The sequence below is a fragment of the Apteryx rowi genome, unplaced genomic scaffold (assembly GCF_003343035.1).
Source record: "Apteryx rowi isolate R43461 unplaced genomic scaffold, aptRow1 scaffold_18, whole genome shotgun sequence".
In the NCBI taxonomy this organism is placed as follows: domain Eukaryota; kingdom Metazoa; phylum Chordata; class Aves; order Apterygiformes; family Apterygidae; genus Apteryx; species Apteryx rowi.
The window spans coordinates 5,304,779-5,374,988 of record NW_020448085.1 but is presented as its reverse complement, the minus strand read 5'-3'; the positions used below and the strand labels follow the sequence as shown (position 1 = coordinate 5,374,988).

General features: G+C 43.5%; 2 protein-coding genes across 2 annotated transcripts in view; both read right to left on the bottom strand.

Annotated features, from left to right (window-relative positions):
- Window positions 1-26,753: 26,753 nt before the first annotated feature.
- Window positions 26,754-39,950, bottom strand: ANXA8L1 (annexin A8 like 1). Its single transcript, XM_026061311.1, has 12 exons — window positions 39,930-39,950; window positions 35,855-35,945; window positions 35,481-35,575; window positions 34,158-34,271; window positions 33,219-33,309; window positions 32,499-32,578; window positions 31,813-31,872; window positions 31,186-31,279; window positions 29,413-29,508; window positions 29,110-29,168; window positions 28,119-28,241; window positions 26,754-26,813 (listed from the first exon to the last, which is right to left on the bottom strand). The coding sequence occupies exons 1-12, from the start codon at window positions 39,948-39,950 to the stop codon at window positions 26,754-26,756; spliced, it is 984 nt and encodes a 327-aa protein (XP_025917096.1).
- An 18,363-nt stretch (window positions 39,951-58,313) lies between these two features.
- Window positions 58,314-70,210, bottom strand: part of ANTXRL (ANTXR like) — a 60,712-nt gene continuing 48,815 nt past the window's right edge. Inside the window, exon 18 of the mRNA XM_026061330.1 lies at window positions 58,314-58,544. Coding sequence (XP_025917115.1) covers window positions 58,314-58,544 — 231 coding nt within the window. The remainder of the gene's footprint in view (window positions 58,545-70,210) is intronic.

Sequence of the window (70,210 nt, the reverse complement as noted above, 5' to 3'; positions counted from 1 at the left end):
TTATTCTTCCAATAAATGTTTAGCAAACATGAAGCCCAGTAGCAGCACAGAGATTATGTGTCAGAAACCCAGTATGATATTAAGCTTCAGTGTTTTCTGTTGGGCTAAAATTGATAAGACCCCACCAGTCAATCCATTTTTATATATATAAAAAACCCCAACAGTTAAATAGTGCTATAATTTTCATCCTGTATGGTAGAAAATACTTTGTTCAGCAGCAACCATAATACAGAATACTGGCCACAATACTTAAAAAAATTTTATATATATATCATAAGTATCTGTCTTGATTCCATTTTATTACACGGTGACTGCAAGCAGAATGTACTTATCCTGCGTTATGCCTGTAGTACTGTAATGACCATTGGTTTATCTACTTGATAGGCTGACTTAATGACTGAAAATAATTACATGTACCAAGTATTTATTTCATTTCAAGGCAGGTTATAGAATAGTTCCTGATGTCCTAAAGGCCAGTCTCTATCAGTGTAACCAATTTCAGAAATACACTGCATTCACAGCAGAGAAAACATCTGAAAAATACCGGAAGGTTCTGGTCTCCTCAGCAAGTATGCTAAATGCACAGCAAACTAGTACAGTCAAGCAGAGAGTTTTGCTTAAATTAACGGCAAATACACAGACTGCTTCAGGAGCATAACATGCATGTATCTTCTGGCCTTTGTTTGGGGGAAATTTCACAGCATTTGGAAGACAACAGAAGCTGGCTGACACTGTGGCTAAGATTTTTAAAGCTGATGAAGTTGTCGAGCTACACCAGTTTCATTTACAATTCAGCTTGTACCTAACTCCATTCATCAGTCATGCAGCTAAACTGCTGCAGATTGTAAGCTGTGCCTTTATAATAATCCACATTTCCACAAGGCATCACAGAAGTCCCGCAGGGCACATGGCAACACACACACATATGCACAGCTTCACAGCAGGCAAGCCAATCTTCCCTAGCAGAGCAAAAGGAATTATTAAACCTGCAAACTGCTAATCTAGTTCCTCTCCCTCAGAAATAGTCTGTGAAATATGGGTCTTGATAGGATGAATAAATTCTCCATGCATTGCAGGGAAAGCATCACGGCAGGGTAATTGTGTTCCATTCCTGGGCGAGTTGTTCACAGAAGGCCAGGCATGGAAGCATCCTGCTATTTGTGGGAAGGAAGCGGGGAGCCCATTTGGCTGAAACAAATGAAAATATTTTGCCCATATTTGAAGCAACAGGCATTACACTTGCTAACAAAGCCCTGATCCAGCACACGATCAATTCTGTGCACAGCAAAGTAAATATATTAAATTCAAGATTTTGCAAAGGTTGAGCTTTAAGTGAGGACAATATGAGGCTTTATGCTTCAAACTGTTTTCACTGAGCACTGACTAATTTTCCACAAACCACAAGTAATTAGGACAGCAATATGTGAAGCATTTGAAGATTAATAAGATGAATCTCAAACCCCTGTTATTTCTCAGGAATCTGTGCCACTGAGTAACAAGTACACTATACATATTCTAATATCATTCATAATAAAACACTTTAAGGCTTTCTAAGAAACAGTTCGCAAGGATGAGAAAAAGTCCCTCATTCAGCAAAAAGGTTGAACACAAGTTTGTTTACTTGAGAATAATTGTGTCCCAATAGAAATTGCTCAGTTTTAGACTTCCTACCATACAACATTTTCTAGGTTAACAGTTAGCTTGACTGGAATTAAAAAACATGGAAAAGCAGTAAGGTAATGATAAAGACTGTAAAGCAGAAATGAATGCACTGTTGTGACTGGACTGTAAGTAAATGATATGATTTGGTGCACTACAGAACAGCTAATAAGCTTAAGTATAAGGAGGAATGCGCCTTTATTACAACTATCTTAAATTCAATATGAATTTTTACAAGTAGAAGTCATTACAAAAGAGATAGTAGCAAGCACTTGTGTGTGCAGAGAGGGTAGATGAGCATAAGGAATAGACTTAAGATGTTAACATTGAATGTCTTGCTTCTAGGAGATTACATAAAGTATTAGTTTTTTAGACCTGGAAACAAATTAATTGATGCTGTTGCTATGATTCAGCCATCAACTGGACTGGCTGTGTTCATTTTGGTGTCAGTAGTCTATTATTACTGGTAGGAAACAAAAATATGCGCTACAATGCTTATTTTAAGTCTGCTTATCAGTGGCAATCTCTCATTTTATTCTAAGAGCAAACAATGTTGAATATTTCCTTTTATAGATAAATACAAATAAATAAGATGCCAATAAGTAGTAACAACTCTCCAGAATACCTGTTTTTTAATCGAACATGTTTTTAACAGCAATTATAATAACTATTGAGGAAAATACAGTCAATTATTTTAATGGAGGTTTACAAATCACTGTCCTGTTAGGAAAGAATAGCCATGTTGTATCCTGTAGTAACAAGCACCAATTGTGAATAATTACCAGGTATTAAAAAAAAAAATTACAGATATTCCTTAGGAACCCTAAAGTTATGTGTAATAGTTCTGAATCTTTTACTTGTCCTTCTCCTTAAAAAGGAACAGAAAGGGGCTTTATGTCAGTCAGAAGCATCCCATTCCACCCAGCAATATCAACCTTCCTGGAAAAGAAAAATCGCTAAGCTGATTTTCGCATTTTAATAACAGCATTACATGGCATGCACATCTTTGCAATCTTGATGGAGAGGAGGTTCTATGAAGATGGGTGTTGTTAATACCTATTCCTTGTTGGCAGTGCCAGAGAGGGAGCTATCACCCCATCAGTCCCTGAAAAAGTGCAAATCTGGAACTAAGTTATGTACTCAAGCACCATCCAGCACAGACTATCAAATAATTGCACCTCAGACACTTTTGACAATAAACTAAGAACTCCTCCCTATGCTCTCGGGGCAGTTTGATACATCCAAGTTGATGTTTTAGTTGGACTATTCTTGACTGGAAACTACTGCAAGCTTTTCATACAGCAAAGGCAGGACTTGTGCTCCCATATACTCTTATCAGCATGACAACAATAGCTGGAGACCTTGCTAAAGGATCAGATGCCCACTGCACAGTGAACTCCACAAAGTATTTCACAAAAGAGTAAGTTTTCCCACAGAAATGCTACTGTTTGCATATCTGAATACCAGCTCATTTCTGAACTGGCTTACAGCAGCCTTCTGGAGGCCACTGCAGCCCTGCAGTGGAGCCTAGCTGGAGCCCTGCAGGTCCAGCAAACTTGCCCTTCCCCTGTGTGTTTAGCAGGGAGGAAAAGTTTAGAATTGGCAGCTGTGTAAATAAGATTACCCACAAACTCACAGCTCTGAGGGACAGTGTGAGCTAGGGCAATTCAAAAGACATGACACCTGTTTCTGGCACTGCTCATGACTTAGTGTTTGACCTTGAATAAGTCCCATCATTATTCCCCCATCTCCTCCCTCGTTCTGCACACCTTGCCACGGTAGATTGTGTGTCTTCTGGGCCTCTGTCTGCATTACCCTGTGGCAATGCAAATTCCCACTGCAATACATCATCTCAGCCTACTGAATATTTTGTCACTGTCATAATAGAAATTATAACCAATACCAGTTGATTTGATTTAGTTTCATGTAATCAACCCTGCTTGCTTTCACAGTGGAAAATGAATAGGCCAAGGAAGGCTTAAACTATGTTTTTGAAAACTTAAATATAAAAAGGCTGAGAATTAAAAAAAGAGAGAGAGACATAAGAAACTGAATTCAGTCAGCCCAATTCAACAATGCAATATTGATATAAATGGGCAACAATTGGGCTCAGCTAATGATCTGACCTACATGTTGCATTTCTCAATATAAACAAAAGGAAAAGAAGAGAGAGATACAAGATGTAAATGGAAACCAAGATAAAGAGACAGAAACATTGACATGTTATTTATATTTAGTTTTGCTCTTATCACTGTAATTTCTCCTTATTAGGCAATAAAATGAGAAAAGAAGAAGGAAAAAAAAGAAAAAGAACTGATAATGATAGCAGAAACTGATAGCAGGGCCAGGCTGTCAGTGAGAGAGGTGGCAGAACTGAATGGGGAAAGAGAGCGCGGCAGCACCACTGTCCCTGCAGGCGCGGACACAAGCGCCCACCTGTGCGGGAGCACAGTACTTTGTGCAGCCATGATTCAAGTGGAAAACACGAGACGAAGGGGGCGGCATCTTCACAATGAGCTCAAGGCCTCCCAGTGTGTTCGTGATATGCAGAAATTAAGTGCAGATGGCTACAGAGAACTAGATTTCCAGCTGCTGGAACATACCAGCAGACCTCACTGGGCCCAGAAGTGCCTTTTCCTACTTGCCACAAGCACATGCAGGGATGTCTTCTTGTATGTCTTGTATGTTTTTGTATGTCTGTGTGCACACAGTCAGAGATGCTGACCAGCACCAGAGAACACCTGYTCTTAATCATGAGACCATAATGATGTGCAGATAGTTAACTCTTGAGAATAGTATGTGCTAAAAAATTAACTAGGTTTACACCTTACATTTTTCTTTTCAGAGATCTGAAAGACATTGTTCTGACAGTCAGGATTTTGTTCATCTGCCTGTGCTACAGCTACATCGCTCCACTGCCACAGACCCTGCGCAGGGTAGCGAAGCTGTGTGTCAGCTACTCGGCAGCTGCACAAGCGCATAGGGGAAGGGTGTTGCCTTCCCTTCGCTGTCAATACACACCTACAGAGGCAGTCTTTTGGGAAGCACAAGTTGGGCAACAGCTGGTCTGCAGAGAGTGTTGGGGACCGGGAAGGTGACAGCTTGACTGGTGGCAACGGAACCGAGGGGGGGTCTGGACATGGTCCCAGCAGGATTTTAGGTGGACCAAGGAAGTGGACCAGCACAGCAGCGTGTAACATTAGGAAGAGCCCTGAGGATCCTGTTCTGGGATTTAGGTGCCTAAACTTCATCTAAATCCAATTGTAAATCCAGCTCCAAGGTGACATGCCACTATCATACAGGAAGTCTGTAACCAAGTGGTTGTTGAACCCAGCCCTGCACTAACAAACTAATCAATAAGTCAGCTTCTACCTTAACCTTACCTGAATCTCTGAGAACTGCAGCCCCATCATCTTCAACCCAGAATACATGCAGGGAGTAAGTACACTGAAAAAATGGGGCTGCACAAGGTGACCTGAATAAGGATGGGCAGTGACACAATTAGAACAATTCCCCTTTCTGGGGAGTCACTTGATTTTGTAATTCGCTTAGTTTGAATGAGTKCAGTTTTGCAAGCTCTGTAGCACTAATGAGCCCTCCAGCCCCTGAGGAACACATACCTATGCAGAGCTTGCTGGATAAGCTTTCATGCAATTTTAGTTCTTATTTGGTTAACCATTAGACCTCCTCAGCTACATGAAAGAAAGCATAACTGGTTCTGTGTGCTCTGCCTACACCCGTATGTAGAGTACCCAAGAGGTACAGTCAACTGAAGATAGATACCTGCTTTTTTCTAATTAATTAACATCATGTAACAGCCATTCCTACTTTCAGCAGGATGTAAGGTAAGTCAGTGTGCAATTATACAATATGCTGGATTCAGGGACTGTGCTGTTCTCTTTTCTGCTTTCCTCCCATCCACTTCTTCATCACACCACAAGCTGTGATAATACATCCCAGCAGAGCTGGGAACTGGATAGCTGAACTGATATGCATTTAAAAATAGCATGCAAAAATGAAAAAAAAATTCCAAGAAATGCAAAGTGGCTATTTTTAAATATTGTATAATTGGTCCAGCTGATGCTGTAGCTCCATAAATAGTTATATTAGCCCAACTAAAGGGACAGTGACCTGCAGCACGGGAACAAGCATCAGGGGGTGAATTTTGGGGACTAAGATTTCTTAAACAAGTTCCACCACTGAAGTCAACATCCTGTCTAACTAAACCCTCAGTCTGTGGATTTGTTTCATACTCATTCAGCAGAGTGTGGTCAGAACCTTGCACAAGCAAATGTATCACTACTTCATCTTACTGTCTTAGGCCATAGTCTTTGTCATGTGTAGATCAGTACACCTGCACCGATTGTGGTGGGATGTCACTGATTTGCATCAGCTGGAGGTCTGTCCTCTACTTTGTTTTCTTTCACTCCAAGTTTCTCATTGTTGTTTGAAACTCCAAATTCAGCACTGGTTCAGCTGCAGGCTCATATTGCCCATCTGGAATCACATTAGTTCACTGCATCATTCAGGTCAAGACTGAATCTTAATTCTTACCATGGAAAATAGCCCTTTGAACTTCTTATTGAAATGTATCCCTAACTTGCATCATTCTCTGTTTTCTTACAGCACCAGCAAACTTCAGTTAGGTGGTTTTATCTATTCACAAAATACTGAATGTAGARCCATAATATGATTCTTTTCAAAATGAAAGCTATATGCAGAAGGGAGACTTTTTTCCTAAGGTACAAACAAAAGTTCAATGACCAACAGTTTCAGTGGGAATCTCTGTCTTTAAAAAGCTCTGCTTTTAAAATAAAGCAACAAGTAACAGGTTTTAAGATCCTTCGCAATGTTTTTGTGATTAAAATGTAATAATACTTTTAGCTTTGTCATTTATATTAACTGGAGACTCTTTTCTTGTTGGGCACAATCTGAAGTTCATGGGCCTCCTTTGCCAGGACATTCTAGTGTGAGGACACAGCAGCCACTAGGAACAGCGTGCCTGGTGCATTCATGACAGGAGGACAGTGGTTGCTTTCTGTGACTTTAAGGAGACCAACTCCACAGCCACTTGAGCCATGCTGCAATTCAAATCTTTAGGGAAGGGACAGGGTATATCAAAATGGCAAAATGTCAGTTTATTTTTCCCTCTCTTGGGGTCTTATTTTTTAAAAGCAATTTTTTTTCTCCTAAGCTGCCCTGATTAGATAGCACTAATATTATTAAGTTAAATTGGTTCCTTGGGAGATGTCCCAATTAAATGGCTATCCTAATTAAGCGCATCCTGATTAAGCAGAAGATCCTATAATTATAATAATAGCATGTAATAAAAACTGGCCCATAGTTTTGTTCAGACAGAAAGCATTTTGCAAGCCTTATTTACAGGAATCACTTCATCCAGAATCGACATACAACCCCCTCTCGGGTGAAAAACACTACATCTGCTTAACAATGTTCAGTAGAACTAAACAGTCTTTCAGGGCAGGAAATGAAAAATACTGACAATGTTATCATTAGGCAGAAGGTACTAAGCCTGCAGTTTGGACTGAATATTGCGACTGCTCTTAGCAGAAGTGATGTAGTATTTATAATTACTGTATATGGTCATGAGTGCACCAAAAAAGTGGCATCTAACTTAAAGATTTAGATTCCATACTGAATGGAAGAAGAGTCCCATGTTGATCTTTTGCCTTATAAGCTCTGTAACAGTACCCCAGTCCTATATTAACACCATTGGACGTTTCTCAGCTTATAACACTTACAATTTTTTTTTTTATTATTTTTTTTTGAGCACTACTGTRCCAAGGGGAATTCCTGCTGTGTGTTTTGGAGGCCATTCACGTTCCAGCTTGCATAATTGTATTCTGCTGGCTCAGTTTCTCCATGGAACATGAGTGGAATATGATAGCCTCATTTTTATTTTCTGTCCTATACAACATAAGACCACAGAGAAGATGTTAAGTAACCACTACTAAGTAACAGGAGCAGGATAGATAGATCTGAACAAACATATTTAGTTGGGAAAATTATGCTTTTTTTGCCTGCTAGTGACAGGGAGTCAACATGAAGCTCACAGGCTGGGAATTCTCAGCCGATTAAAAACCTGAGTGAATGCATATGTACACAGCCATCAAGACCAGCTAGTAAGTTATCAGTGAACAGAAGGGGGGGGGGGGACCAAAAAGTTCACCACAAATTGTTATTCCAGGAAATACCTCCAGCAACTCTCTACATCTGTCCTCACAGAGAGATTGGAGTTTCTCCCTACACAGTGGTAATTCCAGTGCTTCACTTAGGGCTGAAGATCTGGCTGGGGGGTGGGTCTGGAAGCTCCAAGCCAGGCACAACAACCCCAAGGCCAATTGCCCTGCAGATCGGGCCTCGTGCCCAGTCCAGCACAGCACAACACAACACCCGCGGCCACGCAAGACACTGTGCGCCACAGCCCTGAGCCGCAGACCTGGAGCCACCTCCCCAGGAAGGAAGTTTTACAGCGCCCTTCCCAGAGAAGGGTTCTCGAGTTATTTGCTTGTGCCTGACCAACCTTAATGTTGCTGCTTTCCCACATAGATTGCAATATTCACTTGGGGCATCCTTGAGATATTACAGAAGTGTGTTTTCTCATAGCACTCTCCTTGAATGTGGGAACACAGAGATCTGCAGTAGCTTGCACTAACTCATAACCCATCCATTCCATTTTAGGAACTCCCACTATTTGGATTGTCATTACCACGAACAGACTTGGAAGTTTAGAATCCCCAGGAGACTTTTCAATAAGAATGGCACTTACAGAAATCACAGATAAAAACTGATGCCCTGAATCCATTTCACATCCAGAGGCAGGCAGGTGAGCAGGAACAGGAGCAGGTATGTGGGGGCAGGGGTGGGGAGTAAAAATATTTCTCCCACAGTCTTATAAAGAAGTTGTACACCATTTTATTTTATTGTAAGTATAAATGRAAAGTCTGGAAAAAAAAATGCAAGGCCTGCTTTCCAATATGSTAAGGTGGCAATTAAAGAAATTCATGTAATTTCTGAACCAAAACAAAATTAATCCTTGGTTTCATTTCACATTATGGATAACAGCATGGCAAAGACAAGATGGCTAAGTGTGATGACTGGAAATTACCACAGAGGTGGTAGTGAAACTCAGGCAAAAACAACACGGTGTTGGTTAGACAAAAGGAGAATCTGGTAATCTCCATCCCTCAACAGTAAAAGGGCTGGTACATGAATTTACCATGTAGTCTCTTTTCAAATCAGGGGTGACACCAGATTCAGATATCTATTGATCTAACTTCAGTATTCTGTAAACATTTCTGAACAAATGATTAAAAAGAAGTAAAATTCAAGTCCTGGAGAAGAGGGGAAAAATGTAACACATACTTACCACAGACAGCAAATGTCTGATTAGCTGGCAGCTTTCACTGAGGATATCACTAACAGTATTTGGACAGGGAAACATAGCAGATTTAGCATCTTCACAGTTAAATGAAGCAATTCACAGGAGAAATGACTAGTAAGAAAATAGATAAAATGAGGATTTTCTAAAAAGGAAAATAGAAAAGCACAGCTAAAGATGACAATGGATTATGTAGAAACATAAAACTAGTTGTTGGACACAGGTGGCTTGGAACTGATGGGTAAGTTTTTTTGGACTGGCCTATATTTCCTTTTGTGACAATGGCATTGGAAGTAGGTAAGATGACCCTAAATTTGGAGGCATCAGCAGGGTGATACTGAGTATAACTAAAACATTAAGTTTCATAGAAAGTACAAAGTTGCAAACGAATAACCTAAAACTGTTTTTAATGAACTGCATGGAAAAGGGTATAAGGCTCAGCAGCTGAACAGAGCTGAGAAAGGGGGGGAAAAAAGCCTGCTCTCACAGAATAACTGTGAGCTCATAACATGAAGCAGCTATGAGAAGTGCAAATGCAATCTGAGGATTTACAGAGTAATGTTTGCAATATTTTGGTAATAGAAATGGCATTGTGCAAGGTCCTCGTGCAGAATTCAATATACAGCTCTGATTATCCATTTTGAGGAAAGAACTGCACAAGACAGGGCAGCTACAAAGTAAGATTAATAGGATCAGAGAAAGACCCAGCCCATGTACCATGAAGGACTAAAAAAGTTTGGCTGTTTAGCCTGTGATTGCAATTTGTACCTGCCTTGGGCAGATAACATCAGAGAGAAAGAAAAGACACATAAGGTACAGCGCAACATTAGCATGAAAACAAGCTAATGTAGGGGTGGAAGTTAGAAGGCTTTGATTAAGGTACCTCCTAACTACATTACCTTTAGGATAAAACCTGGTTAGCTGGTGAAAGAGTTTACCGCAGTAGCTGGTGGTAGCTGTGGACTAGCCCTTAACAGCCCCATCTGGTGCCAGACAGCTGAGGCATTGGCCTGGCTGGCATGTCAAGGACATTACCAGTCTTGCCTCAATCTTCCTCCTTTAACCCAGCCTGCCAATTCACAAGACTTTCCATGACCTTGATAAGTCTTTCTGCAATGCATAGACAATAAAAATAACTCTTTTGCAGAGGCCACCTGTGAGCATATTTCCCCATGGTGGCACTGACCTAGGAAGCCCTCTTCTTTTTTCAGGAATTTGCCTAAAGTCTTCCAGCAGTTCACAGGAACAGCACAACAATCACTACATTTCACTGCATTTTCCTTCCCTCTCTCCCTCCCCCCCCCCCCCCCCAAAAAAAAAAAACCCAGGAGATTTGTTTGTTTTTAGAAAGAATTCCTATTTAGATAGAACCAGGCCTGGAAACTTCCAAATCATCAGCCAAATATTTCTATGAGTGATAAATGCCTCAGAACAAGGAAYTTAAAAACATTGAAGAAATTTTAGTTGTCATTAGATCTCCACTAATAATTGTTCTACAGGGAAATGTAATAGGATTCTGCAGTAAAGGTTATGCTAGTTTGTTTTGCTAGTCAGTTTTCAGACTCACCTTCCTCAGCAGACTCACCTGAAAGCCCAAAGCCCAGCTCATGCAGTAACACAGAAGAGCAAGTTTCCTGAGACCTTTCCTAGCAATTAACACTCAGGTTTAATTATCTTAGATTGGAATTACATGGAGTTTGTTTTGTTCACCTCTTCATGCCCTGATGTCTCAGCTGATGATTTTATACCCAGTTCTTACCAATAAACCACAATCAGTCTGCTTCCTGATTTTATGATTTATTTAGGTATTAAAGATAGTAACAGTGCATCATACTTAAGAAGCTACTTTCTGCAAAGCATGAGGCTATCCTTTGCAAACATTAATAAAGACCCTTGACAATCTTGAAAGCAGGGTTAAGGTTATGGTAGATGAAGTGGAAGCTGAAAGAGTTCTATTTTCAAAAGCCTGTTTCCAGGCGCTCAGAGCTTGCCCAGCCTTTGGGAATTAACATTAGGCTGAATTAGAGGGAGTTGGGTCAAAGCCCAGTTACCATCCAGGCCTATCCAGTTTTGAACTATCCAGAAGTTCATTTAGTTAGCAGGTTATTTTCTTCTTCATTTCACTGTGGCAACCTGAATTGGGAGCCTAGGCATGAACAAATAGGCTGTTCTTCTACATATACATCATCAAGTGCATCTGTGCTATAAATTATTTTTGTTGTCAAAATACTGGTCATTTGCCACCTACCATAAGTTGAAGTGTGCTCAAATTTCCATTCCTAAGTGATTCCACAACCACTGAGAATTTAGTCCATAAATCAGGATTTCATTTTCAAAGGCATGCTGACTTATAATTTGGGAGCAACCTGAAGAAGAATGCTATCCACAATTAATATGAACCGGGAGGTCATTCCTCCAGGAGACGTTTTGTCTCAGAAGACTAAAGTTTGTCTACTCTTAACACTACCACTCTTGTAGGATGGACAAAGACTAGACTCTGAGAAATGCTCCTACACTTTAATGCCTTCTCTGGAGTCCCTCCCAGCACCTCGATTGACCTGGGAGTTTTCACACAATTCACTGTTAAAGAGTTCACAGAGCAGGTCAGCCTACTGCCAGTGCAAAGAAAAACAGACTGTGCCTCCCAGTGTCCCAGGTCAACGGAGGAAGAAACAGAGCCCTGCAGTGGTCACAGCAGCTTGAGTCTGATTTCATACTGTGTTCACTTCCACCCAAGCCAGATTAGCTCAAGAAAAGCAGTTGAGTGTAAGTACCTGATTTAATGGCAAAAAAGCCAAGTGTTAACTGGAACATCTAACCTCAGCTGAAAGTTATGTATATATATATAAAAAACTTATATATATATATATATGTGTGTGTGAGAGTATATCTATCTATCTATATATACATGTAAAATCCTAAAATAAAAAGCTGAACACTRTGATCAGTTTTGAGCTCAAGAAAGCAGAATAAAATGTTTCTATTATTATTTGGTGAAAGACATTGTGCAGGCCCTGTCTAATATTCTACTGTATTGTAAGAGCTTCAAAATATGAGGTGAATTTTCCTGCCTGGCTTACACACCTGTTCCATGCTGTGACAAAAACATTACTATTACAGCAACTCTGTTGGGAAGAGGCATGAAAGGCTAGAAGAAGCTTTTAAGCGTTAAGCAGTTTAAAAAAAAAAAAGTCATCTTGTGTACCCAGACAAAGCCAGGATCTGCTGGTCACATAGCCTGGGCTGTGTCAGAGCAGGAGCTGAAGCAAATCCTGTGCTGCAGGCAAGAAGCCATCCAGCCCCTGCCCCAGGCAATCACATGCAGGAACCACAAGCCAGGGAGGCAGGAAACCACACTTAGGACTGTGACCTGGTATCCACATGCAAATCTTTTAGGGCTTTAGAAGTCAAAGTCTGGTGCTGAGTATGTTCATAGAGCAGACATATAGCACAAGCTATAGGAAAAGCGGGACCCAGCTAGTGATCTGCCAGAGGTTGCACTGGCAGATCCTTCTGGAGGGTCCCTTCACGTTGCTCTCATTCAACAGCTACATACATCTATTTACTATGGCAAGCACTTTGTACACATGTGTTTATTTATTATTGCAGGTGCTTGGTCTCCACATCTCTTATTAAAGTCAATGGGAAAAGAAAGTGTTCTGCACCTCTCAGCCCATAGGTCATGATTTTGAGAAGACATTGACTGGACCCCAGCACCCCACAGAAACTTCATTAAAGTCCATGGGCCTCCCTCCTAGCGTTGGATCTGCCCAGACAAATCAGCTACCGGGACTGGAGCCCAGACAGCCTGGGACATTAATAAATCTTTTAAAAGCAACTTAATTCTGGGGACAGGTTTCAATTTCCTTTGTACACAACATCAAGGTCTCATTGCTAATCACATGCTAAAATTAACAAGAAACATGAGTGTGTTTTTTCAACTGGCCTATTCTAGAGGAAAATAAGAAAAATTTTAAGAGCTATGTTGCAAGTTCAGTCTAAACGTCCTGACCCCTGGGATTATTTAGCCTTAAACCCACATGTAATAACTTCACCCTGTCCTGAGGACAGAAATGTTGCTGTGCTTGGCAGGATGTCAGTCACAGCACAAACTTTTGAGACTTCAAAATATGGTATCTCCAGTGGTCTTGAGGTGAGGGAAGTATCCCACTGATCATTGTTACAACTGTTGTAAAGGGCTGCTGTAAAAGCTGACAATCTCATTCATTAAACTGATTCATAAACACCAATTTTTAAAAATAGTTTTGGCTTCTCCTTAAAAGCCTGCTGGCTCTTGCAAAATAGAGCCTATGGTGTTGTTAAACTCTCAGTTCCTTGGCTGGTGATCCACAAATCCCGCAGGCTATATGCAAAGATAAGTTACTTGGTGTTGCAAGGTTGTGCTGTCACTGCTGCTTCATTTCACTGGCCTTGGCTGGTGGGCAGGAGGGGAGTAGACAGAATCTTGCAGGTTATTTGTTGCATTGCCACCTAGTCAGGTGGCATCACATGTCAGGGTCTTATGGGTCACCTTTGCACTGGAGAAAAAATGTAAGCATAATGAGTTTTATTTATACATTATACACAAGTCCTTGAAAAGGGGTGGTTACAAACAGAGATTATTTGAGAGTTTTGTGAAACTCAGTCCAAACATCAAAACTTGGTTCCCAGGGAGCAACAAACCTCTCAGAGCTGAGAGTAGCTGTCCAAGTAGACAGAGAGACAGACCTCACCACCGGTCCGTCCTGCAAAGCAGCATTTTCCTTTAGAGATCAGACTCCATTACCTGAGTCGAAGAGCATCAAGGACTAAGCAAAGCTGTTCCACATGGTGATTTCTGCTCTATATGCTTTATAAAACCTACTTACCTTCCAGCAGACTGTCAAAAGCTCCAGTTTCAGCAAGTGAGAATTTTGATTTACCCAAAATACAGAGAGTGCGGGGACAGTGAGAGCACAAACTTCCACTGTCCCAACAATGCTACTGTTCCTGCTCTGGAGAGGGGGTGCAGAACTACCTGTCCTTGGTTGCTTGGACACTCCTGTCAATTTAGGACTAAACGAGGAAAGTTGGTTAGCGACTGCAAATATTTAGCTGGATCCACTAAAAAGAGGGAGAAACAGTCAGCAGAGTACCAATCTTTGACCTTGGAAACTGAGATTTTGTTCCTCGCAGCATGATAGGTTTGCTATGTGACAACAGACATAGCCAAGCCCTGCTGTAGGGAGTAGCAACAATCCCCGTATTCACTCAGTGCCATTCTCCAAAACAAAGATAAAATGTAACAGGAGTGTTGGGAGGACAAACACTTACACACCAGGAAGTATTCAGATACCACAATAAACGGGTTATGTAAATGCTTCCAACTAACAGTGAGAGATGTTTGTTCTACACGATTATCATCATGACATCCAAAACTCACTGCATTAGATTTATTTATCAGCAAGACATAATCATAAATACATGATGCCTTTCAAGCAATATGACATTCCCTTCCTGCAGATGGCTGGAAATGTTCTTAGATACAATATTTGCAATTAGCTTGCTGATGAAATTAGTGCCCTGAAATGGTTAGTTTTATAGATGCCCATGTCGCTCCCTTTGTGGCTATTACTGCTTTAACCTCTTCGAGACCTTGGCTGAGATCACTTTCTCAGAACTGGCTTATTGAAAGAGCAGGTCAGAATGAAAAGTAGCCCAGCACGAGAAGAAGGAAGGGGGTGGAGCTCCCAGGTGGGCGATTTCCCTGGGGCTCTGACAAACCTCGCTCTAATCCCTGCTCCAAAGCTGGCCCTGAGCAAGACACTCACCTCAGTTTCTGCCTCAGCAAAACAAGGACAGTGCTACTGCATTCCCACCCTCCTGCCTCTGGCAGAGGACATACCACAGGAGAGCTGAGGGTCATTAGCATTCCTAGCATCCCGTTCCATCATCTCCTATTTGCATGAGTAATCATCCTTCCTAACATGCACCGTCTTAGCCCTCTCATTTACCCTCTGGGACAGTTTGGAGCATGCATCCAAAACATTCAAGAAAATATCCTGCAGCTGCAGTCCCTGAATTCCCCCAGGAGCACTGCTCTGGTGCACAGAGAGCTGTGGACACCTGCCTCTTGCCTGCAGGCTCCAGGACAGGAAGGACATCAGTGATGCTTGAAAGGGTTCAGTAGGAACATGTGGGGACAGGCTGCGTGGGTCACACCAGGGATCACCAGGGGCTCCCACACAGGCTGCCTTCAACCCACTTCACCCCAATGCACTGCTTTTTGCCACTGGGATGTGTGAAAGTAGAAGCTCTTCCACAGAAAGCAACCAGGAAATTCAGAGCTTAATGAAGTTTGGATTCCAGACCTCTTCGCACCTTAAGGCCATCAATGTCTCAGGCTGGTTTGTACCTATCACAAAGGCAAAAAAGTAATTTACTCATAACAAACAGCTTCCCTTCAAGAAGAGGACTGGCATGAATCAGACAGCTTACATTCATTTTGAGCACTACATTGTGCCCTCATTAACTGTCACTGGCTTATGGCTCTATCAGCAGGACAAGTTCCCTGAAAGAATGATGCAGTTCCAAGAAACTCCCCACAGACCCAAGCATGTATTACTCATGAGCTAGGAGAAAATCATCTTGGGTCTGGTTACAAACCTGAGGCTTACAGCTGTTTTACTGGAAGGTCTGACAGTCTTTTGGATTATGGCTTGCTTTTGATATAAGGCAAATTTCCTCTGAGGCAAAAGATTCACTTAAGGCAGTAATGTGTGGCTTGAGAGCGCCGTGCTCTCTCCATGGTTCTGCCATGGATACTGTGGGTGATCCTGGACAAGACATTTTGGAAAAGTTTCCTATGGCTGCTGGGTGGAATAAGAGGTGAAATCTCATTTTCCAAAGTGCCGTGGGTGCAATGTCACAGTCCAATGGCCCTGCTCTCCCTGCCATCTGCTGTCTGCTCCCGCTGCTTCCCTTGTGGTACCAGCAGCCTTATGACCCAGCCAGGTCAGGGATCCAAGCAGGTAGGAAAGGAAGGAGGCAGATTTTATTGCTGAGCTGAACTAAGAGCTTCCTGCCAGCAGAAGGGAATCCCTCCCTTGTCTTTGCTCTGATCTCATGGTAAGCTGATACAATTCATTTCCTTGGGGAAAGAAGGCCCAAGACAGTTTTCTGCTGTATTAGCAAGTTGAATAGAGTCACCAAGTGATGAAGAGGAGACCTGGACTAGTGACAGGTAAGAGTATGTGGATGGGAGCAGGTGAGACAGCTTTCGTTCACCACCTGCAAGCTGTTCAGTTGGCTCAAGCAATCCCTCGAAAGCCTCAGGCTACAAATATTGAGAGCTATTCTCTGCCAGTTTGGACCCCAGGACCAGCTTATCACAGAGTCAGGTAAGTGCCAGAGAAAAGGAATTGTCACAAGTGTGCTAGGGCAGCAGGTAGCTACCACAGCAGCTAAACTGTATCATGAAACCACATCTAAGCCACTTATTTTTCCTGTGGCTAATTCTACCACATACCTCATAGTGTGTGTGTGGTCTTTCTATTTAAACTCTGCCTTGGAGCAGGAACTGTCCCTTAGCATGCACTTGTACAATGCCTAGCACCATAGGGATCTGATCTTGATTATATACTTAGAGACTGCACACCGCAACTACTCTTTATGTAGTCTCACAAAAAAATGAAAATCTTTCAACTGCTGCCAACAATCATGGCTATCCAGGAGTGCTCTCTTTTAACTGCAATATTTGCAGACCTAGTTTGGAGAACTTTTCCATCTTCTCCTATTTCCTGCAGGGATATTATCTGTGCTTGTGAGGATTCAATTAATGCCATTGATGTGGAATGTTGTTCCATTCATCACTAGCCTCTGCATCTAATGAATAGGATAATCTAATTCTCCCTGAATAAATATGACACCAAATTAAAAGAGTTCATAGGCAGCCTCCAAAATGGAACGAGGTTGTTTCAATTTATTGCCTCTTAAATTGCACTGGATGCCTCAAGTATCAACCTAGCTATAAAAAGTGAGTGATAGAGGTTGAAAGTTTATTATCACTAATGTTTGCCTCTATTTATATTAGAATTGAGTATTAGTATTAGCTGGAAGAACAGCAAAAGGAAGGTCATCCAAATGCCACAGTTTTTAACCACAATCTTCCTAATCTAGTACAAGAGCTTTAAGGCATAATGTTTTCTAGACAATTATTTTTGCTGTGTTTACTGTCACTGAAACATTTAGCAAAGTGGTTATGACCTATGATTAGAACAATGTGAAAAGTTCACCAAAGAACCGGAAAAAAAATAGTAATGCCTACTTGGAACTTGGCTAGTTCCTTCTAGGGAGCCTTCTCTCCCTATTCTCCACCAGAAAAACAAACCAGCTGCTCTTCTTTAAAGTTAGCCTGGATTTCAGTGTCCTAGGTTGTCTGACCAACCTTTCCAGAATATTTGGCACAAAAAAAAATAATTAGTATGATTGTGGATTTTTTGCAGGGTGATCTAAAGAGGGAGACATGTGAACTAGACTTAGTTCAGTGCTTGCAAGCTAAAGGATATAGACAAATGATATATCATATGGGATCATCAGTTTCTTACTGCAGGTAATATCTGATGCTTTAAAAGAGACTGATCTGCTTTACTGCTTCAAAAAAATCCTATCTATTTAACAGCTTATATCATGGCATCTGAACACTTTACTGAAATTAATCCATTTAGCCTCACTACAGACAGTCCCAGGAAGTATAGGTCTGTCTCTACCTGGCTTTCACAGTTAGCACATTACTTAATGCAACACAGCCCTGGCAACCTAGTGTATCTGCATAGCAGAAAACTGCCTTGTGCAGGGATTTCCTCTCAGTCCCAGAGGTAGAAGAAGCACTGAGGAATAAGTGGATTAATATAGTGATTTTCAAATGCAGCAGGACGTTTTTCATTTGAGCCCTAGATTAAGCCATTAATACTCCATGCATGCAGGACTCTAAGACCTTTTTCTGCCTTGCCTGCAAGTAGAAAGCTAAGGCTGAGGTGGCAACTGCATGGGGACAACCATGAGATCTTGCTGTATTCAAACTGTAATTTCTTGAATTAATATAAATGACTGATATGATCTCAGGGGAAGCAGTAGCTCTGTTTATTTAGTAAGGCATCTTTATTGAGTCTAGGATACTGGAGTATTGAATGTATATTCTATTATTGTAGGTTAGAAAAAAATGTGACTAAACAGATAATAAAATTCCTCTAAACAATAAGCTGTGTTTGTAGACATTTAGCACAGAGTGCAGATAAGTTTCTGCACCGTCCTTTTGTTACTTTTCTGCTGCAAACTGGAAAGTTGAGTATGTCTTAATATTTCTTACAAAAATATTTTTGTTACAGTTGCTTCCTAGCAGATTAATGAAATAAGATTAAGGTGTAAACCCTGGAAACTCTGGAAAGGAAAGGGTAAGTGACTAACACAGGAAGGTAGAAGAGCTGTTTGGTGATTCTAACGTGCTTCATAACCTTCAGTCAGAAAGTTCTGGCAAAGTTAGAAGTTGACATCAACTGTATTCTTCCTCCTTTTTTCTTGTCTATATTTTTCATGATCTACTTTTCCTATTTAAGCTCAGATGCATTTTAACTCCCAGAACACTGGTCTTTTCTGTTTGAGAAGTAAGACTGCTAGTGAAGTTTAAAGCAATGAAATCTTCCCCCTCTCATCAACATCAGCTTTTATTATGGCTACAAGAATAAGGGATGTTCCAGTTCAGTTGCCAAAGAACTGAGGGGGAAACTGAGGTTGGTTGGTTTAAACTAAAACAGAAATTTAGGAGATATTTAGCAAAGTAAAAAAAATTATTCTGAGGCAAACTGAAACATTCAAATTGCTCCCATCCAAAATGTCATGGTTCAATTTCAGATTAATGAAATCTCTTAATAATTGTTTTTCAGCTTGAGACAATTTTTAAAATAAAATTACCATTTTGAAATCAATACATGGTAATGTTGACTTTTATTTTTCCCTGTTTTTTTCATCTGACATTCATTTTTAAATTCAGTCAAATTTCATTTCTGTTCCCCTAATGCCATTTTTCAGCGAATATACTATTGTCAATAACGTTTTGCCCAGTCTCAACTGTGATCCTATGTTTCTGTAGAACATTGTTACACATGACTCAGTTCCTGTTTGGACTGTAACTTAATTTGAAAGCTCACTGTCATTTATAACCCCAAAGAGCAATTTCAGCTGAAATCCTAAATCAAATTACAGATTTGTATTGCGTTGCTCACTATTTATTAATAATATTGTGCCTACAACATATCCTGTTGCTCATTACCACTGAGAGAACAGTACTGGTTCCTCTGTGTGATCCAGAGCTATTTATTTCACCAAATGTTAAATTCCTGCATGTACAGAGTTTACAGAAACCTGCATTTCTTTTGTAATAAGTACTTCTATTCAGCTGGTAATGCAGAAAACGTTTCTCAGGATTATAAAATCACTTGGATGAATCTATATGATTTACATGTAGACAAATATCACTATATATATTCTTCCAGTTTCAAAGAAATACTAAGTATTATGGGATGAAGTTTTTTGAAGACTTGAACTCCCATACAAATGAGACCCACGGGTCTCAAGCCCACAACTTTTGGTCAGAAATGCCAGTCCTGAGGCTGTAACAGACACAGGCAGCCCTAGGCACAATGCAGATGCACAGTGGATAATTGAGATTTGGAACAGGAAGGAATATGGTGAAAACAGAAGCACATCTTGAACAAATCATACTTTCCTCCTAACAGACAGGAGCCCAGCTCCCCAAAGCTGCCTGTATTTATTCTCTTCTGGGAGGACAGTCAGCTATAAATCCAAAACCACTGCTTTTTTCTGCAGTTTAACATAAGTTTTTTTAGTAAACAACAAATCCTCTACTGATAATTTCTTAGAAACTCAGGGACAAGTCCTCTGAATTCAAATGTACAATACCATAAGACTGAGTGACACCTACTTCCAGCCCAGCATTGTTTGCAGCGACAGGAACGACGGAGAATTGGAGTGACCTTCTTGTTTACATGTGGTCTGAAGCAGAAGAGGTCACTGCATTGTGTCAGACAGCAGCTCTGTCCTGCTGTGATATCTCAGCACAGGGATGCACTGCACTCGTTGATCCCAACCACCAAGGGAGCGAAGAGTCTCCGGAGTCAGCTTGGGCATTTGTGTTCGGGGGAAAAGATGAAGGAACACGTATTATATCTTTGGCGCACTCCCACTTTTGCATCTTACAGTTCAGTACTAGAACCCCTATTCCCTACAATGGAGATACCACCTAATAAGCCCTCATCAGGAAATTCTGCAGTTTTGTCATCAGATGACTACCTTGCCAGCAACATAGGGTCCTTCACGAAAGGCGGGTGAGAAGCCACAACTCTAGGCGACTACGTAATTTCATCTGGATGCCTGTGGCAGGCAGCATTTCCCCACCACAGCACAGTACATTAAAAAAGCAACATTCGTTTAATTTTATTAATTTAAAAGCAATTATAGACCATTGCTCCCATTCAGAAGGGCTCCCATCTGCCAAGCATGGGGGGGGTGCGTTCCCCTCAGTCCTCCCTTCAGACAGACCCAGAAGAGCTAATGGGGCAGTCCATGCTAGCACAAGCCACCTCCTCTTCCCTCTGGTGTACCCCACCGTGACGTGCTGCACAGCACCAGCAGAGTCCTACGTTTTGGCAGATCGACCCCCTGCTCTGAAGGGAAGTGCTGCCTGAGCTACCCCCCCAGATCCCACAGCACCCAATGACAGCCCTGGGGCCGTGCATGGGGCCCTTCCCTGGTGCCGCCCTGGCTCCAACTCAATGCCATGCACCCTTCTGGGTGCCTCCATGCACTGCTAGGGAAACCACAGGGAAGCAGGGATATTGAAGATCCTCCTCAAATGATCTCTCCTCAGGAAAACATTGTGAGGTGTGGAGAGATGGGAAAGACACTTTGCCCAACTAAAGTATCTGCTGTTCTCTTCTTTCATTTCCCAACAGCAGTAATGGCATTTTATTATCCTCAGTTCCAACACTTCACTGTATTTTATATAAAAATGACCTCAAACTGTTGCAAAATAAAAATGCAAATGAAGCCAGGTCCATCCAGTACTTTTGTCTTTTCCACAGAAGTTACAGCAATGAGACCACTCTTCTGCAGAGCCTCTGCTTGCTTCTGGCTGGCCACTGACTCAGGATCTTGTTGTCAGTCTTCTGGTTTTCAGGCCACATCTCCACTGGGATGCTGGGAGGATTAAGCTACACCTATTTAAAGTCAGTATTTTCCTGAATGGGAACTTTTGGGGGTTGAACATATTTTAATTTATGTGCACTGGCATCATATTTTGAACTGATTTTTGTTAATTTTCCTAGGTATCCAGAACAGAGTAGTTGGAGTCAACTATTGATACATACACCCAGGTGTGAAATTAACAGAGCGCCAAAGCACCTATTTCTCACCCCCCCCAACCCCCGCACTTCTGGTTGGCACCAGCTCCTGCTATGCGTGTGTGAGCTCTCTGTCATATGATAGCGCAGCTACTCAGGGAGGTGCAGCAGGGTGGCATTGGAGCAGCCCCAGGAGACTCTCAGATCTGACTTCATGCACGCAGGTCTTCCTGCAGGACAGGAGACCAACTCGGAAAGAAGGCTGGTGGACAAGTGGCAAAAGGCCCACACACATGCCAGGCATTTGTTACAGTGCCCCAATGGAGTCTGTGCTACCTTTTGCTTTGCTCAATGTTTATCTTGATTTTTGTGCAATAAAATCATGTTAATTAAACTGTGAATGAAAAGAAAGGCCCTGAGTCAATATTTGCATTTGGAAAAGACTAGTTGGAACAGTTTAGGAATTGATTCCGCTTTATTAAAGCACCTGTTCACCCAGGGAACATTTTAGCAGCAATCAATATGTAATTAAATCTTTATTGATGTTTTACAATTGTTTTGTTTCCCAGCAATTGTACCAATAGAATCAGCTTCCCTCAGTTGTTTCTCCTTTCTCAGCTTTACTACCAAACTTCTGTGAGCCAACAGGCAAGTCACCTTACACCTGTCAGCCTGTAATCCATAAATCAGCAGACCACAGTGACACCAAAGCAGCYCTCCCTCTAGCCTACCGTGCTAAGCCCAGGCAAACCCAACAGGAAAGACAACCTCCAGCCTGAATAACCAGGTACAGGAGCTCCAAGACAACGTAAGCCACAAATCTTTCACTGAAATCAGCAGGCAACACTGCACCATAACACCTCCGAAGAGCTGAACTTTTGTCTGTCTTCCCTGTTCGGATTTGAAATCCCTCAAAGCCAGGATCACTCCTCACTCAATGTCTGTCCAGTCTCTGGCAACACAGACCTTGTGGGTACATCTGTATAAATCGTTCACGCTTCCTGCTCAGGCAGTTACAAGTTCCCATATGGCCTTTCCTAAGTAACACCCTAAGCTTGTACTTGCTCTAAAGCCTCATCACACAGACCTGGTCAAAAGAGGGCATTTCTGCACAGCCAGGATGGGGCAGAACAAGGGTGAGCATCCACAGGGTGAGAATCGGTCCCTAGATCGGAGGGGCAGGGACAGAAAGGGGACACCTTGTCAGCGAATGCACCCATTCAAAACAACGAGAGGGAAAGCACGTGTTGCTTAAAGGGGACCAAATCTCATCTCCCTGTGCTTGCCCTGCTGCTCTCCCGGAGCAGGCCCTGGCCTCTGACTTAGTCTTTGGGTGCTATTATCATGTCAGTGACAAGGAGAAGAGAGCGGGGTGCAGTGGCTGCTTATTCTCCCTCTCCAGTGGACGGGCGCGTGCAGCCTTGGGGAGGGCGCGGGTGGGCGGCGCGGGTGGGCGTTTCAGGCCATTCCAATATCCCACCCCCACCCGGCCTGCGACCGTCGCTCCCCAGCGCCAGGCCTTCTCGCCTGCTGGAGTGCAGGCAGGGTGCTCTCCCACAAGATGGTGGTGTAAGCACAGTTTTCTCTGCAGCAAGCAGCCCATGCCTCATCCTCCCAGCAGCGAGGTCTGGCACTTCTCTGTTTAGAAATCAGAGGCTGAACCTGCTCTTAAGAAAACCAGGGGAAGGCTGATCATCAGCATCAACAAAAACAAGATGCTCTCCTAAAAAATCAAGCGGGTCACCTGGCAAGCACAAGGCACATGCGATTCTTGTCCTTTGATGCCTGGAGCAGGCTTTCTCACATATCTGCCAATTTAGGATGACTGCCATATCCCTGTCCCAATGGCACTGAAACTGCCAGCAGGCTGTGGTGAAGAAGCATGGGGACAGGCTGGTCCTGAGGCTGAGTCTAGACCTTGACACCCCTTCAGAGCCCCTGTGGCGCTGCATGAATCCTTGCAGAACTGAGATGTCGCTTTAAATGCAACAACTGGAGAGCGCCCACGCTGCTTCCTGGCAGTCTCCTGGTAGCCTTCCATGCCTTTGTCCCATTGGAAAAGATACCTAGCTCCGCACACAACATACTAGTTATGATCCAGCCCCTTCCATGGGGCACACAAACCTGATGGTCACTGAGACTTGTGCATTTGACTCCCCCACAGGCTTTTTGAAAATCCTACCCCAAATTTTGCGGATATATTCAGCTGGAAGTGCCAGGGAAGGGCACTATACTGGCAAAGCAACTGATACCTTTGTTTTAAAAGGGCAACGCGCAAAAAAGTACCAAAGTACTCATCAGAGTTGTATCAGGTACAGGGCAAAGAGGCCTCAAATGAGGGCAAACATGTTCTGTCAGGAATCAGACCTACAGCTCCACAGGGGCAGCTCAGAGTACAGGCAAGAGCTGCTGGCCCAGCAGGGGGTGACGCCTTTGCACTGCAGGTGCAGGCCTGAGTGCGCAATGGGGCAGCCACTTCTGCGCAAAAGGGAAAGGCTCCTTGTTTCACACGCCTGTTTGGAGCTTAAGAGAGCAGCGAGTCCTACCTCTGCACGGTCTGCCCCAGCGGCGCTGCTGGGTGGGCTCCTGGGACTGCTGCTGGAAGAGGGGGCTGAGGACACTCAGGGCAGCTCCTGGCTCAGTCCACATGTTATCAAAGGTACCAAATGCACCTATACTGGTGCCCTTTCAGAGGCAGCCAGGCCAAACTTTGTCTAATCTGTGACAGAGAAGGTAACTGTTCTCCTGAGGAAGGCCAGACCTGTGTTTGGATTATTAACCTGGCATTCAAGAGACAAAGTCACTTCCCTCCAGCAGTGAGATCCTATATGGCCGTGGGCTTTGTACCTCAGTTCTGAAAATGTAGTAGCAGCACTGACATCCTACAGAGAGGCCTGGTGGATTAAAGATATTTAGGAAGAGTTTAGGTTATACAGGATGACAGATCCAGCAGTGGGGAAAAAATTAATAGAATCAGTGTAGATAGAACAACATAAAGCTATCAGGAAGTTCAGAAATATTCAAATGAATGCAATTTTCTCTTTTGCTAATTTCTTGTAAAAATAACCAAATATCTAGGTATTCAGCAGAAGCAACCAGGACATTTATCGCTCAACCTGAGTGAATGTTTTCCCAGGAGAAAAACATTTTTTCCATTAAAAACATACATTTGCATAAGAAGTTTTCTGATTTTGTAGGGGAGGGAGAGACTTTTAGCAAAAGGGTATGTAATCTGTAAAAGAAAACAATGAAAAGCATAGTTGAAAATACTCAGATTTTAGTGATAATTTTTGTATTTTGATTTTTAAAAAAATCATTACTTTTATTTTAGCCAAAACTTCCATTTTATTTACTGAAAATGTTTTTTTTAAGCCAGAAAGATCCTTATCATCCCCATTTGAAAGAAAAATGTATTTCTCCCTCCAAATAAATCTCCTTGCTAATCATAATTCACACTTTTCCTCAGCTGTCTTTCTGTCCTGGTCAGCTCCAGTCAGATACCAGAGTATCAAGACACTGTCAGTGAGTTCATAACGGAGTCTATCCCTGTGCCAGAATTGCTTGTTCAGGCAAGATGTGGCAAGTGGATAAATGAAATACAAGACCAAGTTTGGTGAGTCAGAAATGTGCTTCCACAAAGCCCTGACTCTGCTGTGCCTTGGGATGCTTGGGTGAGGCTCGACAAACATGCCCAGGAGCACGAGTTTACAGTGGGCACCCCACCTAAAGGTGGCTTAACCCTAAGTGTTTCAGTGACAAGGGCGCATTCAGCAGATCCTGGCAGGTGGAGGGAGCAGGGTGGAGGAGCTCAGGGCTCAGCCCCAGGGAAAGCTCTGAAGACACCCCATATGGTGCAGGCAGGACACCAGCATGATCTCTCCAGCTTGGGCTGCAGGGCACTGCAGGCTGAGCCATGTGGGCCCAGCAGCCCATGGGGAGTGGGACAACCCCTGGATGGGGGCATCTTGTTGGCCAACATCCCCCAAGGACTAAGTGAAGAACGTCTCTTTGACACTCACTCTGGAGAAATCTCTCCGGTTTGTTTTAGTCTAGGTGAGAAATGGCGGTATTGCTGAAAACACAAGCACTTAAAGGAGCTAAGAGATAGGCACATTCCCCACTTCAAGTCCACTTGAGGGATGCAGATACCCCACACAACAGGTCTGGAGTGTGGATTCACTAAGACATTTTGTACTCCCCACCCTCACTGCACTGATCTCTGCTCAATTCATCAGTGCAATGGAGGAACCAAGCCTCTGCCAGCAAATCTATCTGCTTGATCAGAAAAAATACTGTGCCAAACATACTGGCTTTTAGTAAATACACATTTAAATGAGTTACTCAGAGCACGGAGGGAGCAGCAGAATGAACCATTGGTCAAGGCAGACCTGAGCTTCTCAAAACATTTCATCCTATTATCACTGTATCACTGCCCAGATTCAGAGCCATACGTATTCAGCACGTGGTAGGGGCAGTCACAGCGGGGTAACTCCCAAGGTAGTCCATGACATCTGTGGAGTCATTGTCTAAGAGAAACAGGACTGCCCCTAAGAACAGGATATCTGTATTCACCAAAAACAAATCATCTGGCCCAGTTTTGACCTTCTCACAGTCTGACATTGATGTCATACCCTGAGCTTGCAGGTTTCCCTCAGCATAGACCTACACAAGCAAGAGGAAAGTCAGTCACATGGCTTTTAATTTTCATACATTTACGGCCAGTTTGGTTCTGCCATTCCCTTCTCCTTCGTGAGCCCTTGCTGAAGTCGTGCAACGAAAGGCTAAACCAGGCACCCCAGGTTTGGATTCTGTATTCTGACCCATGCCCTAAAGATCTGTTAATAGCTGGGACTCTTTCAGGATCCACCCTGCTCAGGATCAAACAGTAGGTGCTGTACCAGCTAGACCTAGTTAACAAGGCTTCTGGACAGTTGGAGCTTTGTACAGCTGTTCAGGTGTTGAAACTCCTACAGAGGACTTCATGACTTGAAGAAAACTTGAACTTCATGTCCAAGTGACACCCTTCACAGTGCATTAAAAGGGAAGGGAAATTGCACAGAACAAAATAGAAACAAAAATCAAACAGGAACGCTTCAAAAACTGTTAGGGAATTGAGGAACTTTTAATGGGTACTGAGTATTCACGACCCTTAGGAAGCTTTGAAAATCTTGACCTCTAATCTGATCTTGTTTTCCACTTGGCTCGATGGAAGGATTTTCTGAATGTATATTTTCAGATACTTATTCACAGATAATTTTCTCTCTGTATCCATTTCAGTGTCTTCCTCTTAGATTTTGTCAATCATCACTGCCACAGAGATTCAGTAAGGCTGTCTTGTAATCGCCACTTGTGTCATCCTGACAGGGGAAGGCAAATAAGAAAAGGTGAGTACAGAAGTCCCTCTGAGCACCCCAAGTGCTGCCTTTTTCAGTCATGAGATATACCTGCACAGGAAAAGGGCTTTACAAAGAGCAAGGCAGACTTAGCAGAGTTATTGCCAGCTGACACACCATCAAAAGGGAATAGAGAAACAAGGCCTGTAGCTGCCACCTGAAATAATATTTATCAAGTCCAATTCTTTTCTTTGGAATCCAGGTGAGCAACTGATCAGGACTACATCCCACAGAGCAGCCCAGAAAAAGTCAGCATGAATGAGAGAAACCGAGCCTTTAGTGTTCAACTTTAACTCCCCTGGGTATCCCTGTATTGTTCTTTCCCTCACAGGAAGGGAAAGGGCAGTATAGGTAGCCCCAACACATGACATTTTTCAGAAAGCCACAAATATGGTCATTTTGATCTAGAAAATCACTACAGAGAATATCATGAGATGAACATTTTGCTCCCTTTGACTATTTTGTGGTGACAGGTGTAAACCCATTTACACTTCTCAGAAGGAATGAATATTGCATACAGACCCTTGAAGACTGATCATTAATCAACATGACAGACACTGACAGTGTCAATTAGAAGAAAGGGCCTTCATTACAGAACGAGACTTCCCATGGAAACTACTAAGGATAGGACTTCTGTGCCATATGCACTGGGGGAAAGGAATGCACCAGATTCCTTATGATAGATTATAAAAGACAGCATTCCAGCCCTATTAGATAGCATGGCTTTTTGCTAGAAAAGGATCACTCACTCAGAGCTGAGATTCAAACCCCAAAAGTTACAATAAGCTTTGACAAGGTTCAGTTTCTAGACCTGTCTCACCACAGTATGGACCAGGCCTTCATCTGGGGTAAACTGCTTTAATATAAATAGCCACAACTGCTTTAACTTATGTGACACTAGCTTGAGGAAGTTCAGGACAGCAGAGAGAAGAGGAAATAGCACAGCAGTGTAGGAAGGGAGTGACAGGAAGGATTAAATGGATCTAGATTCATCTAGGAGATCATAAAATGCACAGATGCAGTCTGTCAATGAGAAGCCTGGCACTTTCTCCTCAGGTTTGGCTTTGCCCAAGTCACATCCAGAGCACACAATCAGACTCATGCTTCAGGCACATATATCTCTCAAGGAGGAGATTTTTAATAGGTCTGATGAAGGAGGAAAGCTATGATCTTTGCAGAAATATTTTTACTGAAAACAACCATGAGAGTGTCTCATAGGTTAGGAATGTATGTGATGACTAGGAATGATCATATCAAGACGATGCTTACCAGAATACTGCTGGAGAGGGACTGTCCTGCAATCTTCTTGAATTCAGCCTTTATAAGATTTAAGTCAACTTCATTGCGGGAAACGATCACCCTTATAAGAGTCCCATCATGGGTGCCAGCCCCCTACAATAATAGATTTGTCAGTCTACAGTGCTAGTGGGTGTTCAAGGGATAAGCTGTCGCAAACTGGTCCAGGACTGGAGGAGTCAGTTTTCAAATGTCACTTGACATACTTTCTGCAGCATATCTACTTCTCCTGGACCTGCTGTTGGCACCAAAAGCCATTCACAGAATTGCGCTGCGAGTCTTTGCACATATTAAATGCAAAGGCAAACATGCTACAGAGCTGGAAGTGGGGACTGAATACATACTGCCCTTCCCCAGCACCACCCATGCAACACCTGGATTCAGCCAATGTTGTATAATCTTTCATTCCCAGGAACATTAAGCTCACATCGATAACAAAAAAATTGGGGGGAATATGAAAATAATCAGTTGTCCCAGCCTTCCAAAGAGTTGGAATGGCTGGCATCTTTTACATATGGATTAAAAGTTACAAGTACGAGTGCAGTTGGCCCTGACTGCACTACCCATATGTCTCATGTATTCTTATGTGGAAATCTCTCATTTTATACTCCTTTGAGAGAATTGCTTCCTAAAAAGAAAACGTCACCCAATCTACTAAGTTAACATCATAGGCAAAACTCCACCATGATGAACATCCTAGGAAAGCCTCTTCGAGAAGTCTTGTCCACATAGCAGAAGGTGGGACTGGCCTGCTTGTGGCGTCCTAAGTCAGAAAAGCCAGATTCTTTTGGTATCTCAAGACTAAAGGGTACTTTTCTACCTAAGGTTTTTGAAGGGAATCTGCTGTTACTAGCAACTAACATTGCTGGATTTCACCAGAACTTTGGCTCTTCTGATTTCTATTGGAAGTCAGGTTACAGTTACGCCCAGTATGAAAAAACTGTGTTGTAATGAAGAGTCTTACCTTTAAAGCATAGTACAGCCTCTCTGCGAAGTAGCAATGGATGTTCCTCGTGCACTTCACTAGGTATATGAAAAGGCTCAGTAAGTATCAATGATAATCCCAGCCCAGAGCAGCAGGTGATAAAGATTCAACATGCTTTCCATTAATTCAGTCCTTCCCTTGGATCTTAGTTTATTTTATCTAAGAAGTACGCTTCACTTCCTACCAGATAGCCTAATAAAGTAGATCCAATCCACATCCAACTGCTGTAGGAGAAAAGATGACAAATTCAGACAAGAAAAAGGGAAATATAGCAGCTCTTACCAATAGCCAGCATGGCATCCTCTAGTGAACCATGAGTTTCACTCTTGATAGTGTCTTCTATGCTCTTACTGGCAAGTTTCTGGTATTCTTCAAACACTGTTTGAAACACAAGGCACTTTAAATCTTCACCAAGCAACTGCTCAGGCATTTTGCACCCAATATTTACAGGTATTGCTTGGCTGGAGATATGGAAACACAAATCCCACTAGAGCAGCCTAAAGTGGTGGCCACATTTGCACTAACTTCAGTAAGCTTTAGTCATGCCCAGAAATCAGCTACAAAAGTGGGTAGCAACGTTCACTAAATCCTCAGAAAGTAGTAAATAACTGCATGTGCACAGAGTGACTAATGGAACAGAGGGGCTTAATTCTCTGTCTTCTTTTGAAAAGGTAAAGTTTAATAATTTCATATTTGGAAATCTGACCCTTCGTCACTGTTTAACCACCGAACTGAAGCAAGCTACAGAAGGGTAGGCACAACTCTACCATTTGTTCTTGTGTTTGTTCATGTCTCTGGCTTCAGGAACCAAAATAAAATCAGATTAAATCTAGGATTATGCTGCTCATGGCCCTTGGACTTTTAAATGATGACAACAGCATGGGAAAAGTTATTCCAACCACATTTAAAAAAACAACTCAGAAAAGAAAAGCAGAACACAGGTGCAGATTCCAAGATTTTGAATTCCCACATTAACAAAACATCATCAACAGAGTTACTGTTGTTTCCCTTGCACACAGAATACTCTGGGGTTCAGAACTACAGACCTCAAGTTTGATTTCCAGCTTTTAAACTAGCAAAGAAGGAAAATAGCTTTGTAACACAATGAACATCATACTTAAGTTTCCACAACATTTAAGATCAATTCCCTAGACATGAACTCTCTGATACTTCTGTGAAAGGCAACACTACAGAATAGACAGATTGATACAATCTTCACAACTCAGGCCTGCTCTCCATATTCAAAATATATTAACTGCAACATGTACACTCAAGTCTTAAAAATAAACTGTTACTCACAGCCTGCCTCAGTACAGAGGAAACCACAGATTCATTTGCTTGGTGATAAAATATGTCCCAAAGGTTGGTTGCATCCAGACAAAGACAGCTTGAAATTCAGCTCTTAAAGGCTGAGGCAGCCAAAGAGTAGAGCCATTTTTTTCTTTTTTAAGCGATTCTGAGAGATTAAATTTGAAAACGCGAGGGGGGGGCTGGCTTCCAGGGCCTAGAAAACTGTCTCAGAAGACCTCAGCTTGAAAAAGCTCAGACATACCTAATTTATCACCAGTCTAATTTAGCTCCAGTTGACTTACACACTACTTGATGTGCTTAAACCCAGCCTACATAACAAAACCCGTTAGTCAGAGCCTTGGACGGCCTCAAGAGTCTGAGGCAAGAAGGTCTACCCATCGCTTTATCAGTGATTTTTCCCAGAGGAACCCATGGCTAAGGAGTCACAGGTCTATCCATCACATGATCTTAGCTGGTTAGAAGGGGACTGTCTCTGTTTCCTGGGATTTATAAGAAAAGCTATATCCTCTAGCCATCACTACAGTATCAGGACTCCCAAGTAAGCAGCCTGATTTCAGTGGCACTGAGTCTTCACAAGCTCCCACCAAAGCTACTGACAGCTCTTGGGCACTCTGAACAGCCAAGAATTAGGACACACACTTAGGTGCTTAGTTCTGATCACCTGCCTTTGCCATCTGTAGCCATGCCTCCTCTTTTTGGATAGTCTCATTTCAGAGACCTGTGAGTGGGGGCTCTGTTCCTTACCTTTCAGCAAGTGTGTGGCACTCCTTGTGCACAGGATGGTGATGAATTGTATCTCATCCGTGCCCCGTATCTTCTCTCCAGCAGCATAGAGCGCCTGCAATTTAACATGCACAGTTACTAGAGATGTTGTACGCATGCAGCTGCTGAAGGAATGGAGTGTGGCATAAGGCACTGCTTGGATAAAGGAAGTTGAAATAATCTAAAACACCATATGAACTAGACTCTCCTAGAATGGTTCAACGCATAAATTCTTGACTGTATCTTCTAGTCAAATTAGGCAGCAACCTCTTCCCCCTTTCTCTCCCATCTGCAGCAGCCGGAGCAGCTAACAATGCTCTTGAGGGTCTTCCCTATTCTTAGCCATCCCACTCCACTGTATCCATGTACTTCCATATGTTGAAAGCAGCTGAGCCTGAGCCCCGCTCTGATCACTCCTCTACGGAGTGGCAAGGCTCAGCAGTGCAGGCAAAACTGAAGCACTCCAAGCTGCTTGTGCTTGCAGAAGAGCCCTCTCAAAACTGCCATGGCTTCAACCCCCTGCTGACCAGGATTTTGTTGCCCAAGCACTCTGAAATTCAAGATAACTGGGATCCAGGCATACCACTGATCACAGGCATTTGAGAGTACCTCTGCATCCTGGAGAGCCAGCGCTGTGTCCACATAGAGAGTGGCATTGTCCCTCTCACCCTATGAAAATAAAAAGAAAGCTAACCATTTGCTTTCATGAAGTATCTTCCATACAAGGATCACAGAGTATGTTCTAGACAAAGATGAATTTTCCTTCTCAGCTATCTATTTCTGCAGAGTACTTGAGCACTAACGTTTCAGAAAACACAAGAGCTAACTCCTTGACTGAAATGCATTGAAATCACTCACATGATTGGAGCAAAAAAGTTGCTAAATTATTCTGCTGCTGAAAGGTTCAGTAGGGTAAATGCATCCGAATGCACTCTCAGCATTGTGGGGGCAGAATCTGGAATAGGGTTGAATCGTAACTGGGGGCATTGTTTTCTAAGATCACTGGAGAGTGTAATGACTGTAATGAGTGTATTTATGCATATGAAAAAGTGAGGTGGCTCCTCACAGCAGAGCTGACAGAAAGTTTCCATCTCTTTTACTGTTGCTAAGGGAAAGGGGGGTTCCCTGCTTCTCTCGCTCTGAAGCTGAAAACCCAAAAAACCAGTCAAAGTGACATGTTGTCTTTGCAGTTTATCTGATGATCATGACTGCATTGCCCCTACTCATGGCTTCCCCGAGAAGGAAGAGGAAAATGTTAAGATCTTTAGATCCCCATTTCTCTTTTCTAACATTACCTGAAGAAGGCAAACTAGAATCTGTTCAAAATAGCCACTTGTTTCTGATTTTATGTCTTCTTCCAGATCAGAATTGTATTCTACATGAGGGAAAAAGAAGGACAAGAGAAAGAGAATTTATCATTTGGGTCACAAGGTCAGGATGTCATCAGCCACCCAAGGACAAACAAAAAGCCTGGTGTTAGTCAAGAAAGTCACTAGAGAAAGACCCAGGGGTGAGATCAGCCTACACGCTCAGTGACACCCAGACAGGCATTCCCATCTGTGGCTGAGTGTAACACTAGCTCCACTGATGTCAAAGGCATAATCCAATACTTATTGACAGAGATGTAGTTTAAGGGAGCAAAGAGATGTCAAATATGTACCAACACATATTTGACAGATTCCCATCTACAGTATATTTAAGGTGGAGAGATAAAGTGAAGTGAGTAGCTATATTTTCGTCTGTACACTGAAAATAGTCTGTGTGTCCCAGCTGAACCAAATTTGTGATTTGCTGACTTTTTCCACCAACTGGATGGAGAAAGAAAAGGATTTTCAGATTTTCTCATCACAGCCATGTTCTGTTTGCCAGGCTGAAAGCAGAGTTTGGCTGTACCTTCTTAATTTTAAAATCCCATTTTGCTGCTGACATGGTTAGTGGGTAACCTTGTTCCTACTGTGCAATCAGGCAGCCACACATTGCTCTGATCACACAAAGCAGAGCCCCAGGCAATTTACCTTCTTTGTATGCTTTGATTATCTCTTTGATCTGTGCTTTTGTCCGTGATGCCAGGATCTCTATGATGGTACCTTCGCTTGTTCCCACACCCTTTAATTGACAACACAGTGGAGAAATAAAAGTGGAGGAAGATGTCTCATCATGCAGCAAAATCTATTGCTAGAGAAATATCATCAAGTGAGGAGTTTAATAGCAGCAAAGTGTCGGGCTGTGTGCTGAGCACTGTTAGGATGAAAGCTTGGGACACATTTGGTTTGTGCACAGATTTGTTTACTGAGGTGTACAACTTTTAAAGGATGATTTTATGCAACTGTGCCCTTCTACAATGCATTTTTGGATCTGAGTCTTTGATGACACAGAGTATTGGAGAGATGTGGGGAGACCAACTCTTGTCCAGTCAATATATCTTTGTATCATTTTCATAGACCTCTCTCAATCTGTGATTTTAAACGGTACTGCATCAACAGGCAGTGCCCAACCARCTCCAGCCTGGCCCTCTCACCACCACTCATTGATTCCTTAAAGGCTTCACTTCTCACATGGGGTGTCAGGCAGCAGTTCTGGCCTGAGACTGTTGACCTCCATACACAGGAGGCACTGCAGAAAGCAGTGAAGAAGTATTTAGCTGGAAACTGGCATTTGTGGATGATCTTTCTTTGCCAAAGCTAAGAGTTTAGTTCTCCTGCTGCTGCCTTCCCCAAGCCCTATGAGATATGTACAAAAATCCAAATGCAGCCCTAAATGTTAAAGTAGCATTTTTCACCACAAATGTGCTTTAATAGAACAATTAACTATATAGTTTGTTATTAATAGTAGCCTTCTGAGAAATTATATCACACAACACTCCAGTTACTATCACTTGCATTAATAAGCGCAATTACAGGAAATTAGCACTGGAGCTATGCTATTACTTAATAAGCAGCATGCAAGCAACTCACCTTCATGGCATCGTGAAGCTCCTTGGCATCGTACTTGAATGGTGGGTACATGAGAGCTACAATGAGCCTCTCAAACTTGCCACTCAGCTCAGACTTCAAGCTTTCAATCAGATCCTGTTAAACATGCACTACATAATTATAAAAAAATCTCAAAAGAACTCTTCTCTGCCCTGCACTGCTCATCTCTGTCACCCACAGGATTGTGTTGATAGTTCATTAGCAAGGTCTTGGGGCTGGAAAAGGTACCCACCTTCAGAGTGGGATTTGTCTAACTCCTTCTATATCCCCTGTCATCCTGACACCCAAGCTTCTCCTCCATACTAATCAATTCTGACAGAGTCAGGAAGATAAAAATCTTCCTCCACCCTACTATACAAATCTGGAGAACCAGGCAGCTGAAGGCCTTGAATTGAGCAAGGGATTAACTTCACATAAAAGTGAATCCCAAAGGCCATGCATAAGTGCGTACCAAGGCATTTTACAGAATCAGGCTCACAGTTTGTTTAAAGGTGGGCTTCAGAACCTTAACCTCATAGTAAAGTAGTTTTTGGGGGTATGACTCACCCTGTTTTAGTGGGTACATAGGATGCAGCCACTCTATTCACTGTCCCATATTCCCCCATGCACATTTGTTCCCCTTTCTCAGGCCCTTACAGGGCATCCCCCTCCTCTCTTTAAAGGTCTTTGGAGATTCATCTTCCTACGATGACCCAATAGCCTATGTTGCTCTTTCCCAACATGTCTCCCTTTTCATGTTTAACTGTGACTCTCATACAACTGGATCCACAGTAGGGCTGGTGGAAGAGTTTGCAGCACAGAAAGTTTCCTGAAAAAAATAAGATTTTATCCAAGCCAGAAAGGTAGCCACAGAAAAACATGGTTTTTGACAACTACAGTTTGTTTTCCTCTTCAAAATTTCCTAAAAAAAATATAATGAAATAAGTCCTTGTTTAATTTTTTTTTTTGTAATTTAAAAGGGCCTCAAACCAAATTTTTAATCAAAATGACACTTAGAAAAGGATAATTTTTTGTTATAGTCTCAAAAGCAACACAAAGTTATGCTTTAAGTGAATGTAGATTTAAAAAAATACATTTCTGGTCAAAAATGCCATKTTCAGGAAAATGGTAATCTTGAAGGAAATCCAATTTTTCCACCAAAATAGAATTTAACACATTTGCCCCAGGCCTTACAATCAAATATCAATCGATGTATTTCCAGAAGACCTGAATACTGTTTGAACCATGCTTGCAGGATGAACTGTACAACCATCTGCTACATCCTGCATGCAGTGAAATAGTGACTGAATATCATTTTGTGAGAACCTTTCCAAACTGTGCCTTGAAGGATTTGGCAATCTGTTGTCGCTGTATATTGCTCCTCTTGGTTAGGACATCAATTATAGCTTGCTCATCAGTCCCTAGGGAGAAGAACAATAAGCCATTAACACAGTGCACAGAATAAGTTGAGACTAGTCCCAAATTCAGATTCAAGTACCCAGCCAGCCTTCCCTAATTCACTGCCTTCATGATGTAGAAATTTAAGTATTTCTTGAGGAAGCTTTAATTTTGAATTCTCCACATAAAAACATGACATCTCTGGCTGCAATTTTCTTAAGGAAAGGCTTTCAATTGGATTGTTATAAGCTCAACACATAAGAATTTACACATGTGGTTGATATTAAATGAAGTCAACTCACCAAGCCCTTTCATGGCTTTGTACAGAGTCTGAGCATCAGGCTTGGGGTCAAAGCTCAAAGCACCTGTCACGAACCTGCTCTCCTCTTCTCTCTGAAARAATAAGAATACAGGGCTTTTTTCTGCTGCTTTTCATTAGCTGATGGAAAAGCATTTTGGAAAAGAAATTATGTTATTATCCCTGGCCTACACCTGGGAAAGGCACAGGGAATTCCGGTGGTTGCTTCAAAGTCATCTGTCGGGGCAAAGCTCCAAGCAGAACACAAGTTTCCTGCCTCTCTCTGGCTGTACTGGCCTGTGGCTCCTGGCTGAAATGTGAAATGCAAAGCAGTAGAGCATGACAGCATGACTTAGGCTGTTGTGACACTCTAAGTGCAGGTGGTCCCGACAGAAAAAGCTGAATAGGCTGCAGAGGCTGGACTTTCCTATGACCCCTTAAAGGCAATGCTTCAGAGCACATATGTTATAATATCATACCGCTATTAGGAACCACATTACCCAGTGCTTTAGCACAGGGTCATTTTATACATAGCCTTTTCCACTTCAAGGCATAGTCATGCTCTCACAGACCATTTTTCAAGGTAGCAGCTTTATTCTGCTGCTGCTTCATTTGGGTACAGCTAATTTCACAGAAGCAAGCATCTCTGCTGGAAGGATTTRGGCCAAGAGCAGTGCCATTTTGAAGGAGTAGACCCACCTGGAGAAACATWGGATTAATGTTCTCCTTCTCTCCATGACTTGAGGACTAACTATACAGAAATCACCCAGATGGATCACTAGGAAACTTCCAGCTCCAGAGTTCCAGGGCAGAAAGTCTCTGATCGCCACGAGAGAGTGATACCATCAACCAGAACCTGAGCTTAAGAGCTTCAATTTAACAAAAGCTGTTAGTCAAGGGACTGGCTTGGATATATTGACATATTTCTGACAATAAGGTCCTGTCAGCATGGAAGCATGTGAGTGGTTAAATTCATAAAAAATCATTACCACTTCATTCCAGTAAGGAGCACTTTTTAACTTTCTTAGCAGCAGAGGGCTTTATACTGTCCCAGGAAACTACTATATTCTCAAAAATGTGACATGTTATGGGTCACTGAGCGCCACCCAGCAGTCTCCTGCTCTGGTGCAAATCTCTTCTGCTCTTATTTCCTGTGTGAAATAGGTCTCTACCCCTTTTCCCTAGAGTCATACAAGGTCATTCAAGTTCTTCCCAGGGAGAAATTGTCCCTGGAGAAAAGTTCTCCCTGAGCCAGCCTTCAGGTAATCATTGCCAGATAGAAGAGCTTGTGAAACTTCCCTTCAGGACCTGTGTCCTTGTTTTTAATGACAGTCTGCAAGATTAATGCTAGACACTCCTGAGCACATGGCCAAAAAATGCCAGGTCCAGCCTAGCACCACAGCTGAGGCATGAGCTGAGGCTCAGGATGACTGTGCAAGCCAGCCCAAGTGTCCTTGTCCAGCTTCTGCTGGCAGATATAACTAGCACTTGCCTGCCTGTCAGCCAAGCTCTGGGGGCAGCGACAAGCAACCAGAAGGCAATGATGCCCAACAAGAGAGGATGATGTGTTCATCAAACACAGAAGGATCTGGAAGCCCTCCTCTGTTCACAGCTTTACATCAGCATGGCGACAGGCTCGTGAGCCACCACACCCTGCCACTGGCAGGGAGCAGCTGCGGAGAGGAGGGTGTGGACAGGTTACACTCAGCCCTCTGATTTTGCTCTGAAAAAGTTAGACAATCCTCTAGCTACACCCAAGAGACCATGTCGAAGAAACACTCTGGATCTGTGCCCAGYAACTCAAGGAAAGAGGGAGTGCAAAGCTGGGCTTTCATTTACATACAGGTTTGGAATAGGCAGAAACAAATCAAACAATGGACTTTTTTTAAAACTAATTCCAATAAAGATTTACAGCCCATCCTGGCTCAAGTAGCTCACTCATGACTCACATCCTACACCTCATTCTCTTTGTGTATATAATTGCTTCAACAAAGGTACAATCACATCAGGTTACTCCAGAAACCCAGTTCAGTTTGGTCTCTTTTCTGGATGAATTGATCCTATAATTACCTGACTGAAAATACTCAAAGCATCTGTGTAACTGTCATGTGAAGATGAATAATTGGCAGGAAAGCAGTAAAATCAGTGTACCTTACAGCTGTTGCTCTGAAAAGCTTTTTAATTTATGAATGAAGAGGAGGTGGGTAAAAATTTTCCTATCAAAATATTTTCAAATCTAAATTGTATTTTACTGAAAATCTGAAATTCAGGGAGGCAGGTGGGGTTACTCTTTTTTCTGTGGAAAGTTTAAAAATAAATTTCATATTTTTCATTTGTTCAGTTTTGAATTGTAATTTTCACGAAGAATTTGGAAAAATCAAAACAAATGTTTTACCACCCTTCCTTTGTCCTCTTCTGTTCTCTTCACACCTCCACYCCCACAACACCAATAGATAAAAAATTTCTCAAGCTTTAAGCTTTCTCAAGCTTTACTCCTTTTATTTTCTTCACTCTAAGTTTTCAAGCTATTTCCATCTTTGAAAAAAAACAAAACAAAACAAGGGGAAAAAAGGCAAAAGTTAAAGTGAGTCTTCCTTCAAGCTTTGAGTAAAACCTGTTTTATTACACTGAGCTTCCAAAACGAAATAGAGAGGCAGAGGGAGATCAGGAAAAAGGAAGATTAGAATACCAAATATTCTGAAAAAAGTCATGACATGTTCTGACATCAGGAAAAGGTTTTCTGTTAAAGACCTGGAAAATGGAGAGTTGCTTGAGATTTTTCTTCAAGATTTTTTTAATTTCAGTTCCCACTCCTCTCGCTGGCAGAATTATAACTGAGAGCCTGAGAAATGATCAAGTCCATGTGAAGTGGTTTCTCACTCCACAAGGGAATATCGCACCTGCAGTAATATAATACACTGCAGAACATCCCTCCTGAATTCCCTGGGCTTAGAGCTCCTGAGCTAGTCTCGGGAAGGTCCTGGCRCACGCAAGCGAAGAGCTGAGGCTGCTTGCTCAGCCAGCTGTCAACGCCCAGACTCCCTGTGCCACAGCCGGGAAACAGAGCAGCTGCTGCGTCCTCTGGCACATCAACCTCACTGCAGTTTTACTGCTTGTACGAGCTGCTGAAACATAAAACCATCTTCACAGCAAGAAGGGGGGCTCTGGGACTGGTCATGCCACAAATGAGACAAAAGCAGCAAAGGCAAAGCCTGCGCGGTGCTGGCAGTGCTGCTGGGCAGGTGGCAGGGCCGGGAAACACAACTTTCCCGTCACGACTCCTCCCTCACACGCTGTGCTCCAGCAGGTCTCTGCTAGACCTTGACTTACAGAGAGAAAGTCCCCAGGTCCCGGCCTCCTCCGTTAGCTAACGAGAGCGCTGCCAGCCATGTCGGCAGAGCTGTGCTTTGCCCTGGGCACCAAGTCCTCCTCCTCACACTGCCGAGGCTGCTCAGGGCATCCCGCGAGCACCYTGGGCCACAGACCGCCCAAAGCCACAGGAATCCGAAAGGCAGCATGCACAGCATTTCTGCCTCTTAGCAAGCCGACCAAATGGTGCCCAATTCTATGTCACTGCAGCAATATTCAAAACCCACCAAAAAAACGGATGCTGCAGCTTGGTCACGGTCTCCCTCTGTGACTGTGGCCTGCCAACACAACCGGAAACCAAGATGGGGATAGGCACAGTGTCCTGAAATCACTGCCCAGAGGAGAGGGGAACAGACATGGAGCCCATGGCTTTTGGACCTAATGCAGAACTCAGCTGTGCAATTTAGCTATTCCCCAGCATCATCTTCCCACATAGCCAGACACACAAACACACCCCAGCACCCTGCTTAACCGAAGAACCAGGAAGAGTCTGATCATTTTCCTGAAGCCAGCAGGCATGTTAACACCTCCCTTAATCAAAGTTTTGGAAGTTCTTTAAAACTGTTTTATAGTCAGATAATCAGCAAATAGGTCTGGCTGATTTCTAAAGGGAAGTATTTCATTTCCAGACAGTGACTGATGCAATTTATATGTTATCTCATTATGGTGCCAAAACAAAGGGGTCTTACTTTGATATTTCCTCTACTTACCCAGCCCTTCCACCACGCCATTGCTGTCTCGGTAGTTGTTTCTGGACCTGTTAATGAATAAAACCACACATTTCACAATTCATGATAAGAGAAACAGGGAGGGGGGGAGAGGGAAGGGARGGGAAGAAAGAAAAGTTCTTTCCAATAAACTTACCACAAGAAAATTAGAATAACTGTGCTTCTCRCAAGAGGCTTATTCCCTCTGGAAACTGCAGGCAGAACCAGCTTCTCTGTGCTGGGAACGCACAGTTATAAACCACCTTTATCTATAAATTCCACAGGGCAACACCCTCAGACATGGCTCGACCTGTTTTTCACATATGATCTCACAGGGAGAGATCAAGTTGCTTAATAAACCAGGCTTCCCTTGTGAAGAGCCCTACATTCAACCTCAGTTGACTAAAGTACCTTTTAATTTTTCCACTGAGCCCCCTCTCCCCCRCCCCAGCATTTTAGCCTCTGGCACTGACACAGCATGCAAATTACAACCAGGTAATTCCCAGAATAAAACTCCACTGAGACTCAGTGAGTTCTCCCACAACTTAATAGGCCACTCTCATTATTAAGGACTGGTTCTCTCAACCAATCTGGACCACAGCAAAACAGGACACTAGAACTTTACAAATCCTCCCCAATTTCCCTTCTTTCAACAAGGCCTATTAAAAAAAAAAAAAATCATGTCCTACATCTTGCAGTAAAGCTCAGTAAAGCAGCAGACTGTACACAGAGACTTGGGAGGTCCTTCCCTGTCCCTTGGCTGGACTTGCATGACAGGTGGAAGGAAGCATCTCTAGGCTRACATAGGACCAGTACATTTAGGGCTCACTACTTTCAGTGATGCCAGCCTTGACAAGTTTACCATGGGATTTGCACTAGCTGCTGTTTTACGTTAAGGTTCAGCAGTGGACTGATTTTTTTTTTTCCTTTGTGTTTATTTTAAAAAGAGCTGAACAGCTCTTAATACTTTAATTTGGATAAGTGTTCCTGTGAAATCAGCTGAAATATCTTATGGTTGTAGCAAGATTTTCCTGTCTAGACTTTTGTCAGAAGTCACCCGTGCCAGCATTTATTTATTTATTTTAAATGGAAAGCTGCCCTGGTGGAAACGTTCCCACCAGCTCTAATCTTAACCCTTGCTACAGAGGAACTTTGTCCCCTCTCCRTCCCCTCTCCCAGTTAAAGACCCACGTGGGGCCCTGGGTAAATGCCAAGGTGTGGACCTCTCTTACTGCCTTCCCACACACTGGTTCTTCGCTTAACCCAGCAAGATCCCCCATGGCCTGGGAAACTGCCCTGRTTATTCCCACTGGAACTAGCTGTGCCAGCTACTCCCCCCCCAGACACATCCACCATACAGAGAGGGCAATTTGATTGCAACAATGCTCGGGGAAGGAGGAAGCATTGCTTTGGCGTAGTCAGTATGCATCTAGAGCCTGCATTGGCTTGGCTTCCCATGTTTAAGAGGCAGGGTCACGGTCAGCACACATTGGGAATGGCTTAGGAGCAGGCTTCCAYTCCCGTCCTCCCAGACAAAAGCAGGCCAAAGCAGGGTGGGCTTATTTTGCTGGATCCCATGGCTGTGCCTGGCTGGTTACGTATGCCTTTTCCCTGCACTGGGATTTAATTAGGTCAGCCTACCACAGAGGTCAGTTTTCTTCAGGTCTCTAAGGACAAAGAAGCCCTTCTAGACAGAAAATTGCAAAGTTACAGCAATCAGCTGTAGGTCACAGAGGGGAGCAGAGACCAAACCAGACAGAAAACGGGAGAAAGTCCAAGGAGTCATTTTTGCCAGCATGAACTAAAAAGACCGTGAAGGGACACCCATATGAGATTTTAATAGGAGAATTAGATTTCAATGTGCAGAAATGCTGGCCAGATTTTAAGAAATCTGTATGGATGGGCAAGGTAAGGTCTGGAGAAACTGAACACTGAGAGATCCCTTTCCAAGTGCAGTGGTACTGTTCTGAACTGATTCCTGCTCCTCCATATTCATTGTGTTTCATTGTGTTAATAAAAATTGATCCTTTTCTCATGTGARTGGTGAATCTTATTTCAGCCTCAGAATCTGATGAATGGAGCTTCAAATGCAGCAAGGCTCAGAGCAATGCTGGGCAGCCTTAATACAGGCTAGAGCAGTGGGCACCCTCAGGCCAGTGTGGCAGGAGGCAGGCACCACAGACTGCTATCCCTTTTGCCTGGGCAGATACTTTGCTTAAAGCAGCTYAGCTTAACATAAACAGACTGATCTTCACACCTTGGTCCTCCCTTAACAAATATGCTGTGCATGTGAGCAAGCTTGTCTGTGTTTTCTGCACTTCACTATGCACCAGAGATATACACACAGCCTGTATAGTGCCAGGAAGCTAAGGAAGGCATAGTCTCACAGGTAATCCAGAAATTACCCTCAGGAATGTGCAAAAATTTGGAAGACAGGCAGGAGATAATGAATGGATTCTCCCAAGCCTCTCTGCCACAAACAAGAAGTCATTTCTGCATCACAAATAATATTCGTCTTGGAAAGCAACCTCCAAATTCACTAATAAGACTGTCAATAGAAACTCTGCCCCACCATCACATTGAGACAGTTAAAATTTGACTCAGACAGCAATCCTGGCTGCCTGCACTCTGGAGTACTTTGGTACCCCACGAAATACAAKCACATCTCAGTTATTTGCAAAAGGGTTACCTGGGCAGTGGATCAATTGTACTGTGAGGACAGTCACTCCCAAAGTGTCTCCAGAAGAGAGATTTTCTCTGGCCTCATCCCCAGTCACTTGTTGCTGCCCCCAGCTAGCTCACATAGAGCTCCTGCTCCTCCCGACACACCTGGCTGAGTCAGCTTTTGCACAGCCATCATCCAGCAAGAGCGGGCAGAAACCTCCAGCAGGAGTGGCACATGACCCATAATCAGGTTTGGTTTGTGGGTTTTAAAGCCATTTGTTCCAAATCAATTTTCAGCTAGACAAAATGAACAAGCTGCCATTGTACTTCAGTTTTCTTGACTCTGCCCCAGGACTTTCCAAGCTTGAATCAGGGACATTGGAACTGCTCTTGATATATGCTCAACCAGTGTATGCAAACTTTTATAAAAGAACTCACAGGTAGGATTAGTCTACCTTGTTCAAATCCATAAAGATCCAAGACATGAATAAAATGAGCTGATAACCTTAGGAAGGTGCTTTACTGACATTGAATCAGGAAGCTTTTACCATCTATTAAAACTCTGGCTTCTCTGCTTAGATAGGATGAGAGCTGTTCAAAGTACACTTTAATTTAGACTGAGGTGACTAAAGACTTCCAGGGCACAGAGGCAGCCCACTGTGTCCCCTTTCCCATCTGTAGGTTAGCACAGTCTGGCCACATGCCTGGAAAGTTTCAGGCCAGGCATCAGCTGCTTTCGAACATGAGAGCTTATGCAAAATAGGGTCTCAGCTGTTCAGCAATTTCACTTATTCCATGGCTTTCCCTTTTACTAAAACTGTGTCAGGCAAGACAAGAACAGCAGGGTGGGCTGGGAATTTCACCCCAAAGTTTTTATTTATTCTTTTTTCTCCCAATCAAGATCTTAATCACTAGGGAAATAACAGACCAAATGAACAGAGATGCCTTTGTGCAAAATGATAATCTRACTAAAAGTATAATGTGACTACTTAAAGTTCACAAAATTAGAGTAAAACCATCAGACCAAACAGGAGAGAGGTATTCTGTTGCAAAGCCAAGGGATGAGTAATTTTCTCCAGTCCAGCCTGTAAGTAATACCACACAGAACTGTAGCTCTGACAAGGACCCAATTCAGCAGACTGCAGGATTTTCTTTTACACAGCACTAAACTCTTAACACCTCACCCAGTTCTATGCTTTCCAGGAGCAGACATTACCTCCTTGCTTACAAGCCTTTTTTTCCTCTACCCCCACTATCAGCATTACCCTGCCCTACCTTCCAATGGCTTGTCAGCCTCTTGCCCCAGCAGCTGCCATGGTTTCTGCCTGGTTTGTAATCCTGCACTGCACAAGCTACAGTAACCTCATTCTGCAGATTTTAAGCCACTGTGTAAACAGCTCTAGAGACTAGGCATTACTACCTTCTGCTACTTCTTTTTATCCTTTTTTTTTTTTTTTTTAATTGTTTAAATGAACACCAGCAGATGAATACTGTCATGGTTCTTAGGAGAAAATGCCCTTGTCTCTGCTAATCAGCTCATCAGCACCTGAAATCAGATCATTATATGGGAGGGCTGTGTAAATTTGCTGGCAGGCCAACCCAAACAAAAAGTTACTGTCTGTTTGTGCAAGAGGTGTGGGCTGGAGGAAGAGAACAGAAGAAGGCAGTTGTTTTGAGCAATGAGAGCATCTGTAATGCAAAAATAAACAAAGTCACTACAGCCTAAAAAAATTACACTAGCATACCTGACAGCTCACTGTTCACCCTGTCCCTTCCTCTCTTGCCTTTGAACCATCTTACATAGTGAAAATGATCCAAAAATAGGATTATTTATTTTTGAAAATTACTAGCTCAGCTTCACTTTCCAGGTTTCCTAAATTACTGCAAGCAGCTTTGTGCCAAGTATCATAGGAGCAAATTTGCATCTATGTATTTTGGAGGATGTTCAATCACAGAGACAGCGGCAGAGTAAAAACTTGGGGCCTGATGCCACCCAGCACCTTGTAACTCAGGAGGATGAGCCCTGAGATCAGTAGGGACAGTTGGCACTGTGTGGGATTGTGCAGAGAGGTTTGTGCAGGTTACTAAAGGGTGTGCTGACTTCAACTTTACAGAGCACCTTTGCCATGCAGAGCCCATCTGCTGCAGGTGGGATGGCCAGGGTGAAACGCAAGCACAAGTACAAGTACAAGCACAGCACAGSAAAGCGCGTCATCTCGGCTTGCTCTGGCTCTGCTCTGTTTTCTGTCTGATTCTGGTTGAAGCATTTTTCTCTATTCATTCCTTTCTTGCTCTAGTGTTGACATCAAGGAATTCTTTGCAGTCACACTAACAACAAAGCTGGCATTTGCTACTCTTGTTTAACCCCAAAGGCCAACAAAGAAAGCGTCTTCTGAATCAAAATGGACAAAAGACGCTCACTTGGATCTGACAAGGACATGACAGATGCCAGGAGTCTGAGTGCCAGCAGTGGGTGTGACACAGCATACGGGAAGCCTTTGGATGCTTGTGTGTGAAATGTTTTGTGCATGTCCTCACCTACCTCTATGGGAAATATTTTTTATTTAGCCCTTGATGGAGTCAGTACTGGCATTTGTACACAATTAAAGACTCCTGCTGCTCAAAGTGACCCTGTGATGGAGAAGGAGGTATACAGAGCAGCCTAAGCGAGAAGAGAATAAGCCCCTGGATGTCTCCAAAATTTAGCTACTTAGCCTTCAAAGAAGTAGCAAGGTAGCAACATACCCTTTACTGTTTGGAGTCTGACAGGGACATGACAGATGCCAAGCTACGATGAAGACAGCATCCTGAAGCAGTCCCCGTGAGATACTAGCTACTGGTTGGGCTAGGRTAGGAATGACAGCTTTTAATTGCTTAGTGGCACAGTCTGGGAACACAACATGGTAGTACTGTCTGTGTCAGATGCCTGAAACACTTCACTTTAGACCATGTCCCTGCTGAGTTTGTAGAAGTAGGGAGTCAAAGAGCAATCCCTGCTTAAAAAAGCTCACGGATTAATAGGGCACTGTATTACCATCACATTGTCATTGAAGGAAACAGGCATTAACCAATATATTAGAAAAAACTTTCACCTCAGATGGAGATGTTTTTCTTTGCTCCCTCAGTCACATGTAAAACCGGTAGGAGCACTCCCAATGACTCCCAATGGTGAGAGTGCTGAGTCAGACAAGAAGGCCTCTTGGCTAACTTCTGCTCTCTCTCCCACTGCTGCAAAATCATGGTGACTCTGCTGAGGCGCACTGAGGCATCTTGGTGAGCGTAACAAAGGCATTTGTGTCTCAAAATCTTGACAATGGGAAACAGAAGCAAAGACACAAGGTTTTGATTTCCTCTCCCAGGGGCATGACATTCAGTCCCTGCTCAAGTAACCATGATCTTTGTCACCTAAGCAGACCATTGGTGACCCGTTACATGACTACTCACCTGTCCTCGTGGACAGGAGCAAGGCTTAAACAAATAAGATTGCCTGTGCCAACTTGTTGTTTGAGGTACAGCTAGGTTCCTGAGCCATCCATCTCACAATAACATAGGTCCTTACACATCCAATGCTGTCCCCTTCCACCACAGCAAGAGGCCAGTTCTGGGACCCACTGGAGAATGCAAAACCACTGGAAATGTGTGGGGTTTGTTTTGTTTTTGCATTTTGTTGTGTGCTTACACAAAGGCTGTTGTGTGGAGCTGGTAGGTTAAGACCAGCCCCTCTAAGATACTAAGATAATTAAAGTCTATTGAGTCAAACCAGAGAGGATGTGTTCAGGGTCATGGAGAGAGCAAGAAATCAAAACAAGCTCTCCCAAGAGCCATACTCACAGCATCTCAATCGCAAAATGGCACGAAGCATTCATTCATGCCCCCAAAAGGCTACCTTGTACTCCAAACCATGAGCTGTGTTCAGCACTGATGTTCGTTGCAAAGATAATAAACAAGAGGTGAACATTTCAAATGTGGAATTCTTGTGATCAGTTTGTACATCCACAGGTAGACTCAGAAACAGAAGTAGACTGACAGTCAGGGCTTGTGTGTCTGGAGGATTTTACTCGGCATATGTTTCAGGATTAACCTGTGGGTCTTTGATAGCAGCAACCATATCCCAGCTCACCAGTGCATGTGCCCACATGAAAAGTGCAGTGTGGAGCACAGCACAGGCTCATGAGCGCTGCCATGCTGCCAACTCAGTGCCATGCAGGATCTGCCAGTGGCAGGGACACAGCTGAGAAAGGAGAGGCTCTGAGGAAGGCAAAAGAAAGAGCTGGGAAGGAGGGAATGACCATGGCAAGGCCTAAGGGAGGAGCTGAGGAGGGAGCGGCCAAGGTGGAGATCTAGGAGGGTTGGATGGAGGAAGGGAAGCAGCAGTATGGCCTGCTCCAAGCTGCCTTCCCACTTCAGACTACAGTGGGAACAAAGAGCATGGAGCAGCTGAATTATTAGGATACAGTTACCTAGCTGCAGTTCTGCTGTTAAATGCCCCAGAAATGCTGAACTCTTCCAGGTCCAAGAACTTAACATCAGCAAGAGCCCCTAGCCATCACACCACTTTTATTGGGGGGATCAAGCTTGGTGCAAGATGCATAACGAGATGCTACTGGCCAGTAGACTAGGAAACACAAGTCTTCTCCACTGCTGAGCATTGCATTGCTGCAGAAATTGTGTGAGATCAGCAGTTGCTGGAGGCTTGCTTTTTCAAAGTAAACCATGTCTGGTTCTGGTCATATGGGCTTTTGGGAATTTTGGCAGTGACTCAGGCAGTTCCTATATGAGTGGTGTAGGTATCCAATTGCATCACAGATTGATGGTAACTGAGAAASAAATGAAAACTTATCCCAGGGGACTTTGACAGTTCCCATTTCCAATTTTCCTGTCAAAAGACAGTTCTCCCTCCTGATGTGAGTATGTGTGTATCTGTGTGAAGTATTTCAATCACATAGATATGCATCTGCATAAACTCCCTTCTGAGATTACAGGCATGCAACACTGTGGACAAAAGCAACCTGACCTCCCTGAGCCAGCAGGTATTTCCTGCAGCAGGCTGTCCCCTGCTCAGTAACCATGCAAGCCCCCAGACAAGCATGCCAGCCTCATGGCACCTGGGACATCTCCAGTCTGATGCTGGTCGGGGTGAAGGGCAGGAGGACCAGTGAGCAAATGGCAGCCACATGGCCCACGAGTTGCACAGACAGAGAAATGCTCCTTGGTAGGTCAGACAGCAAGAAAAGCACCTTGGCAGCACRTTCACATTGTTGGCAGTAGTAGAGGTTATTGCTGGGGCTTGGACTGCCAATTTAACCAGGGTTTCCACAGTAAAAACAGCTTTAAATGGATTTTWTTATTATTATTTTTTAAGCAATGCTGATGTTTTCCTGTTCTGTTTTGAAGACGTCTGAGCAGGCTGCTCAGCCTGCCAGGGCTTCTGCTTCACCGTGGGAAATAGGTTGTTATGTCCTGCCCTCCAGTGGCAGTCTCAGCCAGGCCGGTCTGGGGCCACTGCAGTCCCCTGCTCCAGGGCAGAGCAGGGCTGCTGCAGCCCCCTGCCACCTGGAAATGCTCCAGGGTGCACACAGCCATGTTCTGGGGAAGAAACTCTCCAAGCGAGTGACTGGTGATAAATACATGGCTCTTTGGAGCAGTCAGACCATGGAGTACCCTGGTTTTGTATCCCCGGCTGACRCAGAGATCACTGGTCATATGCGCATGGCACTCATCACAGGGGTGAAGAGGCTGTCCAAAGCAAGAATCAGCACAGYTGGGAGCTTTGGAAAGGTCCCACACTTCAACCTGTCCTGCCTTCCCATCCACCAAAGCCACCATCCCCCTCCTCAGCACTGGAGAAATGCTATGCAGTGTATTGCCAGACCCTTGCTAGGACAGAACGAAATGTTGGAGGTGGAGGGAGATTTTCCCCCTCAGCAGAGGGTGCAGGGAAGGTCTGGAGGCAGCAGCGAGGGCCTTGCTCTATGCAGGGGCCATAGGGCAGGGACTGCAGTCCCCACTTCTCATGGTGATGCCGGGTGACCCCAGTACAGCAAAGCTGGGATAGTTACAGAGCCTTTTTCACCCTGGGGATTGGGAGAGCTCTGTTCAGAGCTTGGCCTCCAGGGTAGTTTCAACCCCTACCCTCAGGCCACTGACTGAGGAGACCGGGAAGGCAGCAGACTGGTGGTGGGGGCAAATGCTTCTTCACAGCATGCCGTCCGTATGCATGCACTCCAACAGCTATTTAGGCAAGGGGATGGTGGGACTAAACCTGGCAGAGAAACATCGTGCACTTTGCTCATCTGCAAACACACCAACAGGCTATTTTTAACGCTTATTTCCTGCTGTCGAATTGAGGCCTCTCATGACCTATCAAATATACTTGAATGCCAGACTTGTATCGTGCACATAGCCAGCAGTGGGACCCTGTCCTACCTCTTCCCTCTGCTACAGGGAGAGCTGCAAAGGTACCTAGAGAGAAAAGCTGGCATCTGCTGAGTTTGAGAGRAGCCACCATAGCTACAGCTGCAGAAACTGCCTGGCCAGGAATGTTGAGAGGTATAGCTAAAACATCTGGAGGTGAGCTCTGTCCTTCCAGCAAGGGAAACTGAGGCACAAAATGGGAGGACAGGGAGACAGCCAAAGCCCCAAAGTAAATCACAGCCAGAGCCAGCARTAGCATTCAGGAACCATCCTGACTCCCTCAGCACTTAGTCTCTTACAGCAGCGCCCAAGTGTTTCACTGCCTGCCCACATGGTGCTGGGGAGGCTCCCAAGTGGTGAACTAGAAGCCCTCAGGGCTTGGGGTGAGCACTGCCTGAGCAACATCAAGGCCTGGCTCTGCTGTGGTAGCATCACAGGAGGRAAGGCAGGGCTTAACACTGGCCCTGTCACCCACAAAAATGAYGCTGCAGAGTTGGTGAACCCAGAGGCTGGGAATAACAAACCCAGTGAACATGAGGTTGCTCAGTCAATTCCTCAAAGCCACTCGTGGCACCAGCAGGCTCTGGATCAAGCCCTCAGAGAACAGACCACCACCATGYGTACACCCCTTGGGCAAAGGAATACAATGGGATTCAAGGAGGATGCAGAAGAATCACCTTCCAGATACACCTCCTTAGAGACTATGGTGGACCTGCTGTCTGGGTCCATTCAGGACATCCTGCCTGCTCTTCCCTCAACCTTCCCTTGCAGAGCAGCCAGCCCTCATGTGCCCTGACAAGGAGGTGCYGCAGGTTCCAGCCCTCTTAGCTTTCTGCTCTACCGTGAACCCAGAGTCCACATGCAGCCAAGCTTCCCGTGCTGACATCAAGGATGAAAATCAATCTCTGTACCACTCCAGCACCACRGCTGTACTGAAGCCTTCCTTCCTCCCACTGCAGTTATCTCTGCCCATGACCCTGAGATGGTCCCAGTGCTTGTGATCTGCAAGGCAGCACTTGCCAAGAGTGACAGTCATGGCAATCTGTCTACACCTGGCTTAGGACTTCCAGTTTTTCACCACCCAAKCTGGTCTGGTACCTTCCAGCCATTGATCTCAAAGTGCTTTTGAATGTCATTTATCTGAATGCATGAAGCCCTACACAGACCTGTACTYGGAGACTAACAGTAACCATATCCCAGGTGGGATGAATTCTCTTCTTTTTCAAGGAAGTGGGATTTAGAAGTAAAAAAATCTTCTAGAGAAGAACATCAACAAAAATGTTGCTGCCAGTCCACCAAGCTATATGACTTGGGCACACTGTATAGATTCTCAGGAACACAAGAAGCTTCAGTCATGAAAAAAGAGAAGTCTATTTTCAGAGAGGGAAGCAAAAAAATGAAAAGAGACTACTTACGTCTGGACTAGCCAAAAGCAAARGAAATCATGCTGGTGAGAGAAAGTCCATGGTTTGAGAAGCCATACATAGTCAGAAGGGGACTCTTGGGACTCCTRCTGTCAGCTCAAAACATCTTCCTATATACTGAAGAAATGGAGGCTAGGAAATACTTCAGGGTCTTTAGCATTTTACCTGAACGATGCACCAACTGCAATCTCTGAGGAGAAGAAAACTTTGTTTAGTAACTTGTGCCAAATGCATGTGTGTTTATTACATGTGCATGTGTCTTGTACACTACATTCTTCTGTGTCCTCTGTGAAGACTCATGCTGTAAATCCAAATACTCTTGCCATCAGAGGGAAAAACTATACCTCTAATGTGGATATTCTGGGTCACAGGGCCTAAGATATTTCTGCAGGGCCTCTATTTCTATCATGTAGGAACAGACTCCCTGCACCCAAGAATCACGTCCCAGAGATTCAGCAAGATGCAGGAGGGCACCAGCATGGACAAAGGGCAGCTCGATTGCTACGTGGAAGTGATAAGCTGGCATGAGGAGAGCTCAATGCAYGACTCTGTGGCAGAGACACAGATGGGGTTATCTAAGGACCTAATTGTTTATGCATGCATGCCAATGTTGCATCTCTGAAAGCTTACCCRGAAACATTTCTCAATCTGCGTGACACAGGAAAATCCTTTCCACAGGATTTCCCTGCATTCACCTTTTTTTGTAGGGCTTGTAGGTCTTTCATCTCATCTTTGGGGTCTCAACTGTTCTTCTGAGCTGCAGTCAGAAATCAGAGTAGTACTTGGCTAGGAGACTTCCAGGGTACCCTCCCTTGCAGTAATGGGGAGCGGGAAAATGATCAGCATGCAGGGAGAGGCGAACTGTGCCATAGAAGTCACTGAAGTCTGGGAAAAGTCTTAAACCAAGGACCAAAGCATGCTCCCACAATAAAGATTAGACAACTTGAGCAGAGGCAATGTGCTCTGCCTGYGGTGTCTATAGGAATGGGAGCAAAGGGGGAAGGGGCATTTTTCAGTTCCTGACCCAGATGCTGAAGCCAGTAAAATTCTTGTCACTGATTCCCCTGCTGGTATATATGTTCACATGTAAATGCTGCTTCTGAGACTGTAAAGTATGTTTGATGAAAGGTGCTAAATCAGCATTACTAGCTATTTATAGACCTGCCTGTAACCACAGCCCTGGATCTGCACATTCCCAGTCTCTGGGGAAGTTCAGGTCATATCTGAATTCTGTTGTCTCAGGCATGCATAATCCTAACTAGCCACAGCTGCAACCAGTGTCAGGTTTTTGTTAATGCAGAACAAAAATGCCCAGAACCTTGGCTCCAGGAGAGCTTTTGTTTATCTGATCTCTTTGGAGARCCCTAGCCTGCCTTTCCCGTAAGGACCAGATGGAGTAACAAAAAAGACTGAAGGCCACAAGACCATTCTGGGTGAGTATTGTCTTGTTGTCAGCTTGAGCAGCAGAGTACAGGCGAACCCAGCTCTTTGACAGGGACAGCGATCCCAGATCCCACTGAGGGAGGAACACAGCTCCCAGGGCAAAGGCTATCAGCTCCCTTTAACTACATCACAAGTAGGAGCAGCCAGAGGGAGATGGTTGCTGGGCTCAGACACCACAGCTCCCACCTGCCTCAGCTTTGCCATGAGGACTTGATGCAGCAACCAGACTCCCAAATCAGTGCCCACCATATTTGCAGAAAGCACTCAGGCTCCACAGTGACACAAACTGGGCTTGACTGACCATTCCCATCCCAGCTCCTTTACAGAGCAGAGGAGCCACGGACAGGAATAGCCCTGTGGCCTGGCCCTGGGAGCCCCCTATTCCCAGCCAGCTGCCAGCTCTGTGCTGCTTTCACAGATGCAGGAAGGTGAAGCRGGATTGGATCAAAAGCGCAATTCCCCCCATGCACAACCTTTTGCTAGCAGCAGAGCAAGAGAAGCCCTTCCCCCTCTCCAGCTGTGAAGGAAGCTGCTGAGGTCCTTAGTGTCGCGATGGCTCATGGCACTCCCTSGACAGGGCTCCCGTGGGCTCAGTGGGCTGCACATGTGCAAGGACCAGCTCCCTCTCCCCTCACCCTTGGGGCTGCGGTTGTCATGCTGTGCAGACTGCGCACAAAGCACAGCTCAGCAGCTTTGCAACTGCCTTGATTGCCCATAATTGCAGCCTGCTGGGGTTGGGGATTTTTGTGGCTTACCCTTCCTGACCTTCTTGCTTGCAATAAGTTTCCACCAGGCCACCCTCTTTCCCCCCACTCCCAAAATCAGGCTTAAAGAGATACAGARGAAGCATTTCCAGCAGGGAGGGAGAGAGGGAAAAATAACTTCAGAGAAAATGAGTGAGAAGGGATGTTAGGATCAAGTCCTGTGTCATTCAGGCAGGACTCCTAAAAATCAGTAATTGTGTTTGTGTACAGATGATATCCAGACCTTGGTTAGTGCCTAGTGTCTCCAGTGATTTTTATAGCTGTAGGATTTGCCACAGAACTTGCTCCTTGTTAAAGACGAGCTCCAGCATCTCATCTTGCTTGGCTTTTATTGTGTTGTTTCTATGAGTTGTTTCTATTCTGTTCTTAAGTCTTCAAGATGGCAGCAATACTGCTCAGATCCTGCCCCATGTATTAAGCAATATTCGAGTACCAACTCCAGTGGAAATTACTCAGCATTTCTACCCAGTTACCTGAGATCAAAGGGGATTTCCAACAAATGATGCCTTGCCCTTGAATAAGCAAGAATTGAAATTCTCATGCTAGAAACAGGGAAACTGAGGCACACAACACACCATGTCCTTAGTCAAATAATGAGTCAGTAGCAACTCTGGCAGCCCGACTCCACGTTCTCCTTCTGACCATAGGATGGCTGAGCTAATGAAAAACAGTCTTCAAACACTCTTGTGCCCTTTCAAAATGACCCTTAGAATGAAATTCTCAGCAATATTTAACCAGTAAGTATTTTTATTGTTGATTTTGAATCCATTAAGACTACATTATGTTGGATTATAAGACTTTGGCTACATCTCCCACATTTGCATGCAGGTATTACATTTGCAAGGTTTTCTCAGAAAAATGGAGCAGGCACTTAAAATGCATAAAGGTTATACGATTATAACATGGAAGCTGCATGTTAGTTACAAAAATTTGTACCACATGTACCAGTAACAAACCCACACCCCCATGTAAAACTTCCTTGACCTTCAATAATCTGCTTCCTCTCTCCCTCATCTCCATGCCCCAGCTGGCTGTCAGCCCAGCCCCCCCCTGTTTCTGAAAACAAAAACATTTTCCAGAAAAGTTTAGTACAGTACATTGTTTTCCCTTAAAAACTAAAAAAGTTTCTCCTCCACTACCCCCTCCCCCCAAATGAAAATCTATCATAATCTACACATTTGTTCAAGCATTTAAATGTTACAAATCTCTATTGCATTATTCAAAAGTATCAGATCAGTAACGAACTTCTAAACATACTAGATTGACCCTAAAATTCTCCTTCCCCCCAAACTAGAGAACTGAAAATGCTATACTGCATTATCACACTTGCATGCATGTATCCTGAGCCACCTGTATTTATTCACCTTAAGCCCCTTTTAATAAATAACTGTCCAGCAGTAACATCCAGAAGTGTGCTGTCTCCTCCAAATTAAACTCTATATTTACAGAAGAAGGGCTGTTTTCTCAGTGAAATGTTGTGTTTTTTTAAAAAACAAAAACAAAATAACAACAATAAAAACAGCAAACATTTAAGAGAGAAAGCATATCACTGATCAAGTTTGTCTAAAGACCAACAGGAGTAAAAAGTATTAGGAGCACCAGGTGCACATGCATTTGAACTGGTACAGTTCATGAAATAATGTCATTCATTGTTATACTCGCTCATTCAGATGAGGAGCTGATTCTTTTTCTTTTTTTCCTTTTTACATTGAGGGCCGTCTGCTCTGCAGCCAACTCCCACAGATGACAATACATGCACTGAGGTTGAAAGATGGCCATGAACATGCTTTGATCAATGTGGTTCTGTATCAGCTTTAATCACATGGGGTTTTTGCTCCCCACTGCTTTGTACCTTGTTTCTTCTCACATCTGTGCTAAGTGTGAGCCAAAGGTCCCCCAAATCCTTATTTTTCACTTGGATGAGGCAAAGCAYTAGATACTCACTTTTTGCAGGTTTCAAATGATGCTACAAGCTTGAAAATACTGGGGAATCATCCCACATGAGAACATTTCTTAACAGTGCAACTAYTGTAATCACAACTGGCCTACAAGCATACTAAACCAAACATAATCAAACATCCAGCCAGTCAGAGCGATTTTGTCCCTTCATTTATTATGAGCCAGTCCTCAGCTGAGAGACACTAGCATTACTGCCTTGACTTTGGTTGGCCTATGTTAGTTTACACCAGGTGAGGATCAAGCTCAGTAGACTATACGATAGCAACCAGTTTCTCCTATTGCATTGTTATAGTGCCTGAGATCACTGCAAACGGACACATGTTTACAAAGCCAAAAGGCCTTTCTGTAGCCAGTGCAGTGTATTCACTGCCCCACTCACTTGGCAAAGGCAAGTCAGTCTGGTTCACTTTCTTTTCTTCCCACTTTACCTACAAACTATAATCTAAACCTGCAGTGCTCCCATTGCAGAAGCTGCAGGAAAAACTTGAGTTATACACCAAATGCTTAATTTTGTATAGTGAGGATGCTGAAAGCTCCATTTACACTGAATGTAATTTTCAAATCTATGGTGCTTCCTACTCTATCATATATRGACCTGATTACCTGGAATCCCAAACCATTACTGCCTCCACTGTACTTGCAAGTTACACAGAAATTGTTAATATCTGCTATCTCTGCAAGACGAGACATATTCTAGCAAAGATTCCCCTCAACTACAAACAATAGGTGTGTTGGATGTTTGATTGTAACAAGCCCTGCCCAAGCCAACACCTCTGTTCTCACTGAAGGTGAGTCAGATTTTGCCTACTTTAACATCAGTGCAAATCTGCAACGAGAGGTCTCTACTGACCCCCCCTTAAGAACTATACAGGGCCAAGACAAGACAGAATCTGACCTGCAGACTTTTTCATTTGCTCAAGTTTACTTCTGATCCATCAATTCAACTTTATTAACAGGTACTAATTTTGTAAACAAATTTTTGCTTTGTGTTACTGGCTCCTTACCATCATTTGTAAGCTTCACCAYTGTGTCAATTCCATCACTGCCTGGTGCTGAAAGACTTGGCATCTAAGATGTCTGTATATAGATATAGCACAGATACAGCAGAGGTCTGCCCATTGCTGCAGGCAGCTGAATCTCAAAGGCCATTTTTTACCCTGGCAGGGGGATTTATTACCCTCTGCATTTCAATTCCTGGCTAGAATTTGTTGYCTCATTATTCTTAGATGGCCAACATCAGAGACTGTTAGGGTCATCTGCGCACATGCATTAGAACAGGGCTGAGACCTAGCAAATTTATTTCATGTAGGCTTCCATATGACCACAATAACGTGAGCCARTGATCTTTGCTAGCAAAGCACCTTCCCCCACGTCCAGGTCCCTGTCCTCTCCCTGGAACAATCCAGTTCCTTTCACCAGTGTCAGAAGTGGAGCTTCACCAGAACTGCAATGAAAAATTGGACACATTTTAGTTTTATCTTTCAGCTGAAAGAAATAGAGATAAGCAACTGATGACTGACTAAGTGTCACACTGGCTGCAAAAGGCCTTTCCATCCATGGGAGTGCTACTCTCCGAGCAAGTTTTGTAAAGGCAGAGAAACCAAACAGAAGCCTACACAGTTCCCACACAAAAACACACGCTTCTCCTCCAAACAGAAATCCATTCTTATGGACCAGATTATGCAGACCCTATTCAAGTGACTAAAAAGAATGAGGATAGGGCTGAGTACATCCCAATTATCCTTTCTGATCATGAAGAAGTCACAGGTCAGCAAAGTACTTGGGCATAAGGATGTTCATCTTGACCTGCAGGACATTTTAATGCATGCAGAAGTGCTTTGCTGGCTCAGGCCTAAATCAGGAACAGCTCCAAGGCCAGCTGGCACCAATGAGTGTGATTCCACTACCTGCACCAATATACATGAGGTAAGAGCATAACTTAAGAGAGCAGAGCAGTGCAAGAGGAGAAAGAGGCTCTGTGGTTCTTCTGAGTTTAATCTTTAACAGCCCCAGCTGCATACACACGGCATGTCACAGTGATCAGCATAGACTGATGAGAGCTTGGTGTTGCTTTCTGCACATGGGACTTCRACTGGAAGTAGTAAGCCTGATTCCTACCTGTACCAGTGCAACTTTATATTCCTGTAGCAACAGCATGAAGAGGCCTTAAATCTGGAGTAACTGCATGATACAATTAGTGTTTTATCTTTGAGTTATATGCCAATAACTAGCATTATGTGCTGTACACCCACACCTACACAGAGATAGAGAGAGAAGTATATGCTGTGTCATAACACAACATAGACAAAATTTCTACAACTGTCCTAGTAACACAGCCAGTGACACTGCTAACCAACACATGGATCTGCAGCCACCCTCTCCAATACCATATAATTGGTGGTAGAGGAGAAAAACAAGCTCAGGTGTTACTTTGATTCACTAGGGAATGATCTGGGTGCAACCCACTCAGGTGTTGCTTAGCAAACACAATTCGTGGACTGCCCCACAGTCCCGCGTCATAAATCCCCACCTCTATGTGGGTGCTAACATCACTTTCAGATGGCGCAGAGAGTTAAGGTCATCAGCAAGTAGCCCCAACACTTGGGAGAACCCCAGCCAAACATCATATAGAAAAGGAGAAAGGCTAACATTGACACAAGACACTGTGTCATCCTCAACCACAGGCAGACTGCAAGGTTACATGTTAGCGGGATCTGGGCTGTCTAAAGATAGATGTTCATAGGGGGATTCATATTTGAATCAYGAGAGCATCCAGAAATCAAAAGGAAAATCCTCAATGATTAAATGGCAATGGAATTGATTCCTGTATGCTCCTGATGTATATATAAAACACATGCTGTTTGCRTATGGTAGCAGTTATGTTAGTTACATATTTTTTTGTTCCATTTTGGAGCATGTTTTGTGTAAATGAAAACTAAACACTGAACCAAAAAGTTTTTTTCTAAATTCAGCTGATATTTGGACAAATACAAAGCCAGGTCTTGTTCAGGGTTTGGATTTCTAGAACCAAAATCTGACCTTCAATGACTACTCTATGCAACCAAGTCTAACCATTTGCAGAGATGGCAGGTTCAATACTGATTTTCCTCAGGAGAAAAAGATACTCCTCCATGCTAGATTATTAAAGCTAGGTTATTGGCACATAATCTCATTTTACCTCATTAAGTTAAACTTTCATGGAAATTCCACCTGCAGAATCAAACAGAGGCAGAAAATTATCTTTGCAATTATTGCTCCCTGCTAACATCTGGATGCAGTACTGTTGGGGAAAGAAAGCAAATTCTTCAWTGAACTATGTTTAACCGACTTGCAGGTGGCAGCTACCAAAACAACTGATGCGCATGTATCTGGCTAAAGTTATTAATGTATGATCTGACGTACCAAGTCAGACAAATGTCATATGTAAATAGATCTTCAAATGTATACATACTAAAGCTGCAACTGTATCTAGATGATCATTTTGGTTTGTTCCTATTTCCCATAGCTCTGAATCTATCCACTGAATGTTTACTCAGCACGTGTGGTATAAATATATTCATACATTAAAATTGACACTTGGCAATTTTTCTTTTTTTTTTTCTTCTTTTTTTTTGCTGACCAGCAACAAATTCTGATATCTTTAACTGTAAACCAATACTCAATAAATATGCTGTGTTCAGCAAAGAGACATGTTTTGTCAATCAGGGTTTTGCCACACTCTAAGCCATGGGCTGGGGGGGCGGGCGTGAGGGGGGGGGTCCAGGAGGGGCTCGGGATGGGGGTGGTCCAGGAGGTGGCTGCCTGGAAGGAGGCTGCAGAGACACAGGAGGAGAAGGACTTCTTGGAGCATTGTTAAGAGGAATGTCATCACGCTTTGGCAGCTTCGGAGGTGGGCTGTAAGGAGCGGAGGTCCCATCTGATTTCACCCGAGTGAAGTTTATGCATCTTCCCTGGAGATAAAGAAAAAATTATTATTTATTACAAAAATGTGTTTTGACTCATCAGCAATTAGCCAAAGGGGCTGTAAGCAGAAGGGTCAGACTGCGCTTAGAGATCTTCATCCGGTATCATTCCCTGGGTCCTACACATGACATTCAGACCATGTTGTATTAATGGACAGCACTAGAAAGCAATGCTTCTCTTGGGTTTCAGAGTTGCTGCCTATAAAGAATAGCCTAGGACTTGTTTAAGCAAAAAGGGAGCCCAATGTGACATTGCTCACATTTGCCCTCTGCTCTGCTACTGGAGCTATGCAGAATGCGACTAAAGCCACAACTTCACAACAGAGTCCTGCCAGCCTTGGCAAGATCCCTGACTGACAAGGAAAAAACCTCATAGCAGAGACAGGATTATACCAGTGGAACAATACTAGCAAAGGCTCCATCTGTAGCTTTCCTTTCCACAATGATGCTAGCCTAGCTGGTGTCCACACCAGGAAAACTATACTGGCATAGTATATTTGTCTTCTGTGCTCCAAATGTAGATGCAGCTTCCCTATTGTCCCCACAAGCACGAACAAAGTGTGGGACTTGGGCTCTCCAATTTTGGAATRGATGTAGAACGCGGTGGGAGAACTGTAGGCAGAGATTTTAAACAGAAGAAGCCTTAGTTTGAAACAAGAGCAAGCACTGGGGATGTCCTACTCAACCAGGGACTAAATACAAACACATGAGGGCTTCCTTCAACCAAAACACAGCTTTGCAGAGGTTCTCATTAACCAGGTTCCAGACAGACAGAGGGACAGACATATCCTCAGTCCACCTAGGCTTTCCTGTGGGGAGCAGCCAGAGGCTGCTGGGCACTTCAAATCCTACAYAGCAACCCCAGTCAGGTACCAAGATCTCTGCTGCTGACTCTACTCATTCCTCCCCAAGGCCACTATGTTTTATTACAAAGCATCCTGCTGTCACTGTGGAGGCCCACATGAAACCCTCCAGACACAAAATGTTGTGTGCGCGAACTCAATGCTTGGCATCACTGTCTCCATCTCCTCGCACAGCAGAGATGGGAGGAGACATTATGCAACAACCTGACTGCCACAAGCTTGGCAGAAGCCTGTGTGCCTGGAAGTCAGAAAGGCCTTTCATCATCACATACAAAGGCTGGAGATGAAGGCTGTCTGAAAACACAGGAGTGACACTGCCAACAGCCCATTTAGAGGAACCTTCAAACACCTGATGGACTGGCTAATCCCACCAGCCTCAATCCCCCCCCTTTTTTTTTTTTAATACAGCAGCATTTCACAAATCACTGCTGTTCTGCATCTGAAGGGCTATTCACAGCTCCCATCTACTTATCAAAAAGCACAAGCTACAGCTGCATTTTTGCTCATCTCAACTGGGATGTGGTTTCCAAATAAGCGATTGTGGGCTGGAAGGGATGAACTCCACTTGCCAGCACCCCTTCCTTCTGTGCAGCAGGCCTGTTTTGTTCCATGCAGAAATCACCCTAATAAAAATGGTCTCTGCAGTTTAGCATAGAGGAGAATGAGACCTGTTTCTTTTTTTTGCAGGGCAAACAATAGCTGGGGAAAAGCAAAAAAGTTGTTTGGTATCTGTCCCAGAAGGCACCTTCCTTCCACTGTTTTAAGAGACCTGCACAGCCATGCGCTGGGCAGAGGCTCAGGTTGCCCACTGGAATCAACAAGCCTGATTCAGCCCAGAGTTATGCCAACATCCACTCCAGGCAAAATGAAGGAGCAGGACTCCAGATTTAGAAAAGCTTCCCTCAGGGTTAAGCAGCTCTAGACTGTGATACCCACAGCTACCAATGGCTGCGATGACACRGGGATACAGGTCCCCACACCAGTGATGGAAAATCGCTGCTAGCTCATTGCTGCCCAGCACAAGGAAAGTCTGAAGGTGTTTTGGGAATGGGCTGAATTTCTGTGGCAACCCCTCAAATTACAATTTCCCCTGGAATCCAGGTAAAAGCCATGACAACTCACACCACAACTATTTATTTTATTAAGTGACTTCCAGTGCCTGTAGCTTTGTTCATGAAAACTGTTCCTTTAAAAATAAGTGAATCACTTAAGTTTATGACTTCTCTGAAGAAAGGCAAACAGAGCTATTTCTGCTACCTATCAAGAGACGCTTGTGAAAGCTTCAGAAAGCTCAGAAAACGATTCAACAAATGTACTAACATCCAAACGGTACCACCCTGCCACTTACTTGGATTGGATGGCACAGGGCTCCAAGAGCTTGGCTGCAGCCAAGAGCTGTTTGAATGGATGCGTTGTTGCCCGTACAGGAGACGCACTCAGTAGTTCTCGGTCCCAGCTTCCACCATCACAAATTCACCACTACACTCAAACAGCAGCCTCAAAAAGGATAAAATCCCCTTCCTAAAGAAGTGAGCTTGTTACAGAGGTCTTAGCTTATGAACCAGGTTCAAAGCTACACTATATTGGGGCCAGAGCATCTGTGCATGGAGGCATCACGGGGCAAAAGCCAAGTAAGATCCTGGTTACTTCTGAAACAAAGATGAACATCAGATCAAAAGTCAAGTCAGTGCTTTGCTCTGCTCTGTCACAGGACGCAAGCACTGGGCCAGGGCTGCAGCAAGGGGCCATCCCTGCCTGTACAAAGCAGCCATTTGTCTTCTGCTATGTTCCATTTCATTCAAAGCACACTTCAGGCTACCTAGGAAATTCAGCAGTATTTACTCCTCTGCAGTGAACACTACAGAAATGTTTAGAACTGTTCTGCAAATAACATTTAAGAAAACTCAGCCTTGATATTTCTAAAGTTATGAATTTAGAGCAGCTAAATAATCACCCAGGACCAAAAAAGGAAAAATTAAAGATGGTATTCAGAGGAGAGCCTACGTATGGGGAGCAGAAGAAAAATAAGATATAAAACAGAACAAACTCCCTCATAGGATATGTAAAGCTCCAAACCCAACGCTAATGCTTTTGCCTACAAGCCTTTCCTGCCTCTGTTCTGTCTATCCCCCAAACATCAATCCCAAATATATTCATAGTCTATAATCAAAGGGGATCCCATAAATCTGTTTGCATTACTTTCACTTCAGTTAAAGTGACAGGCGACGTCAAACTGCTGCCAGTTTCTGCCACACTCGCTGATTTGTCAGACAGATGGGTAATTTAAAGGCCATGCGCCGCATTGTGTCATGAAAAAATACGGCTGCGTTGGGAGAGTCTGACAGATAAAGGCTTGGATGATCGATGTATATGAAGTGACACTTCCTCACAAAAGATTATTAGTGTTAGCTCCAATCTCATTTATCAACAACTTACTGGTGAATACTGGAGTAAATTCTTCTGAGCACTTCACGCAGCCATTGATAAATCAAGGCTGAGCTCTTAGCTAGTGTTAGGATTAACAGTCAATAGGGAGAGGGAGGCACAAATGATTATAAATCACAAGTTGTACTTTGAACTTATCTAGTGTCTTTCATCAAAAGATTTCCAGGTTGAAGAATTAGGCTCTGTGCTCATTGCATTGCTTACAAGAGAATGTATGGTCTACTCTGCTGTAACATGCACACTCCTCTGAGATTAACTTAAAAAAAAAAAAATCCACACCAGTTTCTCAAATAATCATTCTGTTTCTTAAAGTAACCACAGGATTTTTAATACTCTGTTTGAAAGGATTAAGTAATTTCCTCTCCAGACGCACATAAATTCACTTAAACTGCGTAAAACATGGACAGAAATATTAAGATATTATTCCAAAGGTATCCTGCACACTATGCTCTCACCACACTAATCAACACAAGTGATTAGCATGGATTGAGAGCCACCACCGCTTATGAGTGGCAACAGTATTACTTTCTCCCAAAGGATGGCGTGCACTACGTCTTTTAGGGAAAGTGTCTGAGTTGCAAGATGCAGTAATGCCACAGTGATCTCAGGCAGGCACAACAGCTGCCGGTAGCTGCTTTATTGTTTTCTGGGAAGCAGATGATCTGCGTAAATCCAGTCCTGCCCGGTTTCAGCCCCGCACGTGGCGCAGCATCCCTCGGACAGCATGACCCGTACCGTCATTCAGGCACTGCCTGAAGGTCAGCGCAGCGCCATATGGAGGTACGCCCTCCCTCCAGCTCACATCTGCACACTCTCCCCGCTGCACAATTATTTTGCCTCCCCATATGCCCATCCACTTGTTAGGCTCTTGTTACGCCGCTTGCCAAATTGGCTTTTCAAAAGGTACAAATACTGAAGCAGCGGGATCTGCCCTTGTCCTGACTCCAGCTTTTATCCCAGTGTAACGATCACATGTGTAATTCAGGCACTTTGTACTCCTAGGCAATGCCTCCTCGACCACCTAGGATGTGTTTTTGCATGTGGTTTAAGGGGGGAAGGAAGGGAGGAACCTCTTGAAAGCCTACACAACTTGTTTCTAGGCTATTTTCATCATAATGCTCAGTACATCTTTCCCCAGCACTTGTTCCCTAAAAGTCTTTCATATCTACCACTCAGCAAGTCTTCAATAGAAAGGAGCTGTTTAAGGGAACCGGGCAATTCAAAGACAGTGCGGTGGGCAGCAAGTCTCTTCATCCAAGACACCGAGAGCACTTCAGCAGAAAGAATTTTAAAAATCCACCCCATCTGCCAGTAGCTGTCACCTTGCTCTGTTCTTTTTAATACACATCCTGGTATTTGTTTAACAAAAATCAAATTCAGCCTCACCCCTGTGCATGCCAGAGTGTTTGTGCACACAAAAGCCAGTCTGTTCCTTCGTTTCAGCAGTATTAGTTGACCTAATAAAAGATATCCTTCCCTTTACAAATTTTGTCTTGGTTTCTGTTCACTGTCATTTTTGCTTATGGAATCTCAGTGCTACAATCCTGACCACCAGAGAAGGGTATTTGACTGAGGAAGAACTGGCTTCACTTAGATTTTCACTGTAATTTCTCTTCGTCTTTGACTTTGCAGGAATATGATACTTATCTTTAAATTTTATAATGAATTAAAATAAAATAATTCCTCTAAAGTTTGAGCACTCTGAAACACAGGAAACTTTAGGGTTCTTCACATAGTGGTCCAAAACACTGGACCACMAAAAAAAAAAAAAAAAAAAAGTAGCTCCCAATCAAATGTATTAATTTTAGGACACTGAAATCTGAGATTAACATAATTTCCTCAGGTTCAAATAAGTGGAGTAAAATTTCTCCCCAGCTTCATTTACCAATGTTACTGGCTTTTATCTGGGATGACTCTGCCCCAGTTTGCTATAGGCATGGTTTGTCAGTATTTAGCTTCACTTCCTAAAAATTTGTCGGTAGCTCAATGTGAAAATGGCGTTCTAAAACTCAGAAGAACAGAGTCAACCTTTTATGCTACCTACAAAACACAAGGCATATTAGATATAAAATGAATGATGAAACTTCAAACCGCAAGGCAAAAGAAGATATTTGAGAGCTRGTCTATAGAGAAAGTCAAAATCAGTTTAGCTGAGTGAAGGTTTTGATCTAAATGCCCAGAAACCAATGGTTTAGMAAAGCTTTTGTGGTCAACAAGTTTGGGTCACGTCCACTTTGACTTTTGTGAAAGCTGAACCTTGGAAAAAATCAGAAGACTGATTAAAAGAACAGAATAATTTTAGCAGATGCACCTAAACTGAGTATCCTAAAACATCAACAGTATGGGAAGCTTGCCAACCAGATTTATTTATGAGTGAGGCAGATTATGGATACAGTAATTTTAAAGAGAAAGAGCTGATCCAAGGAGGCACAGAGTTCCCACTATTCACGTTCCTTGGGTTGGTATTAGGATTACCAGCTGGYTCCTAAGGAGCCAGGACCCATGTGAATCAACCTTTGCTGAATGCTTCCTCGCACTGCCCTGCTTCATGYTGCCTGTGTGCTGAACATGTCACGGCTCATTAAAACCTTCACCGAATTCCTGGGAATTGCACTGATTAGCCTGCAGCATACAGGCTAGAAATTAGTGAGCCACTGAAACAGTTTGTCACAYAAAACGCAAGCCTGCCTGGTTTTCAGGAATATTCAAATAACTTTTACTAACTATCTTACACTTGCGACTGAGACATTGCTTTTGTGTTGAAGGATGAATATTGGAAATGTGAGAGATTCCCATAGTAGTCATTTGGTCGCTGATCATGCTTTCAGTAAATATATAATTTATAGTTATAGTTATATTATTTAACATTAATCATCATATCATTAATAATATTGTATTTTATGCATTGTTAATGACTTAATTCATTAATTTGTAGGGTTTTTATATAGCCATTTTCAGTTATTAAGTATCAATCAAAACATTAACTATAATCACCATAAAATATTTGTTTGTATGGGAGTCTGGAGTTTGGCTCTTTAAATATTTTCAAGTTTAATAAATCCTTCCTTGTCAATAATTATTTTCTGGGGATCTATTTGGCAGCTCAGAATTAACACCTAAAATGATGGTAATCCAAAACTAGGAACAGCTGAGAGGAAAAGGCATTGACTGAAGAGAGGAGGATTTTAAAACTAAGGTCCAATAAATAAAGTATTGGYATCCGACAATGAGAATATAATTACTATTTTCTTCAGCACTAYTTTTAAAAAGGAAATTCATTTCATCCCTTTCTTTATCCAGTGTATTATCTGGCCCCTTTATATGTAAATTGAGATCACTTCCAGTCCCTCCTTTCATCACAGAGTTATGGAGTTATTGGAGGGGAGGGAAATCACTACATTGGGGATTATGAATCACTCATATACTGTCACAGTAGGGGCCCTATAACTGCCTTAGGTACACCTGATAGTTCAAATAGAAAATTACAAAGTGATGAATGCAAATGCACAAGGATGATCCCAGAGGCAGCAGCAGCAAACTGTTTATTGCCCAGTGCGGGCAACGTGGTACTGCCAAGAGGTGTGAYGTACTGGGCCCCCGAACGCGCTTCACACTGCAATAGGAATTGGACTGAGCGTTAAAATGCACCACATAACGTGATTTTAAACAGGACATGTGCCCTGATATAGGAAGGAGCAGTGATATTTAGAAGCGTAGCATCAAAGGCACGTGCGGATCCTTCACAGGGTCCGCAAGGACACTTTTTAAGGCAACTCTCATGCCTTTTCTCTTACTCTATAAATTGAACCAAGCCACCCACAAGCCCCAGTCACAGGCTTACTGTGTGAAGCACCAGAGAAACACAGGACAGAAAGTTAGTCCCAGCTTCAAAAAGCCTGATGCCTAAGTAGCAAACAAGAAATGACAGCTGCATGCAGACCAAGAGCACAGCACAAGGCAACAGTGAGGCACAGTGAAGCAATGCCTTGGGCTACTGATGCATTTAAAAGTACAGCCTGTTGACCTAGCCTAGACATGGCCAAAATTAATGCCCTGAGATATAAAAAAGTGTCCCTCGCCATGGTGGCACTTGGTTGGATCTTTAATGCTATGATGATGTTGAAGTTTGCCCATACTGCTGCCCAGAAAGCCAAACTGAGAGCAGAGTTGCACGAGCCGCTCTTGGGGAGGCGAAGGGGAGCACCAAGAGCTAACGGGCTTTGTCTGCTGGCAACGGCAGGGCAGAGAGGGAACCACCAGCGCTCCTAGCCCCCTCGATRCAAACAACACATTACTTCGGCTCTCTGATCGGACACCCCATGAGACTTTAGCTGAACACGAAAACCTCTGTCTAGGCTAACATCAAACAGCCCTTTCCCACTGACTCTCTGATGTTGGAAAACACAGTCATGACCCTGGCAAGGTGGAAATAAGGTAGGTGGCTAAAAAACAAGGTTGAAGACAAGCAAAAAAAACCCCAAATAATCAAACACTATAAGGAAAGACATGTCAACAGGCAAGTTCAGGTACAGGTCAAGCTGACCAGGCCAGGGGAGTTGTAGCCTGGTGAAAGCCATGACATGTGGGAGGGATGGGGAACGGGACAGTCAAGTGAACYAGTGGTTAGGACAGTAGGTTAGCACTTGGAGTGCTGCACAGGGCAAGGAATTTGATTCAGTCTCTCACTCTGTCACAGAAACCCGAGTGATCTTGAGAAAGAATTTTATTCCTGTTGTTTCAAAGTTTCCTTTATAATATGGGACTTAGGGCTCTGCCTCACTCGCTAAAGGGACTGCAAGAAGAAATCCTTCAGAAGCTTAGGAGGCCTCCATACACTCCAGTTATGGCAGGCAAATAGCTGAGGAGTAGGATTTATGGGGTGGGGAAGGGAAGAGAGAGCATAGAAACTCTTCTTTTGTCTCTGAGTGTGCGATAACCCAGTTCAGGGAATCCCTCAGGGGCTGACAAGAGGTAGGTTGCCAGGGCAAACTCATGAACAGGCCATGATGGCATGCACTGCACATTACAGCAGCAAGAAGAGTCATCTTCTGGTTCACTTGCTGGTCAAGAGAGAAGTCTACAACAGAAAGTTTTCATTTTTCAGGTTAAAGCAAACATGACAAAATAAATTTCACTTGGGCTTGAATCAGATATTTTGTTCAATTTGAAACACCTTTTCTCTGAGCTTTGGATGGAATAGGTAAGTTTGAAGTGTTTCAAAGCAAAAATTGAAAACATTGAGACTTTTTAAAAGGCATTTTTTCCAGTTTAACTAATTCCACCAACACRCAAAAATATTTACAGACAATCTAAATAAGCAGGTTTGGGCCAAAAGACAAAGAGTCATCTGAAAAATGCTGTCCAGATCTACTATGAAACAGCAATACAGATAGGATCTGTTTTGCAGTAAGGTTAATAGCTGCAGTATCCCAGGCTACAGAGGCTTTTTTAATCAGAATACTGAGATTTGAATACAATCAAGTACTGATCAGTTCCCAAGACATGCACATCTGCAGACACTACTCCACAGTTCACACATTTGACTGTGCATATCACTGCTTAAAACTAGGGATAGATTCTCTGGAGCAGACTACTCTTTTACTTTAAAAGTCCAGTGCAGGAATACACTGAAGAGAAGTGTGTTCCCAGGACTTAATCCTGGAGTGATTGGCCAATATTGAAGAATCGGAGGAAGGAACAGCCCAGCCAAGGGAATCTGCCTTTTAAGCTAGGACCAGGACCCTTCAGCAAAATAAACCTCCTGCTGAGCACATCCCTACAATGTAGCTCTAACAAGCCTGCTGCCACATTTCCAGTGTGGGTGCACAAGGAAAGGACAAGGCAGCATGTGACACAGAGAATCCACCAGTCATGAAGACAGGGCTACTCAAGTAATTTCCATCAAACTCAATTCAGCAGGGAGCTGCATGCTCTTTCCAGCCTGGCCTTAGCAGACAACTGCAGCAATGGGCTACAGACTTCTCCTGAAAGAATGGCCAGAATCACAAGATCTGCAGGAATGCACAAAACATCACATGTCTTGGACTTTGCTGAGATTGTGGCTGAAGTAACTCACAGTACAGACCCATAACAAAACCTGTTGATTTTGAGCCCTAAAAAAGCCAGAGTAGCAAACAGACCAGAAATAGATGACAATGAGTATAAAGAAGGCTAGTCTATCAGTCATACTTTATCACTGATCTCAAAGTACAACCACCCTAGAGGAAAACCCATCCAAATCTGATAGAAATATCTTTCTGAAGTCTAACCTAAACCTGTATTCACAAAGCACAATGTACTGCCTTCCTCTTTGCTGCCAACTTTTCTGGATCAGGCTCCCAGTGGGAAGGAAGTGAGAAGAGACATTACCAGGTCATGTCATCTACCCAAGGTCATCCAGCAACTTGGGAACAGAACTGGCATTTACAAGTTCAGGACTCATGATTCACATCCCTAGTTTTGRCCACAGCACCACACATTTCCACACTTGAATGCTGACCAGACTAGAGTGTGGTTCAAGAAAAAGAAAATCCCTCAAAAAAACAGTGGTTGGTTTGCAAAAGATTTTCTCTTTCCCTCAGCATTTTCAGGGAAAAGGAGGTTGTATGTGTACATCACCTAGAAGGGGGATGTCTTCAGAGCATAGCAACAAGAGCAACAAACAATTTCTGGGTGCAACAGGCCTAGCCTTGAGGTATTGGCAGCTTGCTGGAAGAAGCAAAGGAAGCCACAAAGGACCATAACGATCTTGCTCAAACGGTGATTAAGCATCATTGTGCTTTCCGGAGGGAATTGTTTGTCTCTTCAAGAGCAAGCTGGGACTGTGGTGTGCACAGAGGAAGAGCACAAGGCTTTTTATGTGCTGAGGGTACAGGATAATGCTGGAGACTCTCAAGAGAGATTTCTGGTGAAAATGTTTGTTTTTCCTTGCCTCAGCCAAAAAAATAAGATCTTGGCCCATTACACAGACAAGCTGCCTCTTTGTTCCTCTCCCTCTGTGTTTGGAGTCTGGAAACAGAGATACAAGTATGCCCAACTCCTCTGTGCGTGGCTGGCCCTGAAGTGGCTCTGCTGCTACCTAGAACAAGTAGACAGTAAACCCACAGTTCCCATGTTCTTCTATTTGGCTGTCTTGCAAGGACTTTGCTCTCCTCGGATAAGACTCACTCAGTTCAGTCAATAACAGTGCCAATATATTCACAAAGCACAGAAAATGTCTCCTCTCCCAAAAGCTTTTATGTTAGGTTGGGTGGAAGAGCTCCTTGGGACACAACTACTTTATTATGTCTAGGAATTCGTACACTAGGGAAGCAGTTCAAGCATTCAAGTCCTGGCATTGAATTCTCCTTCCTATTTCAAGTATGCTTCAGAGGCCTAACACTCTATGCAAATATATCCCTACCATGTTTCCCCTATGCAGCTTAACCAACCCATCTGGTACCAACTCTGGGTTTTGAAGCAGCAATTTTTTATAAGCACCCCACTGCCACCGCTCTCAGCCTACCACCGATAGGGAGCATTCTCCCAGCTGCAGAAAGAAACAAATGCACCTCCCTTCATCGCTCCTCAAAGCTCTGCTCTGCTCCAAGTGCCCAGCCTTTAGTACTCTAAGGCGGGACACCACTCTTGCAGGCTTCACTTCAAAACTTCCATCTAGCCCAAGCCTGAAAGTTATCAACCAGTAAAGACTGAAGTTTCTACTTAGGTGATTACATTTCCTAGAAGAAACCTCAAAAGGAAAGGAAAAGAAGCAATATTTTCACGTGCAAAAAAAGAAGGCAGAAAGATCTTAAAATACAGCAGAAACCACCAAAGATTTTGCTGCAAACAAAGGCACAACAGTCTTGTAATTCCAGYAGGGCTTTCTGTACACATCTGAGACTAAAGCTGGCATATAAAACTGGAGGATTTTAATCTTGCTTTGAACATAAACATCAGCATAATCTTAAGTGACTTAATAGGCATAGATCATAAACTCTTCAGGCTGGGTAGTATCTTTCTGTTACACATGTACAACAGCAGACACAGTGATCTGGGTTTTCTTCTGGTACCACAACATGAACCACAGTAGTTTACACAAGAACAGAGGCATCCAGAATTACAGCTCCTCTGTAGAAAGCAGAGGTACAGTATCTTTTGATCTTTAGTTAATTGACATTCAGGACAATAAACTTAGTATGAGTAATAGCAATACCACCCAGATCTTACATGGTGCATTTTATTTCTAGAGCTAAAACAGCCTTGGAGGAAGTCACGGCATTACTAATTCTGTATACAGGGAAACGGACTCCTGTGCAATTACTGGAAGTAGTACATAAGCAGAGAGCTAAGGAAGGCTGGTTAGGT

What these genes read in the sequence shown, in the direction of transcription:
- ANXA8L1 (XM_026061311.1), bottom strand. Translation starts at nt 39,950, where the DNA reads ATGGCGTGGTGGAAGGGCTGG. An exon ending in TTCTAGTTTGCCTTCTTCAG is followed by an intron (nt 31,873 to 32,498) that starts GTAATGTTAGAA and finishes TTATTTTCATAG; the next exon opens with GGTGAGAGGGACAATGCCAC. An exon ending in CCCTCTCCAGCAGTATTCTG is followed by an intron (nt 26,814 to 28,118) that starts GTAAGCATCGTC and finishes TTCCCCTGTCAG; the next exon opens with GATGACACAAGTGGCGATTA.